Source organism: Rhea pennata, chromosome 3 (assembly GCF_028389875.1).
Source record: "Rhea pennata isolate bPtePen1 chromosome 3, bPtePen1.pri, whole genome shotgun sequence".
Taxonomy (NCBI): domain Eukaryota; kingdom Metazoa; phylum Chordata; class Aves; order Rheiformes; family Rheidae; genus Rhea; species Rhea pennata.
The window spans coordinates 113,224,649-113,296,737 of record NC_084665.1 but is presented as its reverse complement, the minus strand read 5'-3'; the positions used below and the strand labels follow the sequence as shown (position 1 = coordinate 113,296,737).

The 72,089-nt window shown below is 44.4% G+C and overlaps 1 protein-coding gene across 1 annotated transcript; it reads right to left on the bottom strand.

Moving 5' to 3' along the window:
* Window positions 1-27,377: 27,377 nt before the first annotated feature.
* GRHL1 (grainyhead like transcription factor 1) lies at window positions 27,378-71,650 on the bottom strand. Its single transcript, XM_062571149.1, has 16 exons — window positions 71,631-71,650; window positions 67,857-68,043; window positions 64,325-64,395; window positions 62,448-62,838; window positions 61,593-61,669; window positions 60,623-60,779; window positions 60,051-60,162; window positions 59,009-59,103; window positions 42,897-43,055; window positions 36,324-36,375; window positions 34,192-34,331; window positions 32,745-32,782; window positions 32,553-32,641; window positions 30,705-30,790; window positions 28,914-28,978; window positions 27,378-27,492 (listed from the first exon to the last, which is right to left on the bottom strand). The coding sequence occupies exons 1-16, from the start codon at window positions 71,648-71,650 to the stop codon at window positions 27,378-27,380; spliced, it is 1,854 nt and encodes a 617-aa protein (XP_062427133.1).
* Between the last annotated feature and the right edge of the window lie 439 nt (window positions 71,651-72,089).

Genomic DNA, 72,089 nt, shown 5'->3' with positions numbered 1-72,089 from the left:
TTTCTCAAGACATGTGACATCCTCCTCATCGGTGTGGAGGACTCAGGGAGATCGTCTTAAATTTTGTTTCTCTTTTCACTATTATATTTATTTGACGACTGGGTCTCACTTTTTCCTTTATTGCTCTTCCAAATCCAGATTCTTCCCCCGTCCATATAATTTCTAAAACTTCACCATACTGTGCTCATCTCTGGCCTTGATTACTGCAAAGTCACAGACTGTAGCTTCCCTAGTGTCAGCGTTACTACTTCCAGTCCATCAAAAACAAATTAAAGTGATCTCTTTGGCTCCTCTCTCAGTGTGTCCCACCTCTTCCTTCGTATCTCTGCCGTGCACCTCCCATGTTTAATCTCATCCCTTTTTCCCAGTGACAGGCCTCCCATTACTGTCTCCCCTGAACATGAATCCTACTATTTTGCTGCAAGGACTGCAATAGCTTGTGGATCTATGAACCTTTAGCCCCAAAGGTCATACTGAGTTTACCACATGCAGTTTTTTCCTGTCTGGAGCTTGTAACCAGCAATCAAGGCATTGACCAAGTAGCTTTCTATACCCGAATACTCTTTCACCTTGACAGCAAGAACTAGCTCTAACACGAAAGACAAATATGATCAGGAGGTTAAAATAAGAGGGGGTCTGTCCTGTTTACCCTTTTGGGATGGGCAGGGGAAGCTAAACTTCCTTCAGACACGTCTCATTGGGTGTGAGTTTTTTCTTTCTGAAGAATTTCTTAACCATGGCCTCATCAGTGGAGCAGACAGGTGTCTGACCCCTTCCTTAGGAAGCTTTTTTTTTTTGTCAGTCTCCTGTGCTTTGTGTTTTCTGCCTTTATAGGCTGAGCCGCCCTCCTTTGGTGGGTGCCTCGGCCCTGGCGTTGGAAAGCAGGTGGCCTCCTGAAGCGCTTTGCTCTCTGCCTCGGCACTTTCACTCCTCAGAGGAAATCATTTACAACGACTGGGTGAGGGAGAGAGCTGCATCCAAGCAAAGGGTATCAGTATTTTGACATCATCTCTGCACCAGCTGAAATGCTGGTGCCCTGCTCCTGAAGAGGAACCTCCAATGCTGAGTGAGGCGCTTCAGTTCCCCAGGCATCAGCAAGAGAAGAGTGAGGACGTTAAACAGCACACACTGGGTGACTGTGTCCTGGCACAGCAAAGGACACAAAATTTGTGCACTCACAACAGCCAAAGACATCCTGCCTCCGCAGCTGAGTGGTCATGGTCTTTCTTCAGCAGGTGAAGGGCAGACTTGCCATGCTGCTCCTGCTGCCAGGACTGTGCATGAATTTTCCTTGAAACCATCACCGACTAAACCCCACAAACAGTTAAAGGAGCAGATGGCAGGCTAAGAGGCCCATCAGTCCTACCGATGAGATGCATGTGCATGGGCTACTCACTTGTCTGAAAGATGATGCAGTCTCATTTCCGCTACCAGGATCCGCAAAGTGACCCAGTTTTAACTACTGGTAATTGGCAGTGACGTTCTTGGGGCCCAGTTCGAGGACAGGAGAGAGACCTGAGAGTACTGGCAGAGTACTTACACAGGAAAATAATGTGAAAATAATGTGTTCTGCTGCTGTATAAGTACTGAGGGAATTGCCTCAAGCATGTATTAGTATGTATTGCTAATCCAGTCAGCATAAACCAGAAAGCTGTGGGCACGATGAGGAAAGCTATTTGGTAGTTTTTAACAGCAGTTTTAGATTTTTTTTTTTTTTTTTTTTTACATTTGTCACAGTGAAAAGGTGATTCAAATGCACAATATAATATTAAGCAACCTAAGGCTTCACCTGGGACAACTAAGTGAAGTGAATTGCCACTGGCTAGGCTGGTAGCACAGAGCGACCAGTGCCTGTCAGCTGACCAGTGTTGTCTCCACATTTCCTTGCACTCACGCCCTGGCCAGCCTGTATCTGTGCTTTATATCTTGTGCTATACTTAGGCTCCAATTTTGTGTTTGGGTTTACATGGTACCTGTCATCACAGAATTGTAATCCATGAGGCAGGGTCCTATGCATTATGGTAATAACAAAAATAGTAATAATTCAGATCTCAAAGCTAGCTTTAACATTAGTTACATCCACAAAAGTAAATCAGTTGTATAGCTGTGAGTGAAACAAACTCAGGGAAAATGTCATCACTCAATGACTAATAAGTGTGGTGATGTTAAGAACAAAAAAGTGTGGGGGGGTACAGGATACAGCCCTTCTTAAATATAAATCACTAGCTGTTCCTTGTAAGGCAATATCTGCTCATACTCTCACATGTTGAGGAAAACATTAGGGAATTGTAAAAGTATGAAAATACTTCATGGTTTTATTTTCCCCTTTTCTCAGTTCAGCTGTAGTTCAGAAGCAATTCTATTTGTCTCTTTTGTGCTTGTTGAAACACATGCAGTTTCTGCCTAAAGCACTTGCATGTACAACCTTAGTCATTTACAGCACAGATTTTTCGTTGAGTAATAGCATCTGAAAGAAGTATGGAAAGTTTGTCAGTGAGGAAACCATAGCAGGGAAGCGCATGGACTGTGAGGGTTACATCACTTCTCCTTGTGCCACATGCCTTCGGATGTTTTCCCGTATAACATAGCCCAGGCTGTACTTACACATTCAAAATCCCAAAGTGTAAACTGCTAGACGAGGAGTCTTCTGTAGTCTATAGATGGAAGACGTTGCAGTTGGAAGAAGTGATGTTACAAGTCTGTACTCCTACTTGCACTATAGAGAAAATGTGCTTGACTGTTCCCTTTGCTGATCTAAAAATGGCAACTAAGGTTTTTAGTATAACCCTCAGAGCACTTACAAAATCACCTAGTCTCTCTTGTTCTACTGCTGCTTGCTAAGGCAGTATTAGCATATCAGTATTATAGTTGGGGAAAAAGATTCCTCTTCACGCTCACGTTGGATGTCAGTGACAGAGCATGGATCTGAACCCCACATAGTCCAAGTCCCGCAGCCATAGCATCGTAGAACTTCTCATCTGTCCTGCCCTTCTTCTTCCCCCTTTTTATTTCCTGTTCCTAGGCTGCACTAAGATGAATATTAATGCAGTTAACCTAATCTTGCTTCGTCATACTTCTGCTTGCATTCATGGACTTTTGGATGAAACATTCATCCTGTATGTTTCAACTAGCAAATCCATGCAACAGCATAGTTTCCTAAGCAATATAATAGCTTGTTTACTAGGATAATCTATCCTGGTGGAGTTTTCTCTCCTGAAGCTAACACCAGAGCTTCATAGAAGAGCATGCTTTTAAGCTGGTAAAGCTGTTACTGAAATTTCTGTCATAATTATTTGTCTGAGATGTCATTGATTCTGTCAATGATTATATGATTAATCATTAGGAAAGGAATTATTTAAAAGTAACCCGGAACAAAACCCAAGCATCCTCAATACTCATTTCTGAAAAGTTCAGATGAGTCTATTCAAGTACATTCCTGAAAGGAAAGAGGGTGGCTGCAGGACCCTCGTGTTCCTGCAATACCTAGCTGTGGCAGTGACCCCAGGGCCCAGCCCACTACAGTTTTCCCGTGCATGTTCACTCATGCTCTGGTATCATCAGGATCTGGCCCTCTGGAGTACTATTTGGTTTTATAAAGGCTCGTTTAACTCAAACCGTTTGCAAACATTTCAGAGAAAAGCTTTCTTTGTCAAAGATAGACAATGTTCTTGTTCTGATACAGGAATAGGCAGATGTAAGTTGCTTCAATGGAGGGTTGAGAAAGCTCTGCTCCAGTTATCTTATCCCTTAGAAACGCAGGGAAGACAACAAAAGAATCAAACATTGCATGCAAGTAAGAGGGAAAATATTTAAAACCATAATCTGAAAACAACAAACGGACACACATACAGCTCTCCTCCATCTCCCTTTTGCAGATAATTATAAAGGGGAATACAATAAATAACACAAATCAAAAGAAAGTAGAAGATTACGGGCTCAGACTCTATTCCTGATGTTTACCAGCAGCAAAAAATAGACTAAAGCTGTTGTCTTGGGTGTATCTTTAGGGTTAGAGAGTGCAATTTAGCAGCAGCATCTGGTCTGGCTGAATACAGCAGAAGGCTAATATAGCAAATATACACAGCATAACTGATAAGGAGGTTTAAATAAATACACATAATTACAGCCAGAACTCTCATACAGCAGAGATAAGAAAATACGTCAGATGAAATGAAAGATTCGACATATGTGTGAATGTGTCTCTCCCATCATTTTCCCTCCTCCTTTGCATGCTGTAGGGATGGAGCAACATGAGAGCCACTGAAGGTCTCGACTGACAAGAAACATGCTTTGTCACCTGCAACAGCAGGCAATGGAGAAGTCACCCTCTGCTGAGCTAGTGAAACAGCCTGTCAGGTTGTGCATAATATTAACTGATGGAAACAACTGGTAGCAACCCTGGCTGCAAGGAGGAGGGCACCAGGGGATGAACACACCAGCCTCAGAGGAAATTGTAGAGTTATATAAGGCAGTTAGAGTTATAAAGTTATAGAAGGGATATTCATGAAGAGTGGGGTGGGGGGAAGGGGAAAAAAACCAAACAGGAATAATTCTCATTAGAATAAAATCTGAATGCAAAATCAAATACAGAGCCACAGGATTTCACACAGATTGTGGTGCAGCTTGATAGCTGGGGTCTGTGTGAAGAACATTTTGACTGATTGTTTGCTTTCCTAGTGAGCTAACAGATGAGGCCGTATAGACCATTCCATGTTCCCGTTGTTTAACTTTTCCTATACTTATGGATATTGCCTTACCTGGCAACAACACAGAGCTAAGGGGATGTGCTACAAATGTGCTGAAAGAAGCCAGCAAAGCACTAAGCAGTACATAAGAAAGAATAAGAATGCAAATAGACAGTCTGTCCTCACTGTCCTGCTGTATTTAGGAGAGCTGCTGAAAGGGAGCCCTCGTTCATCACTGCGGGATATAAAATAACACAGCAAATCCCTCTGCTGCCCACTGAGCAACGAGCCCTGGCCCTTATGAGCGAACTGCATACGTGGTCACTGGCCCTTGCCAGGGCCAGGCTGTGAAAGAGCAACCCTTGCCCAGAGAGAGGACGAAAAAGCACTGCCCCTTCATTCATCCCAAACATGAAAAGCTTGTTTCTTCCTCGCCTGCATCTCTTGTAGGGTACAGTATTCAGTTTTGCAAACAGGTTAAGCGTTAAGTACACAGATGAGTAGTTTGAGCACAGTGTCCAAGCAGTGGGAAAGCAGCCAGGATGTCGTAAGGAAACACAGCTAAATTACAGCAAAACAAAACTGTTGAAGAAGTCACATCCACTGTTTCCCACTTCATTTTGGACTCTGGATGCTTACAGAATAAACACACACTGCCAGTTTCCAAAAACATGTTTCTACCTGGAAAAATATTGCCTGCATCAAACATTCCTGGCACCTGGCAGTACTACAAAGAGAAATCATCATTCAAGCAGATTTTTTCAGAGTATGAGAAACACAATGGTTACTGAATTAAAAAAAATCCAAACTACAAATATTGATTACAGGTGAGGAGCCTCCAGAGACTAACCATAATAGAAATAATAAGTTAAATGACAATAATAAGTATGACACAATAGAGCACCATCTGCTCACTCTAATGTACCATCTGTTTTTTCCACTGCTGTTATTTGTGCTTTGATTTTCTTTTAGTGACAATGGAAGATGCATTCAAATACATGTTTCTTGAAGTTCAGCAAGAATAAGAATGGGATACTGTCTATTGCTCTGAATAAATGCATGGCTTCATCTTTTTCCCCTTTCCGTTGACCTCAATATTACTGCTACCTAAACCCAAACATATTTTCTGACACCTGGTATATTAAAGCATTAGCAACATTGACAGATGTTTCTTTCTTTTGGTCATCTCACAACTTGCTTGGGCATGTATCAAGCATATGTGTAAAAATGTGTTTCATCATTTTATTAACTCTAAAGTGTTTTTATTCAGCACCGGGATGCTGGGAAGATGTCTTGTATGACTGGAGACAGACTTTTGCAACAGTGGACATTATTCACACTTATTGCTACAGATGACCAATACTGCAGACTTTTACCAAACTCACAGTAGGTAGCGATGGTCTTGCACATGGGATTTGTAATGTTATCCTAGCAGTCAGCATGAAGATCTTGTAGCACAAATGTTACCAGATCTTTTAGGACATATTGTCCATATTCACCTGCATATTTGTACAGCACGAAAGCGCAGCAGGGCTCCAAGCCCCAGTGAGGTTTCTCAGAGTCAAACCGTGCTGTGAGAGATGAAATAATGGAGTCCTCAACACAGCACTAGCCACTGAGGTCACACTTACATATTTGAAACCTCAGGGTGTGGCACTTCCACTTATGGAGTATGTGTTTTCTCTGTGAGCCCTGGAAATACTGCTTCTGTGAGTGATGAGAAATATGGGTGTATATCAGGAGAGCATGTTTGTGGAACACAGCCTGGGTAAACGGCGTATCAGTAGATCATGTCCTTGTAAAGGGAGCCAGCTAAGCCAATCTCATAGCATGCTGCCCATGAAAGAACTGGTCCTGCATCCTCCCATCTCATTTCCCTGGTTTCATTCATTTGATGATTCGTCCCATCATGGAATGAAATTTCTTCTTCATATGCCTTCTGCTCTCCAGTGATACAGGAAAAGCTGAGGTCACTAGCTTATGTATTGGTGACTTTTAGACCTTAATGTTTTCAGAAGGGAAAATCACCTTCAGTGTGTGTGAATCACAAGACAACACTGAGGTATAAAGTGGCAGAGTGCCCCTGCTTATGGAAGAGGTGAGCATGGCCTCTCATCTTTTATTATATGAGTGATTATTTCTCATTTCATTCCTGCATAAAAGGTGAGTGGGCTAATTTGTCTGATCACGGGCTTTTAGCTGTCTCGGTGTACTTTTTTAGTTATCTCTTCATTGGCTTTTAGCCAAGGCTCATGTGTCTTCAGAAGAAGTGGCTGATTCCTTCTGAGGTATTCTGTCCATATGACCACTGCAGCTCACAACAGGCCATTTGTTGAGACACCAAATGGGGTTTGTTTAAGATTCTAGCAGGTTCTTCTCATTTCTTGGAGGGTTTTGGGAATACTAAGCTGGTATCAGCAAAATCTTGTGCACAGGTCAAACATACAACTTTCTTCCCCATCATGTTTGATAGCCTGAGATAACAGTAATGGTCATATTCAAAGGACTCTCCCAATACTCCTTTCTTGGAATGGGCCCTTATCTGTCTGGCAAAGGCCATGGCATCCCAGACCTTGTTCTTAAATGAAAAGTTGCTGTTTCTTGGGTCATGTCTGTACCCCCAGCTGACCTTTAAACAAGCATCCATTTTGCTGCTTCCATTCTGCTGAGCTGGTGCCTAAATGGCATTTTTTTGGTCCCACCCCCACCCCCCACTGACTCCTGCTCTGACCCTGCAGTATATCCAAGCTCTGCTACTGTCTTCCTTCCTCTCTTGCTCACATATGCTTTGCTTCCTCCTTCTTTCCTTAATCTCCCCACTGAACTACTCTCTCCACACTTCCTCGCTCTGTTTCCTCCTTCCTACAGCTTCTCCACTCTTCTCTCTCTCTCTCTTTTGCTCTCTCCAGCCTTCCTTTCCCCAGCCTTGCAAAAAGAACTGCACTCTGTCTTCTCAGCCCTTTGCTGGCAAAACATAAAAAATAAAGAAGATCTATGTAAAAAATAATGATCCTGATTTGCAGTTAGTTTGTTATTGAAAATGAGAAACACAAGGGGTCTGAGGAGACCCCTTACACCATAGGAGAGGCAGTAGGTCTACAAGAGGATTGAAGAGAGGGCCATATTCAGCTGACTGATTGGGCACCAAACATCAAGTTAAGACTTTATTCATGCCATTCTGAATCCAGACATCCTCATGGATACCTAGGATCAGTCTTGTTTGCCTTCAGATGTTTCCTGAAGATAGCTCAGGAACATTGTTTTCCAGTTGCCAAGATGATAGGAATGCATGTCCTCTGCCACCACTCAGTGAGAAGAAACCTGGGATGCAGAGCAAGAGCAGATAGCCAAAAGAATAAGATGAGCTGTCTATGCCTGTGCCCTACATGCAGAATTTTGCTTGCTTTTTCCTATTAGGTGGTTTTCCTGACCTGGCTCCATTGCTGACTTGCTCTTGGTGAACTCAGGTCAGCTTTGACTGCCAGATAATCCCGTCCCCTCCACATAGGCATAAAATAAACTTGTTATGGCCACCATGAATTTTGCTGTGTGAAGATCCTCCTCATGAAAGCCAGCTTTCATACTGCATTGACATCAGAACCCAGCTATGGTCACTAATCCATTACATTTACAAATAAACACCTTATTACTACAGTGCTGGGCTGTGTTATCACTTTTTTGCAGTTTCTTTGCACTGTACTGTGCCTGCTCCTATCTCTGCTCCTGGCATCTTTGTGTATCTTCACCTGGTCTCCATTTGCACTCACCTGCCACCTCTTACCTCTTTCAACTAACTAGAACTGTTTGGTGGGCAAAATAACAATGCTTTTGTAGACCTGCTATTTCCAGCTGAGCCACCCCATGCTCCCTCAGAGGTTGCTGGGGTATGTGTTTACTCAATGTTTTCATCGTGCCCTAGCTGAGATTTTCTGTGTCCTTTTACAACACTGCCCTCTTCTTGGCAGGCTGTGACTAGGTCTGCACATCTGGGTAAATCAGTGGCACCCCTCAAACACGGGAACAAGGATAGGTCTCTGTTTAACAGTCAAAACAAAGGAAAGCACTAGCTGGAGATGAGATTACTTGCAAATGGGGCAGTAACTGGTCACAAGATTTAAGGGATTTCCCAGAGGCCAGATAATAAACTTGAAGGCAGGGATGGATTTGGTCTGGGGATGTGTCCGGCTGGGAGGCAGGAGGAGTGCCACCAGCTTGTGCAGAGAAGGCAACAAGGCAGGCAGAGCCAACCTCAGAAGTGCTCGTTGCTTGACCCTGATGACAAACTGAGGCTTCTGGGCAGAAAACTGGCTGAGGAAATACTTGGGCCCACGTGAGAGGAAACTGTCCCCTGCTAGGAGATACTGTCAGCCAGAAGTTTGCAATGTCAGTTTTGTTATTGTTATGCATGCTAATGGGCTTAATTATGAACCATGTTCCCAACATGCTTATACTTAAACCATGTGACTAATGCTTATATTCCCAGAGTGTCCTGCATATATATAATGGTGAACTACCACAGTGATCTAGGAATTAACTATATATCAAGTGGATGGAGTCAAGTATATGATTTTACTGCTGATAAACAAACATATTTTCCATTAAGAGCAGAATAAGCAAAAGCTGCCTATGTTCTTATAAGCCTTTTTTTTTTTTTTTTTTGATGAAAGTGAGTAGCTGGAGAAGGAGAAGGAAAGGGGGAAAAATCAACTGAGATGGGTAGAGATTATTTTCTAAGGTGGTGAGACCCACACGCTGTGTCCGTCTCCCACCCTGGACCAGCCAAGGAGCTGGAGCTGGCTGCCTGAGACAGGAGCATGCTGAATGCAGCTCCCACCACCTCACAGGCACTACAGCTAACTGCCAACTCAGCAAGTGGCCTCTCCAAATGCTCCTGGTGCAAAACTGAAATTCCTATTCTTCTGAGTTGCAAGTACCAGTATTGCTGATCACAGATGACTCAGCCTGCTCCACCTCATTGCTCAGAAGCAGAACATACCCCATACTTTTGGATAAAGTGTCTCAACATGCTGGGCTGGTGAATGTGACTTTCTGCTTTTTCATGTAACTGGTGGTTGCTTGCACTTTCTGCTACACTGTTCCCTTTGTATGGAGGACATCCTAATTCTTTATTCAAAGGAATTTTCCCATGTAGTTTAATACTGCTTACTTAACAAGAACAAGGAATCCCCATGTTTTTTCACATTGTGGACACATCTCTACATCAGAGTAAGGTGAGCATGCACATCCACTCTGCTGCTATGGTACTTGAGGATGTTAAAAAGATGTAACAAGACAACTAATGTAAAGTAAACTCTGATTCTAATTCTGGGCTATGACTCTTTTGTTTTGTAGCTATGCTATTTCCTCTTCCCAAGTATAAGCAAAGTTGTTTACACTGAATTTCTTTCCCTTGGAGTCTCACAGTGCACTGTTTTTCCTCAGACACTGGTCTGTCCTGCCAAAGTTTTCTTGAGAAACCTAAGTGCATGTGAATTCAGACAAACCCGCTCCTGCCCAGACGGCATGTATAGCATGCCTGCCAGGCATGGTGTAACACACCTTCGCTCAGTCCTCCGGGCTATGCTGCGATACTCTCACGGGCACATCCAACTGTAGGCTCGAGGGAGGGGCTGGGAGCAGCTGCAGGCGAGAGAGTGCAGTTCAGCCACCCTGGGGAGCGAAGCTGTGGGCTTGCTTTACCTGCAAGGTAAAGCTCTCCTGGCAGGAAGCACTGCCCTCTGGTTGGCTCTTCCACACTGCCTCACCTCTGCTTCCAGGTTTAGGAGCTCAGCACAGAGCTGTCTCTCATTGCTGGAGGCAAAGATTAGGCTGGCTGTGGCAAGGGGGAAATCTCCTCCAAGAAATACCAGTTCCTAGCCTCATCCCTCCCACCGGCATGGATGCAGGAACAATACGTGAAGCCTGTTTTCCAGCTTTTCCTTCTCCAGCACCCCCTCCCAAGCCCTTTCTCCAAAACTGGACATTTTGAACCAGCTCAGCTCTCTCACATTGAATAGGGCCTGAGGTTAGAAGGAAAATGAGATCACATGCCAGGCTGGTAGCTCCACTGCAGATATTTGGATGTTGGCCAGGTGGAGCTCTGGGCTGGGGTACAAGGAACAAGAAGGGTCACACTTTGATTTACTGTGAGAGAGATGCAGCATGGGGCATCACCCACGCATGCTCTGTGGCAACTGGCTATAAACTACATGCCATCTGAACCTTCCTGGGGCTGCTCCTGTGAGGCCGGTGGGAATAAGTAACAGCAACTGCAGAAGGGAGATTGCAGTCTTCTTTAGCTTTCCCATCTAGGAGTCCACAAAGGCTGCCCAGAGCAAAAGTAGTTCACAGCCTCAGTGTTGTCAGAGGTGCCTGAGAACCCAAGAGATGGAGAGCCCCTAGGGAAAACACTAAAAAAAAAAATGGCTTTAGCTGAGGAGGAAAAGTGATCACAGCTTAGCCTTGTCCTAGTTGTGGATGTGCAGGACACATGATCTCTGTTAATGCCTCCAGCCCTTGCAAATACATCTGAGCAGGTGTCTCTTCCCCCCCCCCCCCCACCTTGGTCCAGGCTCATCACAGTGTGGGAGAACAAAATGTTTAAGGGGGAAGATTCTGTCAAGCACCTCACCCTGTTATGGGAGGCAGCAGGAGGTGCTTGAGGTAGGCGTTAGAGTTCAGTAATGTCCTCTGTGTCCGTCAGACTCTGGTACTAGCTCTGTAGTCTTTTTGGATGTATTCGGTTTTCAGGAGAGAGTGAAGTCACCGGGTGTCCTACCTGCTGTGACAACACAGCACAGAAATCAATCAAAAAGTTACACGTTGCAGAACTTTTTCACGATGTGCCTTAGATGGTACCTTCTAGACCTTTTCCCAATCTTCCTAAGAAAAGCCCATCTTAGAAAGCTAATCCATATTTTGTCATTTCCTGATAAACATTCAGACTGGCTGGGTTTGTCCCAGCTGCTTGACAGTGGATGTGTCTGCCCACGCTGTGTGAATCTGGCTCCTAAAATTCCCCGAGAGCCTTCTCACTTCAGTCACAAGTTAGCTTATTTTTCAGAACAACACATTTGAAACAATCCATAGCTTTACACATATAAATCTGATTACACTCGTAATCTGATGATTATACTTATAATCATTATTAAAGTAGTGCTGCCATATTAATCGCCTTGACTCAGCTTCTTAATTTGCTTGGTTTATTAAGTCTGGCCCTCAACAAATGAGCAGTCTGTCTCATAATAAAACAGCAATTTTTAGTAAGAAATTCTTCCAGCACTGCACCAACCAGTCCTAGTCACCATTCCTTGATTTTTTACTTTGCTTCATTACTTAAATGTACTTCCCTGAAGCCACCAAACAGCACTTTCAAGAAAGAACCCTGTGTCTTCCTCACACTTGTGGGAAACTTGTGCTACATTACTCTGCAAGCAAGAGATTGCATCTGCCAGCTGAAGCAGGGAAAACACGGCTCTCCTGAACGCATGGTGTTGAGCAGTTCTGTCGCTGCCCAGCTAAGCTTTCCACATGCAGAGAGATGCAGGGAATTACAAGCCAGAGGTCAGCCACGACATGCAATTCCTGTAAACACTACCAAAGTAAATCCAGTCCTTATACAACTCGAAACTGAGGAAAAGGTCAGCGCGAAGGAGGCAGCAGCTGCCAAACGTAGGAGAACCTGGGGAGAGCAGCTGTCTCGTCGGGAAGGGGAGGTTGTGAAGGAGAGGCCAGAGGGCCTGGGGCCTGAAGTCAGCAGGCTGGGGATTCTCCGCCGTGCAGATATGTGTGTGACACTCGTCATGGCCGTGTCCCAAGGAAGGGGTCAGGCCAGATATCACGTTACCCTCTGCAACATCTGCAGAGGGGCTCAGTCCAAATTTGATGCCAGATGAGTTCTACTTCAGGGACCTGGAAGGAGACTGAGTCATTTCTGACCACTAGGAATTTAATAGCAAATGAGTATGAACTGTATTTTTCCACTAATACTTTGAAATAGCTGGCTTTTCTGTTTGAGGGTTTGTTTTCCAAATCCTTTCCTTGTGCCAATGGTTTATAGTATCAGATTACAAGCAGATTCCTTCTGAAGCCCTGTCAGCATTACGAGGTATCTTCTCAGCACTTCTCACCCTGGGCTGCCAGACCTGGGCTGCCTGCTTAGCCCACGGAGAGTAATTCTAGTGACCCACACTACAGAGGCTGAATTTCAATGCCATGACATCTCTTCTCCATTAACTTTGTAGGGCACTAAGGTCCATCAGCACTAGGGAGCAAGTAGTTCAGATGCTTCCCTGCTCTCACAAGCTCAGGCACTGAGCTACCTGTGGTAGCAGGTCTGGGCATAGCCTCTGGATACCACTTATGGTGTAAGTGTAGCCTGACATAACCCAGAAAGGGTTTTCGGAGCTGCTCTGCCCTTCAGCTGGGGCACTCAGGCTTACACAGAACCAGAGTAGACTTCTTCCTGCTCAAAGAGTGGGGAACTGCCGGTCAACATTGAGCGGTATCACTGTGATAGAGCAAAGCCACAACAGAGCGCAGATCACCCACCACAGACAGGCAGGCAAGTGCAGTCCACCTAACAGGCGCCACTTTTGACAGGTTAAGATTACCTTTAGGGGAATTACTGCAGCACAGCCACAAGGTCAGCGGGGAAGGGCCATATGTCAGTGGACTGCTTGGGAGTCTTGCGTCCGCAGAAACCTGTGCCTTCACTTCTGCTGCCTTGCCTCGGGCTAGGTCAGTTCACTTATCATCTTACAGCTCGAGACAACCATAGACACCTCAAGCCTTATCAAGGCTTATTCAGGCCCTCCAACACACCTGACAAGGGTAGAGGCAGGGCATTAACTAGTGCCAAAAGCTGCATTTCATAAACCCTGTGCATTTCAGTCCTAATATTCAAAGTGGTCTGACTTTCCTCCTATATTAAACAGGTAAATAATTTTACACATTCCTGCTACATTGAACTTCTGCAAGGCTTTTTTCATGGATATTTTCACAATACTTTCAAGCTACAGAAGCAAATCCCTCCCTCAGTCATGTTTCTTCAGTGCCACCAGAGTTGGTACGATGATAGGGTGTAACTACCTGGCACAGTGCAACACAAACACTCAGTGTCACAGTCGCTCCTGATGGCAGAGAACAGGAAAAGGAAAGGCAAAAGAGGGCTAAATAATAATTAGCCTACAATGCTCATGCAGTCCTTACAAATAAGCAGTAATTAACAGAAGAGCTTGCAGAGACCACGAGCTACGCAGAAAAAACATTTGGGAACAAGCCAAAGCTTTCTGCTGCTTTCAGCAGGTCCCTTGCTGGGGGTTGGGGGCTGGGAAGCATGTGGGCAGGGAGAGGACCAGCTATGCATTTAACACAACATTTAAGATGTTCATTTAATCATTAAGATTTACAGTGTCTAGGACTTTGGCAGAATCTTAGGTCAACAAGCTGAATCCCCAGCAGCACCAAAGTTGAGTGAACATACAGGAAGCTGGTACACATCATAGCAAATGGGAAGTAATTCAGTGTTCTCAAACTAACACGTGAGATCTGACACTGAGTACTCTTTTTACTCTAGATTTTCTATCCCATCAGCTTGCACATTGTCTTTGTCTTTCCCTGTAAAATTTGTTCATGCTTTTTGTTAAAAAATAAAATACAACTCTTGTGTACAGTAAAACCTCTTCACTGCATGATGGATATCCCAGTGCTGCTTGGATGTTGCCAAAAGGAGAAAGTGCAATAACTTTGAAAGAGTTGCCAATCATGAAATAAGCTATTTCCCACTTGATGGCTTATTCCATTACAGTTGCTTGGACTGTTTTGACTCCAGGATTGTTTCTTTTTCTCTTCCAGTTTCCTTAGTTTTCTTTTAATAAGATTTGCAAGTAAGACCAGTTAATATCATATTCAGTACCAAGTTCTTTTCTTAGCACTTTGCATTTTGGCCTAAGAAACAGAAAGCTGGGAAGGGAAAAGTAGTGTAAAAGTGACTTGTCCACACCAAAACCCTGAGATCCACGGTTCTTCTGACCTCCAGGAAAGCTTGACCTTGAATCCAAACTCTGTGGGTTGGACCTCATGTCTAGATAAAATTGATGTGGCAGGAGCAGAAAAATCTTCAGCTTACTGGGAGATGGCTGAACTCCAGGATGTCAGCAAGGAGATGTCTTCTATCGCTCAACAGAAATTTCTTTGGTTTAGGAAAGTATCAGTGGGCTACACAAGAAATTATCTTCTGAGGCTGATTGGAAAATGCAAGTATACATGTGGGCATGAGGCTCCGGGGCTCACAGCGTGGTGTCCGGACAATAAGCTGTAACACATAGTGTAACTATCCTGCCGCTGATCCTCTCTTTCCATCCCATGTTCAAATTCCTTGTCTCATGTTCAAGGAAGAGAATACCTGTATTCCTTCCCCATCTTGCTTCCCACTTAGGCTTAAATCTCAATCCTAGTTGCTCTATTTGTCTCTTTCTGTGACTGTCCTCTTTGGGCTTTCTCAGTGCCAACCACTAGCCTTGGATGCCACCTCCTCCCTTTTGTTGCTCCTACACTTTTCCAGCCCCTGAACAGCCCTATTCTTGCTCTGGTCAGTTCACCCTAGCAGCCACACCAGCTCCCAGAGCCCAGCTGTGATACGGCAAGACCTGGGAAGTCTATGCTAAACCTCACGCCCTGAATGCTCTACTGGAAATGACATACACAAAAGCGAACCACCAGAATAAACTTGCAGAGGGAAATGGTCAGGGACAGAGACATCTGGTTGCCAGTGGGGGAAAACAGTATCTTTTATTTATGTACTTACAACAAAATCACCACTCTGTCTCTCTGATCTCTTAGTGCCATTTCTTCAGGGAGACCTACCATATACCTTCACAAGACCAGCCTGAGCACAAACTTTCATGCTTCTCCTAGACATGAAACCTTACAGACTCAGGAGAAACACTGTTTTTATGACACCTTGCAATCTTCCCCACACACTATCCCAGGAGACTCCTCTGTGTTTCACCTCTGATAATTACCAACCTTGTTATGGCTGCTATATGGAGTAACTAATTAATCACCTCCCTCCATTGCTAATAACACCTCCTTCTGCTTCACAAGTGCCACCCCTCATTTTCTCTTAGCTGTCTAAGGGATTAACAGAATTAAGCTAAACTTTGAATAGCCTGTATGTAACCTGAAATGTCGTGCTTCTATTTTGTAGCTAAAGAAAGACTTGCCTGGCTGAAAGCTTGCCTACTTTTTCCTAGCCTTATTAGTCTCCAAACAGATACTCCTTCTCCCTTCACCTATGCAAGAAATCCCAATCCCACTGCAGTCAGTAGGTGGTCTGTGGCATGTTGGAAGGGCCAAGGTTTTACCCATTATCTCTGCATTTTATGGCATTCACATGGTCTGTTATGCTGTATTTTCTCTGCCTAAGCTCTGTTGTCAAGGAGCTTTCATATACTTTTTCAAAGCCTTGAGATGTACCACTGATTAACAAGAGGGTAATGTATGTACATAATACAGCATGAGGAAAACTTTGAAGATCTCAGAGAGAATTTTCAAAGTATGATGATTTTGAGAAATTTACAAATTCTGCCAAGAAATTAAATATTGCAAAACTTGATAGTGTTGAACAGTATCATTAACATCAAGCGTTTAGTAATTGGAAGACAGACATGAGAAAAATTGCAAAAGACTAATTCAATCATCTTCTAGAATAAAGAGTGCAGTAACTTATCTTCGCTTATCTTCCTGTTGAGACATTTTCTGACTTTTCTCTGCAATTCTGAAAGGAGACTCAAAATTTTCATTTTTAGAAAACAATAAAGGAGGATTCAGTTCCCATGTGATTGAATGGACCTAGGAGATGAAGTTTCAAGACGAACATTAAACATGAACTCTTGGTAATATTGTGACCACTTGCTATCTTTATACATATACTCAGTTTGCTGATCGCTGAAGAGTAGCCACCTCTAGAGCTAAATACTCTTTACTTTCACAGCATTCAAGAAAAGCTCGGGAAAATATTAAGAGGAAGAGGAGAATATTGACATAACAAGGAAAAAATATAGAATATAGGATTAAAAAGGTGCCATCTGACCACTTTCCCAGCCCAAAGTAGGGCCAGCTACACATAAGCCACTGCCAGCGGATGTCTGCAAAATGATTTCATCAGGGATGGAGATGCCACATGTTCCCCAGCAGATGCCTGGCATTTTGCCCTCACCTTTCTAGCTCTGCTCTGGTCACAGGAAGCAGCGAATCCCTCCCTTTGCCCCTGCCTTTCCCACAGTTAAAGACTCCTCTCTCTTCCACCTTCTCCCACCATCCTTCTCCAGACCAAATCAGAAAGTCTACTTTGGATTTTGGCCAAGTACATCATGTCAACATATCTCATTTCCTCCAGAGCTTCATGGTCTCTTAAGTAACCTCCATCCTGTAGCCACTGTCCCGTTTGGGGGCCTTTTGCTGAGCAGCTGTTTGTGCTGAGGGGCTCCAGCAGTGTCAAAATGGCTCAGTCTGCCATGCCATGCCATGCCATGCTGTGCTGGTCCTGCGGGAGCCTTGCCCCAGGCCCTGAGCAGTGCTGTTGCTCGCTAGCCCTTGAGGCAGCTGGCCCCATGGAGCAGGAATAGGTCCATCTGGACGCTGACCCAGTGGAGGTCACTGCAGGAGTAGACATCTGTGCAGCAAGCAGAACTCCCTTGCCAAAGTGGAAGGTGGTACCAAAAGAGCGACATCAAGCTCCCAAAAGTTAGAAGGTTGTCCAAACCAAGGTTTCCTCTGGAACCTAAACCAGTTTCCTTTTATGTAGGTGTGAGATAGTCTCTAATGCTTTTCTACTGCTTTTTGAAAATATTTATTTTAATGCTAATCACATAGTACTTTTCCACTGGGCAGGTGCAAACTGAGGTTTTTCTTAGAGTTGTAATGTGATGTGATGTAAGCATGGCTGAAACTGCATAGTGCAAGGCATTTATGTGGCCTGTGCTCCCCAGGCTACCAAGACTATTAGCCAGAATAGAAGTAAAGCCTCTAAAAATGTTTGAGAGATTTCTTATTGTATGTTTTCTTCCTGCTTTGGCTGAAACTTTCTAAAAAATTCATCCTAAGGAAAAGAAGCACCACAGAAAAATTCAGCCCAAATGCTTATTTTAAGCAATCGGGGGAGGGGTCACATGCCCAATAATTTGACTAAAAAACACTCTTTTTATTTACAGCAATAAGCACTTACTGTGCTTCTTGGCTCTCTCTGAATTTATCACCTGCCTTCCTAAGCAGTAACCCAGTCTGGCTCTACTTAAATTATCATCAGTGGGTCACATCATGAAGTGCTGTGACAAGAGCGCAACAGGGATATTGAAGAACCTGCTTCAGAAGATATAAACTTAAGGGAAAGGAGCTGCTGCGTCACAGTGTTAATGCTTTCTACTTCTTCTCCTTGGATTAGCAGACTTTTGGGGAGAGAGAGGCTCGGAGCATCCCCCAGCGTTGGCAGGTTGGGAGCTGGGGGCAACCGCATCTGCTCAGCCCGAAGCACCTGCCCTACCTGGAAATACTGACTTTGGCACTGCAGTAGCTTCTGGAAGCGCCACGCCGACTAGCCCGGGGTGCTGCACAAACGCCGGTGAAAGACAGCGCGGCGGCGGCCGCCGCTGCTGGGCTGACGTGCTGCCCGGCCAGCGCCGGCCGAGGAGCGGAGAGCCGCGCCGCAGCGGGCTCCCCGGCACCTGCTGTCGGCGTGCCGGGGGGAACCGGCCGGTTAAATGTAAATTCACAGGACCTGAGGCTTCCTCCGAGGCAGCAACAAGGAGGGCTGCCGAGAGGCTTCGTTTCCTGGTGAAGGCAAAGAGGAAATTATTATTTTTGCAACTTCAGCAGGAACTCCTTCTGCCTCCCCTCCTGCCAGCCCCGAGAGGCCAAATCTGTCCGCTCGGACGGACACGTACAAGACCGGCCGCTGGCGAGCGTGACGGGGCAGACGGCGATCGCTGGCTCTCCCCAGCGCCGGGCTCTGCTCGGGGGCGGGCGCGACCAGGATCGCTTCCATCTCGTGCCGGCACGTCTGCGCGTCTCAGGCCCTCCCCGCCAAGACCCCCGCGCAGGGCGCCCAAGCCGAGAAGGGCGACGCGGGGCGGGCGGCAGCGGGGGCGCTCCTGCCCCGCCGCCGCTCGCTGCGGCCTCGGCGGCGCGGGGCGGCCTCGGCAATCGCGGCCCCCCAGCCTGCAGCCGCGGGGCGGGGGGCAGCGGGGTCGCCTCGTGCCGCCGCGTGCGTGCGTTGAGGCCCTGCTCCGGCCGAAACCACCGCCCCGCTCAGCGTCTCGCGGGCCAGGCGCGAGGGTCAGGCCGTCAAGGCCTCCAGCCGCCGCGCCGCCAGGCCGGGCTGCGGTCTTCGCGCCGCAAGGCCCCGCCGCGGCGCAGTAGGGAGCTGCCGCCCCGCGAGGGGCACGGCACGGCACGGCACGGCACGGCACGGCAGGAAGCGGTTCAAAAAGCAAGAGCTTTGCCGCCCCCGCTCTGTGACCGTCTCCTTTCATCCCGCGCGCATCACAGCGTTACCCTGACCTGAGGCCTTTCAAGCGGCCAGTCTTGGCCAACCCTTTCTGCAGGCGGCCGAGAGCTTGTTTTCCAGCGCAAGGAGCAGACGCAAGCGGGAGAGGGAGGCCGGGTTTCGGGACACGCCGTCGGCAGCCCGTGCAGGAGCGAGGGCTCGGCACGCAACGCCAGGCCCCAGCGCCGCCGCTCCCGGCGAGCTGCGGCCGGCTGAAGGCAACAGCAAAGCCTTTCACGGGAGAAGAGTCACAGAGAACTGACCGCGGAGACGTGACCTACAGAGCTGATCCCTTCTACTTCATTTACTTATTAATGTTTGCAAAGCTCGTGTAATTATTTACTTAAAAAGAAAGAACAAGCAAACTTCACCAGAACAAAATTAAAAGTGGCATCACACCAGCTCTTGGGAGAAAGCCAGCCGTGCCGCCCGGCCGAGCGGTGCTGGCCATGCGCGGACGGTGCCCGGCCACCACGCGGTGCCTGGGCGCTGCGGCACGGGGACAGCACCCTGGAGCCGCCCCACCTCAGCTCCCCCCGAGCCCTCCTGCACCCACGTAACCTCCGCGGGGTCCGGGTCACCGCTCCAGGAAGAGAGGAGACGTGTCAGCTCTCACGCTTGCAGCTTCCCAAGGGTGGCCAAATGGCTCTTCTCACTTGAGGGAGAGACAGCTGGTCTCGACAAAATGTTATCTGTAGCATTTCCCTGCTTCTTTCCTCTGCGTCCCAAAACCCACGTGGGCTGAGATCAGTCCTCCAGGGTACAGATCCTCCAGCTGCAGCTCATGGTTTCTCCTCCTTTTTGCCCTGTGCTCCAGGCAACTTGCTGGTTATCGCAACTGGTCCCATCATCACACAGAGGTGGGCAGATGGGCAGGACAGCTAGTGCCAAAGCTCCACGGATCACAAACTCACCTCCAAAAAGGCTATAAACCTCCGTGTCAGCCCAAAACGCTGTATGATTTTTACAGTGGGTGTTTGCTGACCGCCGCAGGCCCCAGGGGATGCCAGCCCCGTGGCAGGAGCTGTGCTTTTGTGCTGCAGTCGCTCCCAGCTAGGATCCTGCCCTCCTGACTGCCCTCTCCACATTTAACCTTACTGAAGCTCGTCCTCACGGGCCCCCTGTGCCTCCTCCTGTTCCCTCTGCCTCAGTTTCCCTCTCATACCCCCCCTTGTCCTGACTCCCAGCTGAGCAGCTTGAGTAAGCGCAGAGCAAAGCTGCAGCCCACAGGACACACCAGGGCCCAAACCGCTAGGGTCTGCCCAATTCCCGCAGCATGCATCTCCTGCTGAAGCCCCAGCATGGCTTCACCTGCAAGCAGCAGCTCGAGCAAACGCGTCTCTCGTCAGGGCATGGCTCCAGCCACAACCAAATCCAGCTCTCGGGAAAACAACACGGAGAGCATCCCCGCGGGTGCTGGCACGGAGCAGCAGCTGGGTGATTGGGACATCTGCAGCCAACTCACAAGCACTGACTGATGCTCTGAAATTGCCGCATCATGGCATTTATCTGTGCAGGCACGAAGCTGCTCGCCTGCCGGCAGCTCCGGGCCAGCAGCCGGGCTCTGCCTGGAGCAGGCACCTGACTGCGGAACGGGCAAGCCAGCTCATGCAGGGCCACCAGCAGCAGCCAGCACAGCTGCATCGGCTTCCCTCCATCGCCACTGGTGCAAGCTGAATGGTTTTATGAAGGCCAAGGCTCCTGCCACCTCCTCCCCTTGCCTCCCAGGGAGCAACCAGAAGTGCCTTTGCAACAGGATAGGTGCAAGGCTGCAGGTCTCGTGGCACAGCGAGAAACAGTTTGGTGACGTGCAGCCAGAGCCCTCCCGGCTCCTGTCAGCTGCTGGCGTTCAACACACGAGCAGCCCCTCAGAGGTGGTCCAACATGAAGGCTCAACACCAGCACTGGGGAAACGCTACACCCACTTCACCTTCCCTTTCCCCACATAATTCCCCTCCTCCAGATTTCACTCCAGTCTCCACCAACCAGTGTGGTTGCCACAAGGGTCTGGACACCGTGCTCCACCTCCCCCTGCTTTCACTGCCTGGACTCCATCCTCTTCCTCAGCTCCCAGGACCTCCCAGTGCCAGCCCAGGACCCTGCCGCCCTGTGGGCACAATCTCCCTCCCTCCTTTCCTTGCTTAAACTGCAGCTGCAACCAGGCAGCTGGGGACCTAGTGTTGATGCTCGGCCACTGGGGTGCCTGCTGCCCAAAGCCTGCACTCCTTGCCGGGTGCCAGGGCTCCCCACAGCCTGGGCGAGCAGCAAGGCTGCGGGGCTCGGGATCCAAACTCTCCTTCAACCCTCGGGCAGGGCCTCTGCCCTGTGTGTGCTTCCAAACAGCAAGTGAAAGGCCAAGCTCGCCGCTCTGCAGGCCAATGCCAGGCACCTCTTATTGACTCAGGATGCTGTCCAAGACTACCAGCGACACAGCTGGAGCACCACAGTTCAATGCAGTTGACACTGGTCACCAGATTGTTTTCTCAGGTATATTTGTGCATGTAGCTGAAGCCTGAAGGATGGACACATTGGAGAGACTGCAAAATAAATAGCACTTAATCCACCAAGCATGCCATCAATTCAGAGACTGTGTGAACAGGAGAACAGATCGATGGGATAATGGAATACAGCCCTGCGCAAGCAAGAGATTGTGAACTGCGACAGCAGCCCCACAGCCACAGCAGCTACTGAAACGATCCAAAAAGGGAAAAAGCCCTAAAGCCTTCCACAATATCGTGAACTATGCAAAGCTATCAGACCAAAGAATGAACAGAGCTGGGGGTAGCAGGGTAGGGAGTCCAAGAACAAGAAGCAAAACAAATTGTTGGGGGAGACCATGTGCTTTATTAGACCAATTAATTTAGCTGAAGAAAAAGTAAGCACAAACCACACAGAGGGGCACATAAGTCCTCAGAGCCTTGAGGAAAAGTTCCTGCATTTCATTTTAGTAGACAAAAGACCGTTGAAGGAATTGAAGATTGCTGCAGAATTCAGATTTCCCATATGAAAAGAGATGAAATCTTAAAAGCTTATCTGACTGTTTGTTATATTAGAGCCTCAAATCATGCCCCAGGGATCCAAGATCTTCCTGGGAGGCTGACTGGTCTGGGAGTTCAAAGTTGTTCTCTTTAGGAATTTACCTTTGATCCACTATGATTTTCCTCTGCAGATAAGAGCTACTTCAAACACACATTTTAATTCATTTGATTAAAAAAAAAAAAGAAAAAGAAAGAAAAAGGAACGATGGGGTGGCAGGGGGAGGAAGGTGAGATCATGTAAGCACTCATGCACACACACCCTGCAACAGCTTTGGAGGAGACAACTCTCAAGTGCCCAGGGAAGAGGCGGCAACGCTGGCTTCTATTTCACAGCTGACGAAAAAGCACCTGTAATGGGTCCACAGTCATGTTGAAGTTTTCTGCAAGACACCAGCCTGCTGCAGCACTCTGGCTGTATGTAGACTGAACATCACTCAACCATGGTACCTGTCAGAGGGTACCAATGCAGGAGGAGATGAATCGCTCAGCACTTCAGTGCATTGCCCTGTGCCTCACCCATGGCATCCAGGATTCAGCCTTCAGAGCAGGCAAGATGACTAGAAGAGCTCGTCTGCCTCCTGGCTGACAACCCATGTCGGGTTGGGTGAGGTCCTGCAGCATCTTGGTATATGTGGGAGACAAGTTCTGTGAGTGCAGCTCATCACACAAAGAACTAGAATAAGTATTACATGCATTTTTCTAGCCCAGAGATTATTCTGCCACCCATGCTGCTTCACACCAAGCCCTGGGCATGCCTACACAAGCCCATCTATTTAGAGGATGTCTGAGGAACAGAAGTTAGCCCAGTGGCAGTATCTTAAAACAGCTGAAGGGGCAACGGTAAAGCTGGAGAATATATGGAGTTCAATGGCTGTCACAGCTGCACTAAAACAAAAGGCTTGTTGAGACTTTTTCTGAACAGCAAACAATAGAAAAGTCAAACACCTCTTCAGACACTAGAGCAATGGTAGCAATAGGATTATTCTCAAGGACTAGTTCAGACACCATTCAAGTGTTCTCACCACCATAAAGTCAACATCTGCAACTTCATAGGCGATGCCAAGTGCTGCCCAAGCAGGAGAAGGGGTGTTGTTTACCCACAGCTCCTCCCAGAAGGCACCAAGCCTTCCTGCTGCACAATCTGGCAATTATGGGAAGAAAAACTAAGCTGGCAGCAAGAGGTGGAGGCTGTAATCACTGCAAATGTCTCAAGGAGAGACCCGTACAGGCTGCTGACATGTTACATGGCCTCTCAGTGCCGTCTGCTGCCCACATGCAGGCCGCAGTCACAGTGACCCAACATGGCATCCAGCTGCGCATCCCATTTGGCATTTACTGCTCTCCCTGCCTGGTCACAAGCTCCATCACCTGCAGTTCACCCTCTCCATGCAGCCCTCGGATACCTCATCCCGCTACTGCACAGAAAGACAGCACCTCTGACACTTTTATTTAACCTTTAACTGTCTGGCACTACAAACTCACTACATATTTGAGCTTACTCCTGTGTTTCTTCCTTGGTGGGATTTTCTTTCTTCCTCCTGTTTTCTTTTATTTCAACATCAAAGGGAAGGATCCTACTGAAACAAAATGCCACACAGCTTACAGACACACAAACAGAAAAGTAGCTAGCTTGAAATCAAGCAGGGAACAAAAACAGTCTGACACTAACTTTTTGTTATTTGGGAATAGCATCCAGCCTGGTGTTAGGAACGTTTCTGTACTTTGCACAAGAAAATTAATGAGCAAGATCAATGGGTTTTTGTTTTATAGATCCCCTGTCAGTCAAAGGAAAATAAACAGAAAGATGAAGGGAAAAATGTATTTACTGTATAAAAGACTCATCATTAGAAATGAACATATAAAATTTAATAGTTTGGTTTAAAATACATTTTCAATTAAAAAACAGCAGGCGAAACAAAAAATCAGTTTCATAAAACATACATGAAATTGCTGCTACTGTTATAAGACCCGTGTCCCAGAATATCTTATAGTGGAAAACAATCATCAAATTTAGTTCACATACTTCATTAAACAGTAAGAAGAAATAATGTCATGTCAATTCTACCTCTACGGAGACTCTAAATCTACTTCCCTGACCCTAGATTGAGTTTCTATAATAAAACTTCCATTTTCAATAAAAATGTGTAAATATATATATATATTTCTATGTATTATGTTTAAAAAATTCCCTTGCCACAGTAACATTATTCCCTGTAATTCATGAATGGAAGCCCCAATGGCCAGTTCATATCAGCTTAGTATTCGTCCAATTGCTGCTCTGCAGATCGTGGATTCCTACACAGGATAGCATCTGTCTGCATGGTCTCTTCAGTGCTGCGCTACAAGCTCATTTCTCTCCTTAGGTTTCAAACCTAGAGGCTCCTTCGATGTGCTCGCAGTCCCCGCTGTTACCTCACAGCATTTGCTCAATGCCAGCCCAGGGAGTTTGTCACACAGCAAACAGAAGAACACACGATGCCCAGAACATCAGCAAAACTCAGAGCCAGCAATGAACAGAGGAGAGGGAAGGCGGGGCGATGAACTGGTGTATGAACCAGCTCAGGATTGGTCTGAACCCAAATCCCAGAATACTACATTTCTTGCAAATATCATTTTTTAAAAAGTGGGGAGGGATTTCAAGTGGACATCTAGTCTCAGCACCAAGGCAAAATCAACTATTCCTGTGATAGTCCAGAGATATGTTTATCCAGCCTGACACTAAGGACCTCCAATGTCAAATTCCACAGCCTCTCTAGCCAATCTGTTCTTGTTGCTAGGAAAAACTTTTCAACGTATAACCTGAATTTCTGCAACATAAGCCCACTACTTCTATTTGCAATGGACTTGGAGAACACTTCCACACATTTGCAGGCTTTGCTCTCCTCTTCAGGAGGTGACCCCTTACCACACAATTCATCCAATCCTTCCTCATGGGCCATGTTCTTCTGGGGTATCAAGTATCAGGCAGTCTGGCCTCTCTTCTGGGATATCAAATAGGCCTGCATCCTGCTTGAAGGGCAGGGCTCAAAACTGGATACAATACTCCAGCTGAGGTCTTATTAATGCCAAGCAGAGCAAAAGGCTGGTCTCGTATTTCTTGCAGGCTATGCTCCTGTTTATACAACTCAGTGTGATACGTGCCTCCCCCACCCAAACGGCATCACACAGATGACTGACATTCAGTTACGATTCACTAACCTCCAGATCCTTTCCTACAGTACTGTAACCAAGACTGTTGGATTTCAGCCTGCATTTGTACTGATTCTTTCTTCCTGAAAGCAGAATTCCACACTTGTCCTTCTTAAATTTTATCCTACTTATCCGGACCATTTCTCCAGACTATCAAGACTCACATACTAAGCAATATGCATGCAGCTCTTCCCAGCTCTGCATTGTCTGAAAAATTTATAAATCTCTTTTGCTACCCAGACCACTAACAAAAACACGAGTGATACTAGACCTAGCACTCATCCTTATCTGGGCACGTGATGGTTACATTCCACCCTGTGATCCAGGTTTTGCCTTAAGAAATGAGTTACCATTTACTACTTTTTCTCTCCCTTGCTACTAATCAGAGGGTGCCTCTCCTTCATAAGCCCAAACACATGATGACAAATACTGTACGACCTACTGCAGAGTGGCAGTTTTTGACATTTTCAGCAATGCCTGCTGCCAGCTAGGACAACGCTCAGGACTTCTGCTCCTAGCTGCCCTTTTTTGGTCTTTCCCCCTCAACTTGGTGCCTTGCGATGTATACCAGCAACAGTGCACTTGTCTGCTTGCAGCCTCCATTTCTCTGCTACTGCTTGGCCTGCTACACAAGGATATGGCTTTCCTTTCTCAAAGTCTTGCCTGTGCATGTCCAATTGTTGACTTCCCAGGACCTTGCGCATGGGAACAAACCCATGGGTTCACCTAGCCTGAGATGCTGTGGCTGGCTGCATTTAGTACTAGATTCCAGGGAAGGTATGCAGGAGCCTGAAATATGCTGCTACAGAATAATTCACCCTCTGGGAGAGTTTCTTTATGACCTCTAGTGTCTGAACCCAAGCCGTACTGAGTTTTCAAGTAATCTTGAGTACTGAGATTTCAAGGAGACTGGACATTCTCCTTCTGGGACCAACCTCTTGGACTCAGACACTCAGACCACCTCTAAGAGTAGTAGTAACACAGTCATTTCAGAGTTCCAACTGGCAGTTCATAGCAGAAGCCAGAACTGTGCCACCACCTTGCTGTACAGAAGGGTTTAGAAGAAAATCAATACCTTCCCTTCCACATAGGAAAATCCATGTTGAACAAGTAGGTCTCTGTGCGTTCTATGAACATACAAGCATATGCTCACCTTTGGTGCATGTTAAGGGTTTGTCCATTTTTAAATAACTACATTAAATATTGTTTTTTATCTGTATATGGCATCCTTTTAGATGGGCTTCATTGTATATATTCACGGTATATACATGAACACCATATTATATATTATATATCACTTGTATGTACACATTTACAAACCTTCAAAAATATATTGCACTTATATACAATATAGCTTCATCTGATGAGTTCACACAGTTACTAAGTTAGTTCTTCATAAGCAAGGCAGTTTTACATTCCCCCCACAAATTAAACAAGTGATTTCAACAATCTGCCCTGTTCAAGAGTAAACATTATAAAGTCTTTCTCCAACCTGCATGCAATTCCTACTAGTATCAGTTAGTAGTTTTGCAGCTGTATCTAGCAGAAAATAGTCCAATACAATGTTATTAGCTGACGACAGGCTCAAATATGGATACTGAATAGATAAATAAGATATCACCATTCTAAAAGGCCACCATCCAGGGGTTTTCCCCTCCTGTATTTACTAGTATTTTATACATGCTCTCTATTTAATTCCTGATCTTTGCTCATTTCAAGTGCAAATAAGGTCATGAGCATTACAGTGTTCCTTGAAAAGAACAGAAACAAACGTATTAAGCAAAAACACTGCTCTGATCCCCAGAAGAAGTCAATGCTTGGCTTTCTTCTGGAGAAGGTGGTTAGTGTTTTACCCAACATACTAAATTATGGGAAAATGTTCACTTGAGACCGTTTAAAGTCCACAGAGGATCAATGATCTTAAATCTCAGTGAGAGTGAGCTTATAAGATCCTCCAACTTCTTCAATCTGCAACTGGAAGGTATCTTCATTAGAATAGTGCTTTATAATGTTATCATCCATGTTGACCAGAATTCTAGAAAACAAAAATAAACCAGCAGAATATTAAAGGAGCACTGGCACAGGTTGCCCAGAGAGTTTGTGGAGTCTCCTTCTCTGGAGATATTCAAAGCCCACTTGGATGCAACTTTGTCTAACACGCTCTAGGTGACCCTGCTTGAGCAGGGGAGTTGGACTAGATGATCTCCTGAGGTCCTTTCCAAGCTTACCGATTCTGATTTCTAAAGTTTCAAATGCAAAAGTTTGCAGAGGTACATTCAAATCTCAGAGAACACTGTGCAGATGTAACTCAGGATCCCTGCTCACTCATCTCTCTGACCCATTAGTTCCTAGCAGATCTAGCTGATCTTATCCCAAGTAGCTATCAAGGCCTGCAGCTACTTTTATGATCCGACAGAAAGTACCAAGTCTAGGTCCTTGATCAGGGAGGAAGACTGAGCTCAGAAATAGCAGAAATCCTTTTGAAACTGGAGGCAGTCAAACAACTCTTGAAGCTGTGAACTAATTAGATAGATTGTTATAAATATCAGCAGAAAACGCTACAGAGCTTGCAGTGAAGCTGCTGATGCCCAGTCACTGCTTTTGCCAGAACATTCAACACTTGTGCCTTTCTGTGCATATGCAACGTTCACATGGGTTCGTACTCCACATCAACCCAAGATAAGCTCTCCTTAGAGCTGGTTTAGTTACTACCAGTTCAAAGCCTTTGCAGCTATTTGGCAATTCTGGCTTGCTAATTCTGCCCTGAATACACGGCTCTGCAAACTACATTTCAAAGCTGATCAAAAGACTTATTCCTCTGCCTGGAGGGGCTTCAGGGAAAGGGCTAAAAAACTAAAGTGAGTTCAGAGAATCACCATGAAAATTAGTATGAAATTAAAAGGAAAAACAAAAATGGACACGTTCAGGGACTCAATCCATTTTCATTACCACAGAAAAGGTAATCAGTGGACAATGGCCTTTGTGGGGAACAGGTATCTCCTAAGTAGTTCTTTTCAATTTATTGGACAAAAAGAGAACTAGATCTAATAATTGTTAGGGTTAGGGTAGACATAGTTAGTATAATTAACCACTGGAACAATTTAACAAGGGTTTTAACAGGGTTGAGGCAGGCACTTTAAAAAAAGAAAAAAGAAAAAAAAAATCAACTCTTCCCCTCTCACAAGATCAACTCTAGTTCAAATAGCTATTAACTTGGAGAAGTCCCATGACCTGTATTTATACAGGAAGTAGACCACTTATTTCTTTAGGACCCTTTCTGTCTTCTGCTCTATGGGACACATTAGAACAGAATTCTTACATTTGTATGTATGTGTGTGTGCATGCAATGGCATTTGTGTATGTGGAGCATGCGAAGGGATTACAAAGCAGATTTGTCTACATGCTTGAAAAAAGGAGTTACATTCTCAGACAGTTGTTGTATAGGTATATACTCACCCTTTTTTACACTTTTTGAAGATTTTTCCTATTTTATCAAAAGGAACATCATACTTGTCAGATATCTAGAACAGAAGAAAGTATTTGTGAAACAAGGAGACTGCTGGCGCTGTCTTCCACTTTGTAAAGAAATAGTCAAAGGTCTGCAAATCAAAACAACTGCTCCACCCTAAGGTCAGTATTAAATCCTGAACTATAACATGAGCACAAAGATGAGAACCCATTCTCTGTGGGGAGTTTTTTCTTTTTTCTCTTGAAATCAGCAAAAGTGTTCCATATCTGGCCATTTTTGTAAAATGGTCCTAAAAAGGAAAGAAAAAAACAAAAAATCCTACACTCTAGTTCTCATTTTCTGTTGGCTTTCCATGCTCTTAGCTCACTGAAAAACATTTTTAAATTCAGTATCAGAAGAATAAGGTGCAAGCCAGTCATTACGAGGTCAATATAGGAAAAAAAAAAACAGTAAAGAACTCTGATAGTAAACAAAAAAAGATCATAAAGGCCTGCCTTGCCCAGAAGTCACCTCAGTGTGAAACCACAGTCACAGCACGTGGCCCTTGATTGTACAAACCCCCATAACGTCATAAGTTCAGTGTCCTAGGTCTGATCTGCTTTGGCAAACTGCTTTATCACACTGACAACAAACTCCAAACCAACAGATGGTTCAGGACACAAAGGTGCCAGGGGTTTCTCCAGTCTACATTTGTTGAGCTCTTGATTGCCTGCTTTAAGAGGTCTGAGTGAAACAATAAGCTGCAGCTTCACTTAAGGACCACAGGGAAAGGGAAGACTTCATGGCTTTCATTCCATCTCCCCAGCAGTCCCCATCACAAGCCTTCCCATGCTGACAGAGCCTTGTGCCCCACACACTAACAGAAACAGCTCACACCTGCTGGAGCTGCTCTCAGCAGTTACACATCAATAAATTCTTCTGCCTCTTACTTCTCAGGTTTTGGGGAGAGAGGAATCTAAAAAACTTTGTAATCCAAAGCCCTACACCTAGGAGAGTCTTAGGCTACAGAGCCATTTCTGGATCCCAAAGCTACCAACAATACCTGTCTGTACGGCCCTAAAGCCTCTGCCCTCTGAGTTTACAAGGCATTAGTCACAGAAAAAGACAGCCAGAGATGTCAATTTTGAACATATGCCAAACATTACACCATTCCTCAGAGTTAAGCTCTGTATTTCCTTTGCAGTCTTGTAGCAGCAAGGGTAGTGGAAGGCTATTTTGGAAGTCAAGAAGCAGAGAATAATTTCATGCATGTGCACACAGATACATAAAACCCTTCGAGTGCACTGAGGAACTGGGACTTGAAAAGAGCTCTTCATGGAAGAGCTCTGCCAGTTAAGAAGAGAGTAGGGTGGGTACCCAAACAAGGCTTGGAAAGACCAGAATAAATCCAAGTCACTGAAGCCATTCTGGAAATCATTTAATCTTCTAATTAAAATATTATCTCTGACATGAGGGACCTTGAAAGTAGGAGTCTGCTGATTGTTTTTGATATATCTGGGAAAAGACCAAATAAGCTTCTGCAATTTGGACGAAACAAAATTTGCATGACAAGCAAGCCTAGAAGTCTATCTTTCCAGTAAGGCAAGACATTAATTTTGGAGTAATTCATGTATCCAGTACTCAACCTTGATTCAAGCCTGGATTTTCAGGAAGCCTGAGAAACATCTTCCTGTGAGCTCCTATGACTACTTAGTCTATAAGGACTAAATAGCCAGGAATTACATAGTCACTGTTTCGCAAACCAGAGTCAAGGAATATAAAATAACCTTATTACTTACAGCTTCCATTAAACCTTTCAGAGATGGTGTCTTTAACATAAGTGCATCAAAGACTTCCTCTGACTCTTTTCGGACATATAGCAACACTGAAAAACAAATCAGAGTGATTTACTGCACAATGGCTTCTCAAAGATCTGTATATAATAGTGGCTAAGTATAGAGTAATATATATGAAAGATGTCACAGAGAAAATATGCATAGCTAAGCTAGCTCAAAACGTGATTTTTGCACATAGAAATACTGTATGTTCATGCACTGAACATCTTGATTTGCAAAACATTTTGTATTTTTCTCTATTTGTTATTTTCTCTGTTACTTCACAAATGACTATATCTGAAACACATAAAAGAAGAAAACAAAACAATGCTTTGAGCGTCTAGGGTCCTCCGTATGTCACAGGTCATCTGCCATAAGGCTTTACACAATAAGACAATCAGACAGATGCTATCATAGTGAGCAAAGCCAACCTGGCCACTTTCTTATTTCTAATCCTTTATTGGTATACTCCCTCACTCCTCTTATGATGTCTCATCTCTCTTCTTCTTGCCATCTTTCAGTAAGGGATCAAAAGAATAAGAAACCCAATCAAGTAAGCATCCCTAGCACTCTCAAGCTAGGCAGAGAGTCACTGTACATAATTATCAGCCTTACTAACAACTGCATTAAGACTGAGGAATAAGCCAGAAGATCAAGGAAGCTTGGACTTGAACAGCTTTGCTGTCCTTAATCCGTCTTCTAATGACCAAGTATTGCAGCCTAGTTTGTTTATGAGGGTTGATTAGTCACAGCTTTGACACACCTGTGGCATAAAACAATTTTTGAGGTATCTAAGTTGAACAAGGTGAACTCAGGGCAGTACAGCAGCCTGATGAATTCTGGCTACTAGAGAAGGATTTAAGAGAAAAGGACAGCACAAAGCTTCTCAGTTCTATGATTCTATGAGTTACAGCACCAGTATGATGACAGAACAACCAAAAGAGGGAGAATCCCATAGGTCTCAGTTTATGGCCTGCTGCAGCAAGAGAAACCACAAGGTCTTGTTTCCTTTTATAAAAACAATCAAAAAAAAAAAAAAAAAAAAAAAAAAAAAAAAAAAAAAGAAGAATCACCAATTCACAACCATCTATCCTTCCTTACTGGTTTATCTAGGTGCAGCCCATTAAGACTGGGCTCACTCGTTTTAATTTTAGTCGCAGGTACAAATTTAATTCTTAGTTTAGCATGGTCCTTCCATATGACTGTCACCAGGCAGGTAATCCTCTACAAAATCTCCAAAGGGATCTCATCTCCTTCCATGACACTATGGCAACATCCAATTTCATATCAAATTGCAAAGATTGACAACATGTTTAACATAAACAAACAAACCATTCAGTCTGGCTCTCAACTAGGAACAGCTTATTTTCTAGCATCATGATAGATGCAATAGTTTTATACCTACAACCAATTCTTGGCATTAAGCACTCAGAGTCCTGCAGACTACTTCCAAAGTACTTTGTACTGGATTAGGTGATTGATTCCCTTCCATAATCTGCCAAGAAGACAGTGTAAACAAAGAGACACAGTTTACCAAAGTTTAGGAGCAATTGGTCTATGAGCTGGAAGAAAAACTCCAAAATTCTCACAAGGTGAAAGATTTGTAGAATTTAACTACATCTTGATATACATGGTCACTGTTACAACTCAAAGGCAGGAAAAATAAATGAATAAATAAAACAAACAAACAAAAACTGGCCTAAACTATATATTCCAAAATAAATGTAAATAATCTTTTAAAATCTCACGTCCATATCTCCATTATGATGGACAAACATGCCAACAGTTTAGTCTTTGAAAGAAAAAAATTACCTCTTTTTGGTTCTTCTATTCTGGTCATCTTATTTGGAGTAGCAATAAAATCCTCTTCACCAATGTAAGCCGCTCTCTTCAGGTTGGAGCTGTCATTAATAGGGCAAAAAGTTAGCAGCAATATAGTTATGGGCACTTAGTTCTCCACCTGGAAGCAAGACTTCAGTAGTGCTGAAGCAGCACAGCTCTTACCTTTCACCCTCCAGTTCTTCTGAAGCAACAGGAAGGACCTTTTAAAACAAAGAGGAGATTTTCTTGACATAGGCAGGAAAATTAATGCTGATGTAAAAGCAGTATTCAGTCCTCTAAAAACATTATAGAGGGCTCTAAATTCTACAGAACAAAGTCACATAAGGCAACTAGGGTAGTACAGTCCTGTCAGCAATACTCATCCATTTCTCTAGGCCCTACCTGTTAATAGCAGCTTAGCAACAACTTTGTTTGCATTGAAGATTTATTAGCATAGAACAGCAGAGGTCTAACAGCATCAAGTTATTAAGCAAGAGGGAACCTCTGAACCCATGGCAGGAACTGTGAGAGTCAGCTGGATGGCTCATCCATCTAGCTAAACCATAAGCCCATTAATACAGGAGATAGTGGAGAAAGAAAGGCTGTGAGGTGGAAAGCCAGTCAGGACTGTAATGCTAGAAGTTAAGATGCTTCTATCCAAACAATATCATCATCATCATTTTAATAAGCAGATGATACTTTTGCTTAGGATTGTCAACATTTTTTCCAGAAGTGGAATTCATTTTCTTACTATCTCTCAGTCCTATATCGAATGATACTGGCTCAACCTTCCAAAAGCCAGTAAGCATCATCATTACCTCTTTCCAAAAGCGGAATCTAAAAGGGTCCAAAATGTCAAGGATAGAAAGTTAATTAGCTCTTGTATGTTACTATACAGACTGGTATAGAGTCCTCTGACAGTCAGTAGTAAAGCCTCCATAGGCTCTACTATGGAAAATATTGTGGATTTTCTCTACTATGAAATGTGGAAAAGTTTGCTTTGAGGATACAAAGTTTATTCTCAAACCCTGTTAGAGGATCAGGCAATGCCCTTTAAAAAAGTAAGATTTACATTATAGTAGAGCATGCCAGAACTAGGCATGGAAAAGTGCAAGATTTTGAAATTTGTTTGCACTCTGATTTTTTTCTTTTCTTTCAGTTTCCTGTCAGCTGGGACTTTCCAGGAATGCTGAGGCAGGGTGCTCTGGCAGCCGATCACACAACTGGCACACTTGCCAGTTCCATAGTACGACTTTTCACTGCAGCAGCAGCAGTTTGGAGAGCCCAGGGTCTACAGCACTTCACCAGAAAGCTAACAGATTTTACAAGAGAAATCCAGCCTGCAGCTAATTCAACTAACTCTGAACTGGAGATGCTTTGGAAAATCATTTCAGATTCAGGGAAATAGGAGTTCACAGGAAAAGATTCTTGAGAAAATGTCCCCCAGCTAACACCAGCCAGTGCCTCTAGGACAAATGTCTGTTGCTCATTTGAGACTTAGTCTGTAACCATTTACAGGATCACTGCAGACAGCCTAGCATTTCATATTTACACATACACACAGCATCCTAGACCTTTTACAAATACATTTCATAGCCCTCCTCATCCCCACATCCATAGGTTTACATACGTGGGCACCACGCTGAAGATTTGCAAAGTGAACGTCAGGAATAAAAAGGACTGGCTGAGTGTCTAGATCCATGAAGGGCTTGAAGACGGTGATGTCCGTACGCTTGTGTGAGGGAAGCATTGGCACTTTGACATCGGAAACTGGGTGGAGGAGGAGACCAAAGATTGGAATATAGAATAGCAAAAACATTGACAGGGCTGTGGCTTTTCTACATCATTTAAATGGCACATAACGCTGTTGAACAAGGATACACCACAGTCCAGGTCAGAGAGAGAAGCCCTGTGGTAGAGAAGGAGTTTGAACCTGGGTCTACCAACAGATGAGACCACTCCTTCCACCAGGGTCCTTCCTTGAGGCCTGGACCCTAAGGAAACAGCGTGTGTTGAAAGTAAGTGGGAGTTTGCTCCCTCTCTCTGACTGGGCTGCTTGAGCTTATTAGGCTGAAGAATTGTCTGACCACTCACCCCAGTGCAGAATCCTAGGTTATCCGTGTAGCAAGTGAATTTTCCAAACAGAATGAAAACAAGTCCTCCCCCCTTCTCCCTATCCCTTCTCTCAAAATGTCTCTGAATTTTCAAAATGAGGAAGACAGAAAGATGACAAACAAGGACAAAAACTGCATCCTGCTGGGAGTGTCACAAATGGACACTTCTAATGTCCCTGTGTCCTTGGTGCAGCAATTTTTCCTTGCAAAACTATAATTTCACAAAAATTGATCAATCCCAGTAAAAATAATTTTGAAAAAAAAAAAAAAAAAAAAAAGAAAAGAAAAAAGAAAGACACACCAACTATTTCCACTACTAATCCACATGCACATGGTATATTTGTTCCTGGAAGTGGGTTTAACAGCTTATGGCTTAAAACAATAAAAAATTCCAAAATCCCCATAGCTAAATCAGCAATGGACTGTACTTTCCAGGAAAACAAAGGTCACATCAGGCTAAGCCCAAGCCTAGGAAATACACACTTGAAAGCAGCTTGTGCAAAACTGTAAGACTCTGGAAATCACTATTGAAATCATTTGCCCTTTTCAGGCATTACACAAAGTGCTGTGTGCAGTAATTTTGGGGGAGTCATTTGGGACTACTATATTCGTGAAATGCTAAGTGTGTCAAACCTATCTTTTATGATGTACTTTGGGGGGGGGGGGAAGGGGAAGAACCCAAACCCAGCCTGTTCTGCAACTGCCCTTAAGTAAATTGGTTCCATTATGACACTATCTTCTTCTGAAGCTACTCCAGCAGTTGGTATCTGCTGTGTCAGGAAAATCCTGACTAGCAAACTGTGAGGTGAATGCTTGCTGAACCAGTTGGACTGCTAATAGCGCAGTTCTGACAAGCACACCAAGCAGAGCACGGGAGAGCACACACCTGTCCCATACAAAGGAAGAATAAGGAGATGTATTTTCCTCTAAGCAACTCTGTTAATGAGTAACTAGTGATCAAAACACAGGATCTGTTGCAGTCAAAATACAAAAACATCATCTGCAGCAGCTACAGGAAAGATACTTGAAAGGAGATATCTCAGTGGCCTTTATGACTTAAGAGTGCTGCAGCCTCCACATCCTCTTGACATATCTAGAAACTATTTATATTAAAATTATTTAATAAGGACCATTTTTCTCTAGAAGATTGAGCATAGGGCTGGGAGACTACAGGCTCAGTCCCAAGCCTGCTGCAATCTTGCTGCACAGCTGTAAGCACATTTTTAACAGAACTTAAAACTAAAGTTTAGGATCAACCTGGAAACATTTGGAACAGTTATAGTTCTTGCTGTCACTTGGAGCTGCAGGGGCTTCAGCAGTTCCCAAAAATCTCACCTTTACCATGTCACTTCACCTGTTATAATATAGACCCTAATTAAAAAGGCAGCAGGCACCTGTTTTGGACAGGGAGAACTACGTAAAAGAGAACTCCTAAGTAACCCAGTATGTAGCAAAACACAATTTATGGCTCTATAAATAATACTTTAAAGCAAAAACTATTCTGTAAGGGATAAAAATTGACCTATTTATAGGAAAGCGCTGCTGCACAGGCTATTTGTAACCAAAATGAGATATAATATTATAAAATACTCACAGAATAATTTCTACTTACAGGCATTCAGTTGAGAGTTGGGGTCACTGCATTTGCCTTTTCTTTTGCTTTGTTTTCGCTCTTCATCCCTGATCTTCCTCTCTGCTCCCTGCCAGATGAGATGAAGGGAAGATGAAAGAGAGAAGGTCTTTTCAGTTTGTTTTTTGGCTGCACAGACAGGAATAGCAATGTTCATGGAACAGCTGTGTTCATTGAAGTCAGCTCCACAGCATCTAAGCTTCACATTAGCCAGAAAAACCATTATTGAGATCTGCCCACTGTTTTCTGAAGTCTGTAACAAAATCCAGCAACCATTCCCAAGATGCAATCTCTGCTTTTCTTTTAAGCCAGGCTAGGATATGATGACAAAAGATACTCATAGTTATAACAACTGTCTACATTTGGGATAAACTATATCTGAAATGTTTAAAACAATAAAAACCTGCAAGTTCTCCCCTAATTAGAAAGTTAAACAATCATTGAATTCTGATCTATAAAAATCAAGACACATGTGGAACACCCCTGCTTGTAAAACTGCAAGATGCCAGCAGCAGCTGTACTAGCCTTCACAGATCTAAAGCTGTAGACATCCATCTGTTTAAAGTAGGCATTACTTTTTCCCTTTTATCAGTGCCAGGCTACTGTGGAATCCTCAAATACCTAGCTGAGTTCTTTCCTAGACAGTTCCTGACCCTCTAAACCAAACAGCAATCAGGAGAGGACGTATTTTCTGCAAGGCACAGGCAGGTAGCGATGATGGAGGGAAGGAGGAAAGAATGGTTTGTGTCTGAGGTGATGGATGTTAATTCATCCATATCATAGAATCATAGAATCAGTAAGGTTGGAAGGGACCTCTGGCAATCATCTAGTCCAACCTCCCTGCTCAGCAAGGTCACCTAGAGCATATGCTGGAATCACTTTCATTCCTCTAGATCTGTAAAGGCCTCCGGTGCAACTGTGGGTCACATTGCCAGCTGCATGAGGTGATAAGCCCAGAGTAGATCTCTAATATTCAATTCTGTTGTTACCATCAGGTCACTGCCCAAATTGGAGCACACAAGCTTCTGTCTCTGCATGCCATCCTGTAAAGCAGGATAGCAGTTACCTGGCCACAGAGGAATTTTAAGAAGCCATTATTTCTTATTCCAACCCCTGCAAAGCTGCCAGTGACACATCCACACCCTTGTGCAACACTGGAGGAAGAACAGATTAGCCGTGGCTGATGAGATGCCAAAAAACACGTGGTAGGGGGGTGGGAAACGGCGTCTAATGCACAATGTGTCAGGGAGAACAGTAATAGGGATTTACCTCACAGTAAATCACTACCCTATGGACAACAGGATGCTATCGCCTGCTGGGTAGCACAGGAGATGTTGGCACTAGCAATTAAAAGGAGAATTAGCCTAAAAGTTTGATGCATGTTAACATATTTCACCTTTCCCCTCAGCCCACAGCAGGGATGTAAGGAGCTTCAGTTAGCTGCTGGAGGAAAAAAAAAGAATAATAATAAAAAGTTACTAGCACAGACACAGTCACTGCTGACTTAAGACTTAGCTTGGCCTCCTAAAGCCCAGGAATCCAAAGATGAGGGTTTAAAGTTGATCCAAGCTCGCAGGCTAGTGAAGGTAACTCCCCCAGACTTCAGCAGAAGTGGCCTGCACCCCTTTGCAGCCTCCCCTACCAGAAAGGTTGTAACATCTCAGTCTGACAGCAGAAGGAGGTGGCAGAAAGATCAGATTTATCTGCAGTCCTATGTTTTCTACTTTTCACATGGAATCAAGAAAATTCTCCTTTTCAAATACCATGTTACAGAACACCACCATCTTGGTAGCTGAGAATATACAAAACATCAACACTACACATTTTGGGAAAAAATTCCTTGATCCTCCCATACCATGCAGTCACACAAAGCAGAGTCTTGTTTTAAAATCAATTTATTTCAGGTTACAGGTGCCTAGGGAAGAACATCTCAAATCCCACATGAAACACAAAAGCTATGTTTTGATAACAGGCCTTTCTGCTACATCTAACACAGTAAGCAGGGCATAGCTTGTCACTGACAGAATCAGGATCAGATACTTCACAATTACAGAAAAAATAGGCTAATAAGAAAGTTTTCCCAACTTCACCACCTAGAAGATGGCCTACAGTCCAGAATGCAAAATTTCACATTCTTGTCAGTGTATTAAGTACCGCAGGTGATTTTGTTTTCTGTTTTTCTTCTCCACCCCCTTAAATCTCTGGTTCTGCAATGGATTCTCAGGCTGCTAAAGGGAAGCCACAATCTGGAGAGCACTGTCATTCCTCCCTTCCTGAGAAAAACTTAGCTTGATAAGTAGCAATTATGTGCAGAGACAGTGCAAAGCAAAGTCATAACAGCCAAAATGCACAATCAAACCCAGGGTTTTCAGGGCACCTGGCTTCATTACACTCTGCCTAAGATAGACTTTCTCTGAAGAAGAAAGCACTGCTCTCGGGTCCCACTATACATTCAGTCTGGCTACAGCTCCGGCACACAGCCTGCAAACAACTGGATGAGCAGCTGTGGTAGTCTTCCAGGTGGCCTGACCCAGAGGGCTTTTCTCTGCTCACAGAGTACCTACAAAGTGCCTGCTCCTGCCATACAGCTCCAGCAGCTGAGCTGCCAGATAGACTGCCAACAGGGCAGAATGACAGAGCAGAGGCTTTTTTCACCCAGTGAAATAGCCAGACTGCCTGTCAGTGTGTTTGATGTCTCTGCATTGGAGAAAACAGACAGGGTGTTTAGGTGGTATGGAAATGTCACTGCAAGCAACTTCCACTCCTAATACGCTCCCATTCATGGAAACTAGGGCAAAGGGGCTTGAAGACGTGAGGGTGTCAGGGGATACCAAATCAAACAAGTCTAACTACAGCACGACACTCCTGGAAGCTGGTTGAGCTCATGACCCGCAGCGTGAGGACTGCCCCGGCGCTGGCAGAGGGAGATGCTGGAAAAGCAATGCTTTTCACAGATCTGCAGGATTGCAGCCTTGAAGTCTTGTTTCTTTACTGTTGGGTTCACTAAGTAGGTCAGACAGGAAAAGGACTGCTGTAAGGGAAGCTGCTCTTTACAGAAGCTTTAGCAACTTCTAGGATGCATTTACTGGGCTGGGGAAAGCAGGACAGAGGGATTTCCCTCCTCTCTTCCTCTCGTCCTAATAGGGCAGTGTAGCATGCATTTTGCATCATGCAACAAAAGAGTCTCTATATTATTATGCATCAACTGCTGTCTCCAGCCAACTCACAAGACTTCTCTCCTTCTTGTAATGCCTCAATCTCCTGATCTGACCATTTCTGAATCCCTCCCAAGAGCACTGCCCATTGCCATAAAAAAAAGGCCTGTCCTAAAGGAGAGGCAATAGCTGTGGCCTATGAAACCCTGTATTCAGTCCTCTCCTCTCTGCATGGTGCTTAGCTGAAATTCTGTTTATACTAGAGAAGATGGTCTCTCCCTGGAACAGGTCACCCCTTCTCTGCATTGCCCAGGTACTGCCAGGCCAAACCTGGACCAAGCTTGTGCTGTAACTTGCCAAGCAACACTATTACACACAGATCTCTACTCAGGCCTCAAAATTACCTACAATCAGAGAAGAGACAATCCTCATGGGCACAGGTAGATCCACTTCCATACACAGAGAGAGGGGAAGAGAGAAACACACAAAAACACTTAGGCTCGGGGGCAGCAGCCAACAACGAGAAACAAGCAGTAGGAGAACTGTCTCCTTTCCCAGTATTAACCCAAGCATGGGAGCACTTCCCTTCACTCCATTCCTGCACAAAAGCCACCACATTAACCAAACTGTCTGACCTTCTGTTAGATACTTATTGATTTGTACATAAAAATATAGATTGTAGAGGATTGCCTTCCAGAGTACAGGTTCAAAGGCAGTTCAAGCATGCAGCGTAGACTCAGTCTTAACAGACAAAGGCTAGAGCAGGTCTATACAGAGCTGACAGTTAGGTGGCCACAGCACATTTTGTACTGTTTTTTCAAAACACATCCCCCATAACATATAAACTTGGCTCCCTGTTAATAAGACAGGGATAAGTAGTACGTCTACAGAGAAGTGTGGCAACATGAGGACAAATACATTAAGGATTATAACACGAGTGGATACTACAGTAATGATGGTCCTATAAACATTCAAGATAAGCTGACTGATTGTTTCAGATTCAAAGCAGGGCTGTTGTTGAAAAATGTCTGCTCTTTCTGAAATACCAATATTCTCACAAAAGTCTGGAGAGAAAAGCCACCATCAGAGTTTGTGGGTCAGTCTTTGCAGCTGTAGGAACACAGGGCTGCTCACTGGAACACTCCTGCAGTGCCAGACTGGGCCTAGGGCATTTGCAAACAGAGCTTGAGTCAACATGGTGACAAATAGCATTCAGCTTGTCAGCCTCTGTCCGGTCCAGGACAGATCTGAAAGGCCACAAACTTCCACACCATTTCTATAAAAACAATGGTGCAGTATCATCAGGCATCAATCTCACATTGACCGCATGCTCACAGCATGCGCAATAGGTGGATTAGATACACAAAAGTAATCTTTCTTTGCCCTCTTCCTACAATTCAGGTCAAATCGGCAAAGTATCCAGAGGAATAAAGCAAGAAAAAAGATAACAATCCAAAAGGAAAATACAGGATACTGTGGCATTACTATTTCACTGCATTTGTTGAAACTTATAGTATCGATTCCAATAGTTTCCTTTAAGCTGACTATCCTATACTGACTGCATGACTGCCCTTTTACTAACCAACTTGCCTTATTAGAAGTGGTACAAGCATGTCAGTAATTTTAGTACCATGTCAAAAATTGACTGGAAAACTTATGAGTAAAAGATTCCCCTTCCCCAAAATAGGTCTACACTCATTAGTATTCTAAAGAATAAGCTTTGATAACACATGTAAGACTCCAAGATAATCAAAGAGCTTTGGATGACACACATTGATTTTCAGGCTCATTTTAAGAGGAAGTGCAGGAGGCAAGAGACCTACAAAACTTGGGCCTAAAGAACATCTGTAAGATCCAAGTTTTGCAAGTCTCTAAAATAAATAAATAAATAAATAAAAACCCATCACACAGACTGCCAAATCTTTAAGACTGGGCCTATCTACATACAAGATGAGAGAGACACTACGGCAGAAGAGCAATAGAGAAAGTGCAGCAACTCTACAGAACAACATTCATAACTCTTCAAATTCCAAATTATTGGTAGAATTCATCACAACAGGAAACTCCTCAGAAGACACATGAAGGAAGACAACCAAGCAGCTTTATATCAAAGACTGCAGGCAGTTTCTCTCAGCCATGAAGGACAGCAAAGAGACCTCTTTAAAAACAAAGACGGACTATAAAACTTGGCAGGATGGGTCAACGAGATGCTAAAGCAGAGGCAGATTGGAGATGGCATCCCATTTTGGGATGTAAGCAGGGGCAGAGCAATGGCTTTAGGAAACTGACCTTTTGCAGCAGGTTCTTGGGGGATGATAACAAGGTAAGACAGCACAGTAGCTGACCAGTGCAAAGTTAGCACAGGAACAGAGAGGGAAAGTGTAAGTCCTTCAGAGCAGTATTAGAATTCTCACTTATGAGGAGTCCTTGTTAATGAAGACAGAGTCTGGATGCAAATGCTGAGAAGCCCTAATCAAATATGATGCCAGCAAAATAGGAAGCCTGTGTACTTCTCAGGCATCAGAAGAGGGACTAGGGAAGTTGGGGGCAGTAGTCATCCCAGCCTAGAAAGATCTTGGTTGTTCTGGAAATAGCAACACTGCGCATTAATTGCTCTGGTCCTTCAAAAGTCTGTTCAGATGGGAACAGGTTACAAAGGCTGGAAAAATAAGTGCCCTTTCTTTGCAAACCTAGTTAGTGTTCTACAACTGCCTCCAGCTCAGCTCCTGCTGTGCTTCTTTCACAGCCTCAGGTGATCAGCAACTCTGGGAAAGGTTCTCTTTTCTGGATACAAAATAGAGCAGAGCAGTTAAATTACAGCACCCACCTAGCCTACAAATAGGCTTCATTGTTATACTTCTACGTCTCACAGCAGCACAGTGAAAATGGTAACATATTCCTGTTCGTGAGATGAGCAAAGCTTTTTGCCTTTTTTTTTTTTTTTTTTTTTTTTTTTTTTTTTTTTTGAAAACGAAGAAAATGAACACTTTAAGAATGCATAAAGAAATCTGAAAGGAGCCACATAATATAACTTGGGCCAAAACGAAAGCCTCCGTTTCTTCTGATTTATCCTTCTGCTGAAGACTAATTCTGCAGAGCCTCCTACTATTTAGAGCACCAACATTCAGTGTTTTCCTCTACTGACTGACCTTTCACCAAAGTGAATGCTGACATGGTGCTCAGGACCTTTTCTCAGTGCTCCAACATTGAGAGCAGCAAGTTTATCTGAGGTCACCTTAACATCTCTGAGCCAAATAGAAGCGTTTGAATTTTTTTCCTTGCAAATGCTGAATACACATGGAATTTTCAGTGAGCAAAAAAGAAAAAAAAAGAAAAAAGAAAAATAGTAAGTGGCAGAATAAGAAAGGGGAAAAAGTCCTTTAAACTGGGGGACAGCCTTCCCCAAAGTGTCACTGCAGACTGACCTTAGTCTTACCTTATCACAGAAGACTTTAATTTGGCAGTAGGCTCTGTGGACAGGTTTGTTACTCCTGTTATTGTAGCTGTAGGTGTCAATCTGAAGATTCAAGGGCAGGCCTTTAACTCCCTTCTGAGAGGAAAAATCTGTGCTGAGGCAGTTCACAGAAATGAAGACCTGCAGAAGAGTAAACAGGTACCCATCAGCAGTGATGCACAAACTCCTGGCAGGCCACCGAGCAACAGACTACTCAGCGCTGGTATCTAAATGCTGGTTTGCATCATTACAAGTAGGACCTCTAGAGCCTATCAGATAAAATCCACAAAAAGCAGTACTACGTTCTTAATTCTTTATATAAACCAGTCATTACAGGGAACAAAAAACACTTTGTCAGAGTGAATTTAAACAAACTGTTACACTTCATGAAGCCCGCCACTCATCTTTCAAAGATACTTCTGCCCAAGAGATCTCGTTTGTCACAATCAAACATTTAGCAACAGAAATTCTCCTACACTCAGTCTTCACTGGACAGCGTTTTACCATCTTGCTATGAACATAACCATACTTAGAACAATTTACACTAATTTGGACAGACGAAAACAAATTTAGCTCACCTTATCTTTGCAAGTGCAGCTTATGCTTGAAACTACTTGTTTGGTCTTTTAAAAATAATATTAACAACTATTATATAACGTTATACAAATGTTATCTTTAAACAGGAACAAGTCTGTTTTAACTGTAAACAAAAGTTTCTGGGCTTTACAGTTAAAACCACGAATATCAAGTTGAATATTCCCCAGACAGGCTGGGTAGATGAGGGGAGAGCAGTGGATGTTGTGTACCTTGACTTCAGCAAGGCTTTTGACACTGTCTCCCATAACTGCCTCCTAGAGAACCTCAGGAAGTGTGGGTTAGACGAGTGGACAGTGAGGTGTATTGAGAACTGGCTGAAAGGCAGAGCTCAGAGGGTTGTCATCAGTGGCGTGGAGTCCAGTTGGAGGCCTGTGGCTAGTGGCATCCTCTAGGGCTCAGTACTGGGAGGAGTGGCTGATGCACCTGAGGGCTGTGCTGCCATTCAGAGAGACCTGGACAGGCTGGAGAGCTGGGCGGAGAGGAACCTCCTGAGGTTCAACAAGGGCAAGTGCAGAGTCCTGCGCCTTGGGAAAAATAACCCTAGGCACCAGGACAAGCTGGGGGCTGACCTGCTGGAGAGCAGCTCTCCAGAGAAGGGCCTTGGAGTCCTGGCGGATGACAAGTTGACCATGAGCCAGTAATGTGCCCTTGTGGCCAAGAAGGCCAATGGTCTCCTGGGGTGCATTGGGAAGACTGTTGCCAGCAGGTCAAGGGAGGTGATCCTGCCCCTCTAACTCAGCCCTGGTGAGGCCTCATATCGAGTACTGTGTCCAGTTCTGGGCTCCCCAACACAAGAGAGACATGGAGCTACTGGAGAGAGTTCAGCATAGGGCTACGAGGATGATCAGAGGACTGGAGCACCTGCCTCATGAGGAACGGCTGCGAGAGCTGGGCCTCTTCAGCCTGGGGAAGAGAAGACTGAGGGGGGATCTTATCAATGTGTTTAAGTACCTGAAGGGAGGGTGTCAAGGGGACGGGGCAAACTCTTTTCAGTTGTCCCATGTGACAGGACAAGAGGCAATGGGCAGAAATTGAAGTACAGGAAGTTCTGCCTGAAGGTGAGGGGGAATTTCTTCCCTGTGAGAGTGACGGAGCACTGGCACAGGTTGCCCAGAGAGGTTGTAGAGTCTCCTTCTCTGGAGATCTTCAAGGCCCGCCTGGATGCAACTGTGTCTACCATGCTCTAGGTGACCCTGCTGAGCAGGGAGGTTGGACTAGATGATCTCCAGAGGTCCCTTCCAACCTTACTGATTCTATGATTCTAAGACCTGCAATATTCTGTTGATGTTCAGAACAAAAGACTAATAGTTTCATTATTCTAATGAAAAATTTGAATTGTGGGAAAAATGAATTAAGAGTAACTTTCAGCAACTATGATTTCATTTTCATAATTGTATAAAAGCTCAGAGAACCAGTTTTGCACTGCTTGAGAAGAAATTTTCTGATGTGGATATGAACAGCTAGAGCAAAGTACTTTCTGTCCAGCACAAGTTCTTTGTGCCAAGCTTTCTCCAGATACAATGCACATTATAGGCATGCAACAATTAATTACCGGGAATTTATAAGCTAAGCTCATCCTAAGACCCACAATAGCTCCTCTCCTCTATGCCTCAAAAACAGATGCTGGGAACTCATGCCTCAAATAAGTGAAGCCTTGGAAGCCAGAAGTATCTTCTCAGAGATTTTGCTGTCCCATCACCTAATTGTCACTTATTTTGCATTTGACAATCAGTGCAGTAAATTAGTGCCATCTTCTGGAACTGTTCTAGTATTACAAAGTCTCAAAGTAAATTTTGAAACGCTTACCAGGTTTCATTTTGATTTGTGGTTTTGCCAAGTGCTTATTATGGGCTTCTTTGTACAAAGTTCTACAATGTCCTTTATACATTTTAACAAAAGAGGGAAAAGGGAAATTTAATAACCTTCATCAAGTTAGCAAAACATGCTTTTCTTTCCATACAGTATTATAAAAAGCAAAAAAAAAAAAAAAAAAAAAAGGCAAAAAAAAAAAAAAGGCAAGCAAGCATTGGAGAGATAGGCACGTCCCCTTGTAATAACTTAGACTAAATGTTCAAGATTCATATGCAACACATGGAGTTCCGAATCCTGCAAGGAGGAAGCAAGGCAACAAGCAGGATTGCAACTCTCGACTTCAGGAGAGAAAATTTCGCCTCTTCAGAGAGCTACTTGGAGGAATCCCACAGGTAAGGGCCCTAGAAGGGGGGTTGGGGGGAATCCAAGAGAGCTACTTAATAGTCAAGCATCATTTTCTCCAAGCTCAGAAGTGGTGCATCTCTATGAGTAAGAAGTCCAGCAAAGGGGGCAGGAGACTATCATGGATAAGTAAAGAGCACCTGGCAAAACTCAGAGAGAAGACAAAAGTATACAGAATATGGAAAAAGGGGCAGGCCTCTTAGGAGGAATATAAGAGCACTGTCAGAACATGCAAGGATGCAATGAGGAAGGCTAAGGCCAATGTGGAATTAAATTCAGCAAGGGATGTCAGGGACAACAGGAAGAGATTCTTCAAATACATTTTCCCTAGTCTTCCTTTTGCTACTGATGTGGGCCTGCTGCTGAATGGGATGGGTGCCCTGGCGATGAAGGATACAGAGAAGGCAGAGTTACTGAATGCCTTCTTTGCTTCAGTCTTTACTGCTAAGGCCAGCCCTCAGGAATCCCAGAGCCTGGAGACAAGAGAGAAAGTCTGGAGAAAGGAAAACTTTTCCTTGGTCGAGGATGATCAGGTTAGAGATCCTTTAGGCAAACTTGACACCCATAAATCCACGGGACACCCATGCATTGATGGGATGCACCCATGAGTGCTGAGGGATGTGGGGTGTTATTGCTAGGCCACTCTCCATCATCTTGTAAAGGTCATGGAGAACAGGAGAGGTGCCTGAGGACTGGAAGAAAGTCAATGACACTCTAGTCTTCAAAAAGGGCAAGAAGGATCCAGGAAATTACAGGCCAGTCAGCCTCACCTCCATCCCTGGAAAGATGAAACAGCTCATTCTGGTTCTCATCTCTAAGTGTATGGAGGACAAGAAGGTGATCAGAAGTAGTCAGCATGGATTCACCAAGGGGAAATCATGTTTAACCAGTCTGAGAGCCTTCTATGATGGAATGACTGGCTGGGTAGATGAGGGGAGAGCAGTGGATGTTGTGTACCTTGACTTCAGCAAGGCTTTTGACACTGTCTCCCATAACTGCCTCCTAGAGAACTTCAGGAAGTGTGGGTTACACAAGTGGACAGTGAGGTGTATTGAGAACTGGCTGAAAGGCAGAGCTCAGAGGGTTGTCATCAGTGGCGTGGAGTCCAGTTGGAGGCCTGTGGCTAGTGGCATCCTCTAGGGCTCAGTACTGGGTCCAATCCTCTTCAACTTCTTCATCAATGACCTGGATGAGGGGACAGAGTGCCTCCTCGGCAAGTTTGCTGATGATACCAAGCTGGGAGGAGTGGCTGACACACCTGAGGGCTGTGCTGCCATTCAGAGAGACCTGGACAGGCTGGAGAGGTGGGCAGAGAGGAACTTCATGACATTCAAGTGCAGAGTCCTGCCCCCAGGGAGGAATAACTCCATGTACCACTGCAGGCTGGGGGCTGACCTTCGGGAAAGCAGCTCTGCAGAGAAGGACCTGGGAGTGCTGGTGGACAAAATTTTGAGCCAGCAATGTGCCCTTGTGGCCAAGAAGGCCAATGGTCTCCTGGGGTGCGTTAGGAAGACTGTTGCCAGCAGGTCAAGGGAGGCGATCCTGCCCCTCTAACTCAGCCCTGGTGAGGCCTCATATCGAGTACTGTGTCCAGTTCTGGGCTCCCCAGAACGAGAGAGACATGGAGCTACTGGAGGGAGTCCAGCATAGGGCTACAAAGATGATTAGGGGACTGACGCATTTCTCTTATGAGGAAAAGCTGCGAGAGCTGGGCCTCTTCAGCCTGGGGAACAGAATACTGAGGGGGGATCTTAACAATGCATATAAGTACCTGAAGGGAGGGTGTCAAGAGGAAGAGGCCAAATTCTTTTTAGTGATGCCAAGCAACAGGACAAGAAGCAATGAGCAAAAACTGAAGCACAGGAAGTTCCACCTGAATATGAAGGGGAATTTCTTTACTGTGAGAATGACAGAGCACTGGCACAGGTTGCCCAGAGAGGTTGTGGAGTCTCCTTCCCTAGAGATAGTCGAAACCCGCCTGGACGCTATCCTACACGAAATGCTCTCGGTGATTGTGCTTGAGCAGGGGGGCTGGATTAGATGATCTCCAGACATCCCTTCCAACCTCAACCATTCTGTGAACTTGCAACCTCTGTGAGCACCATGTACACCAAGTTTGCATTCCCAGTAGAACTGCCCAAGCTGGGAGACGGTATACATAAACTGCTTCTTGTAAACCTGAAAACACCCCCACTGTCCCACTCAAGATCCACTTGAATGGAGATAGATGGAAATGTGTGAAAGAATATCTAATAAATGTCATTACATCACCCTGGCACTCCCACTGCAACCACAACCATCTGTATTTAACATTCTACAGCCCAAGACATGAAATTGTATAAAAAGGAATCAGTGCTGAAGCACTACCTATGGTGAGCAATGATTCAACATTGATTCTGCCCACTCATCTTCCCACCTGTATGTCAACATTCTAAAAACCTTGTTTTAAGGCAGTGTCTCAACTTTATGTGAGTAAACACATCACAGTTGCAGCCAGGAGAATTACTTTAAAATAAACTCAATCTTCAGACTAACCCAGATGAATATTTTTCCAACTTCTATCCACTCCCTCCCCTTTTTATTGCTTTCAGTTTTAAAGTGGCATTTTCCTTGCAGCACTTGTGCACCCTAGGGGAAAGCTTCAAGCAGTCTGTGGAGTTGCTTTCTATGTAATCAGATACACGTACGGCCTGAATAAGTAAGTGTTTCTGAGTAGGGGTTTTGTTTCTTGTGAGTGCCTCAACTCTGGCGTTTGCCTATTTTTACATTTTAAATTTTAATTTTAAATGTATTTACCCATAATGAACATTCACACACAGCCCTTACATTTATATGAAAAAAAAAAAAAAAAAAACTCTGTTCTTTAAAATATGCACAAGTAGCTTTTCCAAAATGCTTAACACAGCCTCAGAATTTCCAAAAAACCTTTTCACTGGAGTTTCACAGCACTGTACTCCAGCATACTCAAAACAGCACATTAGTTATCAGTTCTCTAGGACACAGTGTCACTTCTCTTTTGGAGAAATGAGATTTTCCCTCTCCACATCCTAGTGATAGTAAGGTTCCCTGCAGCCTAGGCGTACCAGCTATGCAAAGCACGCAGAGCACTCTAGGCTAAAGGTAGGCGCTTTGGTCTCAACATGACAGATAAACGCTATTACAGCAGAGCTGCATGGGTATCCCATGGGAATTTGGGACAGTCTGTCAGATGACAAAGACTATCCTCTCACTTAAAATTTTCCACATTTGATTAGTTACACCTTTGAACAGCTGACTTCATTTTAATTCTATTTTAAGTCTTCTGGACTCTAGGCAGAAGATGACAACTAAAATCTGATCACCTCCTGCATACCCCTCTGAAGCAACAGACCCAGCCTGTCTTTACGCGTTCACACAAAGGCATTTCAGTTCAACAGGATCATCTGCTTCTCCTCATCCATCTTGAGTCTTCAGGAAGATTTGACTTGTGTTCTAAAAGAAACTTAAGCCCAGGTTACTGAGCCAGCTACATCCCCACCCCAAAATTGCCAGAAGAAAGAGAAACGTAACCGCAGAAGTTGCTCTGCGTCTTCAGCCTGCTGAGCAAGATTCCTTTTTGTGTGTCCAACCTATTTTTCTAAGGGTAGTTCCGCATTCTCAGCTATATTAAGATCTGTTGTTCCTTTAAGAAAAAAAAAAGAAATTCATCTCACCTCCCAGGTTCCAACATAAAGACAGTACTTAAAAATAGAGTTTTATCAAGTCCAAGCACTTAAACATGAGTCAAACCCTCAAAAGTTGGGGAGATTTTATTTAAAATGGAGATTTCCAAAAGGATTAGAAACCTACTCTTGAGTCATTTTGCTTGCTCGGCAGTTAAGCCTTTAGTCTGTATCTGAATCATATTTCTAGGCTTTTTTCTCTGACCAAAGCCAGACTTTGGCGCTTTTCTCTTTTTGAAATGAAAGCCGAGAATCTCACTAAGATAAATGGCTCCACAACAGTGTGAAACATAACATAAAACCTGACATAACAGCATAAAACCTGAGCTAGCAAGGGCTTGAGCACCCTGCTAAAATTCATCCCAAAGTGCTACAAATGCTCCTCCACCTAGTAAGTCTCCCAACACTATATTCAGTTTCCTGAAGCCTTTGGGGTAGATAAGCAGCAACACAGCTTTACACAAAAGGAAGAAGTAAAGCAGAAGGATTGCCGTAACTCCGCTGAGATCATCATGGAAGTCAGCAAGGGAAGAACCCAGACCCGGACCTCATAACTTCCTGCTCCAAGCTTTAACCATCCAACCACTCATACCCCTCCACTCAAAACTCAAAAGAGAAACACTGTGCTTACATTCAAATCTACAAGAAACCATCTTCAATTTTAATAATGCAGAAGAAATTAATCCGGCAGCTCTGTTGTATGCCCTCAAGGAAGGGCAGCAGAGACAGCCAACTTCTTTCCACACAGCACCTTTTTCTAACAAGCTCTGCCTTTCAAACAAACCAGGAAAAACAGGCATAATTAAAGGGCAATCAAAGCGCTGCAGGAACCTCGCTGTCAGCGAGATGAAAGATGCCTTTTTTAAATGAAGGCTTACAAACCCAGATCTCGCCTTCTTAGATTATCTTGGACGCCATGCTCTTTTGTCACGCAAAGAGCACGAACAATTTTAATGTAGTCCAAAGGCTATATATGCAGAAGCTTTAGATGAAACATCACCTTGTACAGGCTCTTCTTATTCCCTGAAAAGCAGCATTAAAAAGCAACTATATGTAGGGACACATCAGCAATATCTGCGATGGCCACAAGCAATGCCAAGGAACTCTGATAGGTATTAGCACACTGTATTTCAAAGCTTTGGCCAGTCCCTGTCAAACAGATGCACAAGGAAGACCTGCAGTAGAGGCCACTTAACAGATTGCCCTGTTATGCAGTTCTTGAAAATCCTTCTGCACTGCTGTGATAAGACCCCACACAGATGGCCTTTGGGACTATTTGAGTCCAACCATCTTCTCCTCATGGCTTTATTTTCAACAGAATACAGCTAAATTGAATTCACCTCCTTCCATATATGCTCCATTGTATTTTTACACCCAAAAGACAAAGACACTACTCCATAATACAAGTATGTTTCCTATTTAGATAAAATTTCAGCTCTTTTCTAGCACTTCCAAGTACACAAAAAGTTCCTCATTTTGATGTTATAGTTAGCTTAAAATTGTCAGGATGCTTTTAATTTTGAATTGTTGTGTTTGGATAGAACATGACATTTGGAGTTCACAGTTTAATCTGTTCCTGGCTGGTGTGTTGTGATGAACTTCTTTTTAAAGAATGCAGTTGGATGTTGTTTTTCTTGACCTTGCCTAAGTAATTTCAACATTCTGCCCAAGACACAATAGGCAAAGGGAGTCCTGTGCACCCTGGGACCATTCTGTAACACATGGACCCAATCACATCCTCTGGACACATTACCACACACATATCCTACTCTGAGCCAACCTGGGGCCTCACACAACGAGATCCATTGGATCTCTGCTGCACTTCCCTTTGCCCTCCCTAAGGGCAGCAAGTTCATGTCTGTGGTCTCCAGCTGGGAAAGGTAGCAGTCCCTGTGTACAGCTGAATTTATATATGCTTTTTTCTCCCTCAATTTTTGCAGGACATAAGGAGCCTCTAAACTGAGCCAAATTAAAGTGGAGCCATTAATGCTTATCTACCAGATTAAAAACTAAGGGGAAAGGATCCAGGCCTAAGAGTCCACATATGGACTAGAAGACTCAACACAACTGCTCCTCTTCCTGCACCGATTCCCTCAGAGGATGGAGACATGCACTGTCAAACATGACAGAGGTAGAAGCTAGACAGCTATCACCACCATGCCACAACCACCACCTGTCAAAATGCAGCTGAGCTGCCAAGAGGAATTCTGGGAATGTTAATGTAAAGCCTGACAGTCGCTAGTCTCCCGCAAACACATGCTGTTCAGAGGTATGCCACCATTCGGTTACAGCCTTACTCGCTGGCTAGTTGAAGGAGTAGCTCCAGGCCCAAATTCCACAACAACTCATTTATCTGCCATCCACTACAGAAAAAATTATCCAGAAGCTCAATGGTTATTTGAGTGCTGCTGGCCCAAAGCATGTGGTTCGGTCTAAAAGCTTTGACAAATATAAACATAAAATGAAAAACTAAAGGATCCTCTCTAAAGATATACCCACATGGATGCACACAAGATAGGCCTTAACATGCTTTTGTCTGTGCTGCAAGCTGACTGGATGCAAATCATCTCTCACCCAAAAGCCTTATAAAATTGTATCAGTGCCGCTCCAAGCCCTTCTGAGAGGCAGAGCTGTCAGCTTGGATACTGCATTGTGCTAACATAACTATGTGGCTTCCAGGATCAGAGCTGGGGCACAGCCAGGCAGCTTGGAGTGCAGGCAAGGCAAGCACAGGTTTGCCTGCACACATCCACAAAGGTATGTCCTAAGAAAGCAGTGCTGGGAACACAGTTCTGTCTTAAAAAAGAGCCTGGTAGAGATCACCTGAGAGGTTGCTAATCATACTGCTCTCACGTTTATTTCTTCACCTCCCACATGCACCGCAGATTTTGCATCAGCGGGAGGTAAGACAGGAAACAGATAAAAATTGGGCAACTTACACACCTGTGGGCTCCCTAGCCACCTCCTGCCTTCAGGGTCGGACACTCCAAATAAGGCTTGTCTGGCAGATCTTGATAGGGCTGCATCCATTCCAGCTCTGCTCTGGGGGAGCTGAACACCATCCTGCTCGGAGTCTGAGGAATTAGTTTGCATTTAAACCTCCAAAGCTCAGTGTGGGTGACTGACACAAAACACATTGCGGGTTCTACACCACACCAAGGAATGTGGAGTGGAAAATACTACCAATTCCCAGATAAAAGAACATCCTTGTAGCAAGTTTACTCCATCAACCAAACAAATATGAATGGTAATGAAAGGAAAATATATATTCCTGCTCACAGCAGAGCAACACAGATGATTATTCCAACATGCTCTGAGGCAAGGGAAGACGTGAATGTCTCTGTTCACAACACGTGGGAAACACAGCGACAGAAGTTCCCATTCCTAACAATGCTTTCTCCCCATCCCATGCTCTGATAAGCTAAAAATGCAAACCAGGTATCAGCTTTTGTTGGTTTGGTTTGAAGACAGTAAAAGCCAAAGGCTGGCAAAAAAGCAGCAACGTGGAAAAGGAGTTTTGAAAGACTTCAGTGTACAAGGGCACAAGAAGTGTTTGAAATGGAAGTTTTGATATCAGGCTCGAGAGGAATCGAGGGGAGGAAAAAAAAAAATCACCCAGTTTTCCCCACAGAAAACATAACTTTAGAAAGATACTCTTTTTGTTTCTGTTTTAAGAATTATGCTACAAATTCTGCAGTTGACTGGAAGACCAAAAGGATGATGTGGTTTGGGACATCAAGTCCTGAGGAAAAAAAAAAATCACTTTAGCTGAGAAAACTGCTTCTAATTTGCAACATTTAAAAGCAAGGACAACATATGCTTGTTCTTAGAAAATCCAATTAAAAAAAAAGGGTCTGTATTAGAGGCACGTAAGCAATACTTGCTTCGACTTTCCTATGTCACTACTCCAAATGTTATACGCACTTGTGCCTCAAAGTACTTGTGGTCTGCAGCCTTGGCTTCAAACCAGTATCTTTTAAGTATGTTTGACTCATCACATTTCATAGTTTCATTTCCAACTAACCAAACCTGTACCTCCTTAATGCTGCAAAGGTGGCAACACCTTATTTAATGAGACATATGACTGCTGGTTCATTACAATGGCATCCATATAAATACATGCAGTATTCATCAATCAAAAGTTAAAATTCTTCCTACAGTTAACACCAAACACAGTTTATGCTAGAATAGTATCTTTAAATCAGTGCTGTACAGCCCAGTCTCACTTCAAGTTATAGGAAGAGATACACCCTCTCTAAAAATTGAGCTCATCTAAATGACAAAATCCTGCCTAAGAACTGTAGTTAGTATGCATGAGAATCTGCCAAAAGAGCACCCTCATTGGGCAATCTGCTATTTCAAAAGACTAACCCAAATTAGCCTAAAATTACCTTAATACCGGACTGTTCCATCTTTCTTGGACCCCCCCCCCAAAAAAAAGGGGGGGGTCACAGCACATTCTTTTCAGTAGAAAGAGTAAAAGGCTTTACCACAAGGTTCTCCATCTCTAAATACCAGTGTTACACTATCACTACATGTCCCTTTTGAGTAGGGTAGAAAGGGTCTTTTCACATATAGCATCTGGTTTCCAACATTTTATTTTATTTTATTTTGAGTGAAGAAGTGGGAAGACAATAGAGCCCTTAATGTGCAATGACATCAGCTTTGCTACAGTTCCACCAGCCAGCCTAACGAGAATGAGATAGGCGCGACAGGAGGACCATGACTCAGAGGCAACCCAGGAATAAGCATGGAAGCAATGCTCTAAAACAACAGAAGGGTCTTTGCATTGTCAAAATTGCACAACCTGCTGAAGAGGCATCTGTAATCACGGTAAAGATGACTTTTTTTTTTTTTTTTTTTTTTTTTTTTAACTGTCCTGCACAGTTTTTTTCTGCCTGGTTATGCCTCTCCTAATCTTCAGCTGAAGAGATAAGGAGTAGCTGCTGCCTAATACATGTAACCAGCACCTGCCAGCCACTTATGAAGAAGGGACACCAGCACCAGAAAAAATCATCCTGCACCTACCCAACTTCATTTAGAACTGCTCCTAGGTGAACATATAAGCCTTCCTGCCCTCTTGTCTGGCATAAAAACGTGCTGGCTTGCCTTATTCAGACAAGTTGGCCCCAGCTAAACCAGGGTCCCACAAGGCAGGAGCTCAAGATAGGATTTGAGCAAAGCTGGATCCAGCAAAGCCAGTTATTCCTGGGGAAACTGATCTGTCCAGATTGTTCAACTCTCACTGATCTAAGAGCAGGTCATGTCCCCAGGCCAAAGTTAAGGGATATAGAATTTGCTTCAGAACCTAACCAGTAAAACAATAGAGGTAACAGGACAACGGCCAACATTATGAATAGAGTAGCAGGCAACACTTAGGTTGACGCGCATGTTTACTGAGCACATAGTGGCAATATTAATTAAACAACTTTTATGGGTGCTCACCGAAAGCAGGAAAACCAGTCATGCTGTACAGAACCAGTAAAAGATGGCTCTCAGTCTCAAAAACTCATGACCTGAGCCTACAAAATGCTTCTCCCAATTAACATATAGGGATCAAAGGCACAAACAGGGCCCACAAGGAGAACTTAGGCAACTGACTTTAAAGATGGTCGAGCCTACTACAGTTGATGAGGAGAGGCAGGCACTTCCAGAGAGAGCTCCCACTACAGCTACAGACTCCCCATCTCTACTGGAAATGGTAGAAGCCAAAGATGAGCTTAGGTTCAGACATCTAGAAGTTGTTAGTAGGAAAAAAAAATCCTACCTCAACAATTTGCCCAACATGGCAGAAGGTTGGGATAGAGTGAGAAACTGTTTGAAGCCTCCACAAGCCTCAGGGTAACTCCAGCATTACCTGGTGCATGCAAGTGAGTGCATCAGCTACACATCTTTTTCAGACTTACCAGATCATGCTCGCACTCAGCTAGCACTCCTCCTGAGTAGTTGCACTCACTTTCCTAAATACCCAACTCAACAATTCACCAGTTTACCACCTCCCCCTTCCTCCTCACAAATCATAATTCTCTCCTACCCAAACCTTCCCCTTTAACCTGGTCCCTCAAGTGATAGAGGCAGACCTCCTCTCTTAGCACGGACCCCTTTAAGCCCATAAGAATCATTACTTCCCCACCCTGCAGCATCTCTTTTCAATCTGCCTACCTCATCATCAGGAGCAACACTTAGAGGCAGTCTTCCCCTCTGCCACATCTGGCCTTCTTCTCCACCCTCAGCTCCCTTCATGGCCCCAGAACAAGCAGCATTTAGGCACTGAGCACTTTTCCAGCTTGAACATACTCTTGCAGAGCTCAGAGAATACTTAATCCACCACTCTTTCATAAGGTGGCCACCTCTAACAACTCCTGTGTTGTCTTAAAGGAACAGAAGAGGGCAGAGAGGAGCTGCAGGGAAGTACACACTATTTTCTCTAAATCCCACAGGCACTGTGCAATCCTAGACTGAGAAACGCCTGCTGTGCATGCATTACTCATTTTTATGCTTATGTACTCACAAATAATGCACAGACATAGCCAGTTGCATGATGACTCCATTCACTCAGAGTAAGACCTGCCCGCTGTATCCTGTACAGACAAAAAACATCCTAGAATTGCACTCAGCTCTGCCAGCAGAATACAGCTGGGAGATACTGATGGTCAAGGGGGGCTCAACTTCCTCCTTTCCCTCCCCAACTCTACAAAAAATATTTTTAAAAAATTTTAAAAATTATATATTATATACATACATATTATATAATATATATATCTGTGAAGTTTCCCTTTGCTGCATTGGGCTCCATAAATAACAACACCTGAAAAGAGTATTTTTTTCCACCAGAAATTGTATTTTATCAAATCCCCAAAGTGTTCCAACTGACTGGCAAAGCATTCCCTCAGGCAGATTACATCCTTCAGAGCTGACAAAGCAGAGGTCCAGTACTCCCAAACACCCCCACAACAAGGGCTAGTACAAGAAAGGCAGGCAAATATTTATAATGCATTGGTACCAGAGCTGCTAGGAGCAACTTCTTGTGATAATATGCTATTTTTCCTTTAAGACATTTGACACACATCCAGAGCCCTGGGTGCCTAAAGGACTAATTACATCAGAAATACAGACGCTGAGACTCATCACCTCCCATTTCACACCATTATATTATGCTGCACAGGACAATCATTACCACAGCAAACGGAATCAAAGAAAGAGGGAAAGAAGAGAACCAGCAGCTCCAAAAGAATCCTTCAGCTCTGGTCCTGTTAACACTAGGGCTGGGAAAGCAAGTTTCTGATAATCAGTACTTGCTGGCTGGCTAAATATATAGTCTGTGCAACACTGCTGCTGCTATTAAACATAACACTACCTTTATTACTGAGTAGAACTTTTTGTAGTATCAGAAACCCAGCTCTCCCTTTATTCCCTGTGAGGGAGAGGGAGAGAATGCAAAGTAAATAAACCACACAATAAAAACTGTTGGAATTGGCTCTGGCATCTCCTGATAAGATCATAGGGATTGAGAAAGATTGCAGCTTTGCTGATGAAAAATCTAATCACTGACAAATGCATTCACACAGAGGAAAAAAATAACTTAAATGGACATTTAAACACACAAAGAACTTGCTACAAATGACAATTCTTCAAACACTGAAGTCTAGAGTGTTTTTTCCTTAATATGGTTCTGATACCAGGAGCCAAGTCTTGTACCTGAGTACCAAGAATGCATCTTGGCAGCTTAATAAAACCCAATACTCAAAGCACGTGGATCTCAGAGTGAATCTGGAGGTAGTTTTGTCTAGGGCCACAAAACCAGTACATGTCATGTTTTCCTGCACTGTCTCATCCCATACAGCTCAGTCTTGACCGAAGATACCACTTTGAAAGTCTTTGAACATTTTCAGGTTGCTACTGGCAATTTTGCTGTGGACTGCAACCTCCAAGACCGCTCATTCAGGTGACTGTAGAGTACCTCGGCAATAACCAGCTGTATCAGCTTCATATAGATACATGCAGGTTGGCTAGCCATTTCCTCAAGAACCTTCTCAAATGGTTTGGTTCATCTTTTGATAGCCCTAGATAAATACTGCTTGCTCCCCTCAAACCAGCCCCTCTGCCTTTACATGCCAAAGACAGCACAGAGGGGCTGTCAAACAATTCAGTCCTCCAGTCCCAGAAGAGGTTCTCAACCTTTAGCATCTTTTGTCTGCTTTTTGCCTGCTTACTTGCTGTGACTGTCTGGAGAGGTAAACAGAGAGTGACTCTAGGCTCTGTCACCTGGTCATGAGATGGGAGGCAGCTTTCCTTGGGGGCAGCCACTGGCTTCTCAGCAACAGCTCTCAGCTCTGCTCCTTTCTTAGAGGCCTGTCCCCACTGTGCAGGATGGCTGAGTCAGCAGAGAGGCAACTGCTGAGCTGTCAGAGTCTCCAGCTCCTTAGGGACCCATAATCATTGCTGTCTCTGAAAATAGACATCCCTATGTTCAAGTCCAAGGTGCTTTTGAGCACCTCACAAACACAGACTACCCAAGCTATTCAGACAGAGCAACCTTAGCCTGATTTTGCAGTTAGGTAACATTCTGGGAACACATACTGCATCCTTTTGACAGTCTCTCTGAAACCTCATCTGTTTTTTGAGGCATGAAGCACTTTGTATGAACAAAGGTCAGCCTTTTAACATGCTTCAGCAGGTAAAGTCCTCCTGCCATCATCCTTAGCCTGACTCAAGTCAAATCCAAGTACCGAGTCTCGTGAAGGGGGAAGCCTGGCATCCAATACCAGTCCCACAAGTTACATTGCACATATTGCAGGGCAGCACTTCCTCTAGTCAGCAGTACATGCAGCTCCTCACTGCTGTCTGTCACGTACCCCAAACTTCTTCCACAGAGTTGAAATTCAGGAGACTACCCATTACCAATATCCATGCAACCTCCTCTTGTCTCTTTTCTCCAATGCTCTTTTGCAGCACAAAGTAAAGTTCGTGATGACAGTGAGCTCTGTGCAGGGATACCATCCCTCATGCCTCCTATAGAGAACTGCGGCACACAGAGCTGTAGTGAAGCACTTTTGCAAAAGGATCAAATCAGAGTTCACCAGGGTGCTGCTCTGACTGAAACAGGTTACCTACCATATGCTGGGATCCATGGTTTCAGCAACACATTCTTTGGCAGCTCAACAACAGCAGCTACTCCCTCTTCTGCTTAATACAATCCCATTGCCACAGTCTCACCTCCTGAGAAACTGCACCCCCCTGCCACCTCCTGCTGGATTACTCCAAGAGACTGTGCTAACTGACAAGCCCAACTACACTCAGTCACACCTTCAGCACCAGCTCATCACTGCTCTGGGAAATGTTTGGCACTTCCTTTTGTCAGTGCTTGTCTGTCAGGCAGACAATTCTGCCGAGAATCTTAAAGCAGTTGCAAAGCTCTCCACAGTTGCACATGCAAACCCTCTTAAGAAAGAGCCAAAAGGTTTTACCTAATACAAGAGTGTAAACAAACTCGTTACATGCTAATCACCAGGTAGGCCACACACCCTTCCCCTCCTCCCCTCATCTACTGAAAGGACAGGAAATATGATTGTGGTCACATACCTTTGCTTCCTCATTGATGTCCCAAGTGAAGGATATGGCATTGTACGCAATCTCCTCAATGTTACTGATGGTGTTGAAGCTCTCCTTGTAATCAGCTATCAGAAAGAAGAGATGAGGGAGAGGAAGAGACAATACTATCCAACTTCTTAATCATACAAAGCAGCTAGCTAGCAATGCAACTCCTCTTCAACCCCTCAGAGGGGAAGAAGCTGAATTATTTTAGGAGTGGATCATTTAAAAAGGTCAGGAATGGTTCTCACACAAAAAAAGAACACAAAGAAACAAAAAGAAAAAACAAGGAGAGAGATGAAAATGAGGGACTCAAACTAGAAGGGCAGACATCCCAGGTATTGCACATCTCTGTGCCATACCTTGCTATGCGCAGAAACTCTATCCTGTACAGCAAGGGTATAAGCTTGCAATAAAACTCCTTCAGTAACAAACAAAGATTTGCATGCGCGTCTACTTTAAGTGCCAAGTGATTAATCCCTGCTTTTATTCACAGAAGGAAGGGACTAAGAGTACAACCCAGTCTTCAGCCAAAGAAGTCTGGAAGCTAGCCAGCCACAGTCTTGTCTGGAGGCAAGTGGAAATTTGTAGTATTTTTTTTTTAAGCGAACCGAAGACCGGTTTTGAGCAAAGCTGTAGGAAGGAGGATGATTAGTATCGAGGTATTTCTATGAGGATCTTGTCCTTTGAAGAAATACAATGCTCAAGACAGCCACAGAATCTAAGCTGCAATTTACTTAAAACCACCAAGATATTCCAAAGCAATAATGAATTGTAATTCCAGTGCAAGACCCTAAACTCAGCTTATTCATCAGGTAAACAAAACCCTCCAAAAATAAGTTCCTTTAAGGAGTCCTAAAAGCTACATTACCTCAGAGCAATCAAAAGCTCTCTCTGGGCTTTCAAGCAAAGCTATAGACAGCACAGAGCATGATTGAAAGGATCCTTAAAATAACAAAGCATCAGCAGAAAGTCAAACCTGGCCAAGGAATTAGGTTCAGGGTTTGACATCAGCAATCAAAACATTTCTTACCTATGTCAATGCACCTTTGTTTGGCTGTGTGCTGCCTCGAGTGCCAGTATTTCCAGTGCCTGAGCTGATCTTCTCTGGTTTTGTCTTCAGCAAACACTACCATGATAACACTCTAAATGAAGAGGGTGAGAAGGTAAGAGGTTAAAAAAAGAGAAAAAGGCCACAAACTGCATTTGTTTTGGAAGTTCTGCTTGGCATCAGAAAGCATTAGGCTTTTGAACTTAAACCCCAGGACACCTGGCTGCAGAACAGGAAGGCAGACAACACTGCTTTCTGGGTCATAAACAGGAGGGGAGTTCTGCTCATCTCTAAGCAGAGTTCAAGAACTTCATTCCAGGTGTTGCATCATCTTTACACAAGTGCTGACACCACATCTTAGCTGAGCCAGGATGGGTTGGTCTGAAAGTAGGTGGACAGCAAAGGAACGAACACTGACGTAACAGCGTGGGTTAGCTGGCTTTAGTGCTGGTGCTATGGTTTAGGTTATTGCGCTTTGGGGGATTTAAGGCTACCAGTACACACACACACGCACACACCCTCTTTCCCAAGAAGCCATGAAAGCTGCCACTCACTCGGACTTTACTGATAGGGTGATGGATTCCTTCACTGCTGCTGACTTCTTTCAGTGTGATTGGGTAAAATTGACCCTTATTTAGGTAAGTCATCGTGCTGTCCCCAGGCTTCTGTCGGAGAGACTTGGAGGCTTCCAGAGTGTACTCAAAGTTATTCCTACAAAGCAAAGAGGGCAGTGATTCCTAAGGCATTTTCCTGGAAAGCCGATTAAATGATCTACATTTAATTTGGAGAAATTCCAAAGTTGTTGACTCACTAATCCTTCAAAGGTGAGGAAGTGGGAAAACAGGATGAGCCCCTTTTTCAACTATTCCCTTCATGAATGAACATTTAAGAGAAGTTCTTGGCAAGCTAAATCCCAAGACCTATCAGCAGGCAAGACTGGAAGCTCCCTATTCAGAACATGCCACTTTCTTTTAATAGAAAAGTATATTAGCAATTAAATTAAATACACAAGTTAATAAGCTACGGTCTTCTCTTCCCTCTTATTCAACTGGAGCTAACCAAAAAACCTGCTTATCCTCTCCCCTAGAGCTCATACACAAATTTTATGCATCCTATTTTTGCTTCTGTGCTGCAGATTTCCAACAGGAAAACAGCAAGGCTAGCAGACAAGGGAGTATGAGACAGTTGGAAGTCAGCTCAAAGAGACTTCTGCAGACAGAACTGAGAGACAGCACTGCATCTTCCTCCAGGACATGAGGTTTAACCTTGTAGAGGGCTATAAGGATAGCAGCTAAAGTGGGGTACTATTTCCAATCAGGTATTTTTCCTTAAAAACATAGGTAGAATTTTCAACTATGAAGAGCACCTACAAGCCAAATTCAAATGAGCAGACACTGCTGTGCTCTGAGATCCACAGCCTCACAGAGATTCAGTGCAGAAAGGAGTAAATTTTACTGCTTACTTATGAAGAAGCCCGCTACAGAGAATAAGAGAATATGGTCCCTCAGAAGCTTAAAGCATTACCCAGAAATGCTGTCAAAAACATAATCTTCTGAATTCATGTTGGCCATCCGGAGATTCAATTCAGCAGGAAAGAAAACCTGGGACAGACACAAAACACCACAAGAATTAACACAGCAGTAACAAGAAAAGTCAAGATTAAACAGATACTTGTTACCACAGAACTTCTGGCAGGCAAACTGATCATCAGATAACAACTGATTCTGGTTCGGTACAAAAAGGACACTCGAGCAGGGCTTTAATAAAAAACTGTTGGGTGTCAACTCTGTATATCTCACAATCTTTATGAGCCAGCTTATGGCAATATTTAAAGCTTTCCCAAACCTCAAAGAAGAGGTATAGTTACATAGTTCCCCAATGTCTGGCTTAAAATTCAAAAAATAGTTACTCTGTTATTTTTAGTTGATACCATAAAATAAAAGCAAGGAGCCTCACCCAGGTTTAACTCCCATCTAAGCCCCTAAATAAAGTGATTTTTTCACCTGACACACAGCACACGTACAAACTAACTGGTTGCAAGGAAGCTAACAAACCTAGTCATTTTTAGACGCTTTAGGTGACTGCAAAGGTATATTGCTGAACTCCTGCAAAACCTAGTTTGGTGTAATGGATCAAAATAATTATTTCCATACACTGTCAAGTTAAAAGCTCTGTTACTGGCACAACCAGTCACTTACTTCTAATAATTTCATGTTACATAGGTTTTATCTAGTAAGTTATACTTCTGCACCTTTCTGAAAAAGGTTTTCTATTTCTAATTCACTGGGCAGATTTCAGGCCTATATAAGAATGGATCTGTATCTCTCTATCCGGACTAAAACATGCACAGAAGTGCACAGCGACTGTCTCTCTTGGTACCTCTTGTACTCCTTCCTTAAAAGTCTCCGAGAAGGTGGAGTCTGGCGTTCGTCTCTGTGAATTCTGAGGCTGAGCGTTGGAATTGAACTGGTCAGGATTGAGATTCCTGTCAAACACCACCACCCGCTCAGGGGGCTCAGGATGGTAAATGCTTGGAGGGATGCCCACTGCGAAGCCATGGGGCTGAGTCTCCGTTTTGATGGAATGAGTGGGCATCGTTGCAATTGAAACTGTGACAGTTGTGTCGGGGGTCGTCAGGTGACCTCTCTTGTCCATGCCCATCTGGGGCGTGTGCGGAAGGACAATATTGAAAGGCACATTTTTCAGAACCTGGACTCTGTTTTCTCCAGTGGAAATTAGTGATTGTTCTGTCACATTCGGGATGCTGTTCCTTCAAAGCACGAGGAGAAAGACAGTTAAACAGTTTAGTTTTTGATTAAAAAAAGAACTAGAAATTCTTCTCAGCCTTTTGGATAAAGTGAGCTGACACCAACTCCTTCACTTGTGAGAACCAGCTCTATCTCAACCAAAAAGTAAGGTACTCATTCAAACAAGCACCTATTGTTAAGGGCCCCGTAGCAGAGATGAATCACCCTGGAGCAGACCTAAATACTAACAGCCCACGATTCTGACTGCCTGGTAAACAGCAGTCTGATGCCCTTTTTGCCAACCAGCAGCACAGGCAGACTCACACTTGGCTCCCTGTGACTGCTTTTTTGTGGACAGAGAACAATGTCACTTCCTTTCTGTGCAAAGACTAAGTGCCACCTGGGAAGTGCTAACGAGGAAATTATATTCATATCCCCCCAAGAAAAGACACATTGAGACTCCCTGGAGTGGACTGCATAACTTCACTCTCTACTCTACCACACTCATTTCTGTCAGGATGACACATCTGTGGCTACACTGACCTAATAGCTAATAGCCACTAAAAGATTCAGCCCTCCTTCCCTCCCAATAAGGAGATCCTGCCCTCTCCTTTGTACCAATTCTGACACTCCCCTGACCCCTTGGCAAGCTGGTTCAGCTTGTTCAACTAGCAGGAAACTAGTCAATTTTTTTTCCTGCTGGGTTATGGGTCAGTGAAAGACCAGAGCTGGTGCAAGCGGGAGCAGCAGAAACACACCACTGGGAACAAGACTGCTCCTCTCAACATGTCATTTGATCAGTTTACCCAAACCACAAAACCTCATCCTGAGTCCTTAAGATGCTCCAATCTGTCCAGAGGAACAGGAAAAGGATGCCTTGAATGGACCTCACATTTGTAGTATTTACTTAATCAATATCTTTTGTTGCTTGAGGGGCATGAAAGAGGGAGGGCAGGAGGTAAGGCGGGAAAAAAAAAAAAAAAGAGAGAGAGAGAGAGAGAGAAAGTTCCCAGACAGAAGTCCACAAAAGATACAAAAACAAAACTAAAGTCACAAGCACTTTGAAGTCTTTCTGTACTAGCCCTTGCATGAAGGAGTAACCTGCTGTTGTGTGAGAATAAGGAGAAGAGTGCTGAGCAACTGAGGCAACCACATGCAAAAATCAAAGGGTCACCAACCTCTCTGCATGTCTTGGGAAAGGCTGTCTGTGTTTCTAGACTGCACTAAAGGTGAAAGAGGGCGGCTTTGGCTAGGCCAGCCATCTGACACAAAGAAACAGAAAGCATACAGATAGAGATGAGAAGCAATCTGTGTGCCTCAGCTCTCCACATCACACCTCAATCCTTGTCCTGTTCCTTGGGCAGTACAGGAACGTGGGGCAAAGTAAAAGCAAACAATTTCTCTCTTTCACCATGACAGCAGTGCAGTAAAAGCTACTTCTCCTCAGTAGCTTTGGTGGTCTCAAAGGGAAGGGAAATAAGCAGACATACAATAATAAAAAACTAATACCTTTTGCTGTGATCTTGGTCAGCATGTTCTATCTCTGGTTTAGCTGTTGAAGATCTCCTCTCCCTTGGAACCTGGGAAATATAAGACATGCTATAATTGTATTCTTCTACCTATACAAAAAGCAGAAAGTTAGCTCCTTATAACACAGCCATTAGAGCTCTTTTACCTATTTGGTCAAATTAAGAATCTGATACCAGTAATAATACTTGACTGATGTTAATGCTCCTGTTGCTTTGGGATGCCAGGCTTGTCCTTCAGGCTGCTCAGAAGATCCTATAGCAACCAACCTAGCCAGCTGCACAAGGCTTGGACTCCTGCCAGCAATAGACAGTGCTAAAATTGGTGTGGCCAACAGGACTTCTTAAGCTGAAGTGTCAGCATCCGAATGAGCAGGATCAGAAGATCTCCAGAGGTTCAAACTAGTTGCTTAGATTTTTCTTTTTGAAAACAAATCAGGTTCAGTTGACTGGATGAGCTCACAGCTTGTGACAGGAAACTGTTTCATATCTCTGGAGAGTAAAGCCCCTTTCTCTGTAAAGGGATTCTGTAGACCATTTTCTTTAAGACAACTCAAGACTTCCTCCTCCTGTTCCCCCCCGAGATCAGGGCACTTGGGAAAGACCAGGTTCAGATGTATTCCTAGAAGACTGTCTTTCTAGCCCTCCCTTAGGAAGGAAGTTGTCCCCTTCCCCTATAAGGATCAGGGGGGAGGTTAGCAGCCTCCTCCTCATGGACTAGGAGCAGTCCCAGCTGAAAAAAAATCACACCCAGAACAATTCTTCCAAAGCTACACCGCAAATTTGCACAGAGCTGGGATGATTTTTAGCAGCTGTATGACCCAGTCATATTTTTTGGTTACAGTTTACAGGAGCTGAACGAGGCCAAAAATAAGACAAAGAGAAGCATATCAGAATGCTACACCTAATTATCATACATGACCATTCACAACATACTGGCCCATAAAACTGTATTAACCCTTTTATACAAGCACAGCGCAAGGACCTCTCACTAGATGGGTACTTTGGATTTAAGGCACAAAGCAGCTCAATACCACTTCTGGCATTTTGTGCCACAGGCAGGATTTGTCCTGCAAACATTACACACCATAATACCTGTCACATAAGCCGCTCTGTTCCCCCTGCTGACAACTCTTTCTTGTTTAGTAGCTGAACAGGATTTCCAAGTCCCAGCCAGCAGGGACCCCATCAGTATTTCAGGGCAGAAAGCAGAGGCTTTATAACACCTTTGGTTAGCAAACAGCCACAACAGTTTACAATACTCCTTCTCCCATACCAGTTTGTGACAGCCTGTCTGCCCGACTCTGGCTGTCCCACAACAGAATACACAGTCACTGTGAGCATCCCAGTGCACGGCCTGGCTGCATCACTTAAACTGATGATGGAAGCATGTTTGAGCTTCGCCTCAAGACATGGCACTTACATCCCCACAACTGCACAGCAAGTCCACACAGGTTGCTCTGCAAATGCACACGTGTCACCTACGGCTTTTGTTGACCTCAACGTGCCACCCAAATGATTAGACGAAATATTTTCCTATATAACAAGAAATTAACTTCCAACACTTTCCACTGCTGATGCCAGCTCCACAAGCACATTTGGATACTGCTTGTGTTTGCCAGCTCAGGTGCAACACGAAGGGTATTGGAATCACTCCTTTACTGACAACAGTAGCGTGAAGACTGATCACTAACTGCACAAGAAGAGTACTTCTTTAAATAGCTCACAATGCCTGCACTTTTACATAATATTATGTCTCTAATACCATCAGAAGAATTGCTGGATTTTGTCAGTGATCAGCAAAATTCTGATAGCCTTAAAGGGATGATGTTAACAGAAAAAACAACAATATTCTTCCAAACTGATTTTGGCTGAAAATCCCAACACTTATACAATTCTAGATCTTGACGAAAAATTCACTTCCTGTAAAGTCTTAATTACAACAGTTGAACCATCAGTCAAGTGGAAGAAGACTCAAGCATTTATTTGTTTTATACATGACATTTGAAGGTGAACTCATCAGCTGGCTTTAACATTTGCAGGGAGGAGTGGAGAAAGCAATATTCCAAATACTGATATATTGTCCCTCTAACATTACTTCCCAACAGTCTTCAATAAAAATACCTTTTTTTTTCCACTGATTTTTCTATACAGCTACTCATAAACAAACCAACAGGAAACCCTGAATAAGACATTAACGTACAGCAAATCCCTTGTGCTTTGCCAAGCATGAAGGATCAGCATCAACATTCTCTTTGAAATCTGCAGTTTTAGAAATCAGAAATGATTTTGTGGATTAAAATCGTTCTGGTGAAAGTGTCTTTCAAGAGCATAGCAAGTGTGGGCATAGACTAAAGCAGAAAGCCAATTTTCTCACAAAACTAGCCAAATAATATTCACATCAATGAGTTTGTGGCATTTTATCATATGCATGGAGTACTAATCTCTATATTAAGCATTACAAGAATATTTTTATACATAAGGCCATGTTCGCCTCTTAAGACGACAGGCAAGGATTTTGGAAATAGAAGGTAACCCCTCTTAGACTTTGAAAGATATACTGAGGCTGATAACTGCACTCAGTACTGTCAAAAGACACTGACCAACAAGTAAGCTTTCTCGGCCAAGTCAGACTCTGGCCTCCCTGCACAGTCAGCGTAGAAAAAAATTGCACTTCCACCAGGTGATCCAGGCCACTGTAACCCAAGTGTCTAATGTAAGCAGGATGCCTCCCTACCTAAGAATGACTACTGGTCTCCATTGACTTGAACAGGGAATGAAAAAAAAAAAAAAAAAAAAAACACTACCCCAGCCTAGGCTTCTAATGCTTAGCAATGGAAAATTCAGTGATAGGAATCCCACACATCTAGAAAGCTATCTGCTTGACTTTATTCGATACACCTGAGCATCCAGAAAGCCAAACACCTCTGAGAACATCTTGAACAGTAGGGAAGACAACAGCAGTTGTCAAGGGGCTAACAGATTCCAGCAGCCAATGCTCGCTAAAAGTCAGAGTGACACAGACAACAGCTCTTTCAGTCTGACATTCTACTCTCCACAACCAAAAATCTGTAGCTTCTTAACTTAAACTGAAGAGTTCTATTAGAGTTCCTGTGAAAGCTCACAGTCCCACTAGAATAGGAATCACATGAGTGAAGAGAGGAACTTACTTTCTCCTTATATATTTAAATCCAGGTATGGACATACTTCAAAGTCTCATTCTCATTCTGCATGACTATTAAAACATTGCATCATGAACAACCTAGAGTGAATGGGCAAACTGCAGATGAAGCCTTTGACTTATTACAGTAATACCTAGATGATCCTATTTTACTGAGCTAAAATAGACCAATTTTCAGAAGAAAAAACAGCATTTTTTTAAATGTTAAAATTTTAAAGTTCAGAGTCCTTATGACTTATTTGTGGTTTCTGTAAAATCCTCTAACAAATGATGTTATATCCACAGGTGGAACAGGAGCTCTGCTGGCTGTGAAAGCACACCTGTGACAATCTACCTTGTAGTAATCATACAGCAGTCCAAGGGCAGCAGCACTGTCTTCATCACCGTTAATGCTCATCATAGCTTTGGTAGCTGCTGTAAGGGGATTTTCAAGAAAAGATTTCCAGGCCTCATCTTCACTGGTATAAGGACGTCTCTGGGAGTAGAGAGAATCATTCTGAAGAACCAACACAGGCCTTTTACTGTCAGAGAGAGAGAGAGAGAGAGAGAGAGAGAGAGAGAGAGAAATGTTAAAACACGTGGAAAAACATTTTCAAAGTCTGCAGAACTTCAAAAAATCAGCTGCCCCATTTTAATTGCATTCATATTCTGATTTAGTGCATTGCAAAGATTAGTCAAACACACAAAGCCCAGAAACCTAATTCTGATCTTTCTCGCACTCAACATAAATCAAGATTAATCTGACCAAACTCAATAGGATTATATCAAATCACAAAGCTATTCAAGAGCACAACCGACCTGCTAACAAACACTCTGAATTCAACCCAACAGAAGTTATATGTGCTTAGTGGCTTACCACCTACAACACCTTTAGCTCATCCTAAGTAATACTACTGAGCCATAACGTGCTCCCAATTTCTTGTATGCCTGCCTATGCTCTAGAGCCAACTGTGCTGCCTTCTCATACAGGACTAGAAAGTGTGAATTAATAAAGCATCTTTCTTACAGAGTCTTCAGGAGACATTTTAATTGCCATAGGATACCTGAAAGTAGTACCTAGAAGCAGCTGGTTAGATGTAGGCTACACAGGGAACATTGGCCAAAAGGAGTACAGGTCAATACAGCAGCAAAATCTTCTAGCAATGGAAGCCAAACCACTTACTGTCTAGTCATCACAGGAATCACCCATGACACTAGACTGAAACAATGTTAGGATATGACCAGGAAAGACAGAAAAACTTGGTTTTTTTTCCCCCTTCGGGTTGTACTATCCTGGGAAAAAAAAAAAAAATATATATATATATATATATCTGACACACACTCCGAACATCTTGCGCTTGCTGTGAAAGAGAAAGCTCCAAGATCTGGGCCTTCAGCCCATAGGTGAAAGCAGGGTGTCCATAGGAAATGATGCTCTATCAACTCAGACAAGTCAACATATTTTAGTTCTATGGACAGAACATACACTCCATCTAAGTTAATTCAAACTAATACTGTTTAGATTTAGCTTTTAAACATTCAATAGTTTTCTTTCCAGCATGAGCATAGCATTAGTTTATTACAAATGAGAGAGGCACTGATTTTCTCTCTCTCTCAAAAAAAAAAAAAAAAAAAAGGAGAGAGAGTTTTGGATTAAATGAATTGATAATAGCTTAAAAAAAATCCTATCACCACCATAACACCTGCACCCTGGAAGATAAGCATCCTTTTCATCTGCTATTTACCCAGATGCATTCAGAGATTGAAACACACTACAAATACAAAAAAAGTTGTGAAATACAAAATTGTGAAATACTCTAATCACTATAATCAGCCTAACAGTATCCTACATTTATCACACCTTCTACCAAAAAGATTGCAAAGCACTTTGCAAATTGTGTTCCATCCTTACACAAGTAGTCTCATTGAGCTCCCTTAAAGTGAGCAGGAGTTTCCAGGATTTATGGCCACAAAGTGCTCTTATAAATCAGTACTATATAGTTGGAAAAAAGGCAAGTAAATAAACAAAAAAGATAAGCTTTTAGCCAAACCCTTTTCAGGTCTTTCTACATATTTATATATGCACTGACACACAGATACTAAAACATGTAGTCTATGGTATCCAGGACATACACTTTCTATTAAGGATTGCACAGCAGAAATCAAAGCTGATTTTTCTTTAGAGAGATTGTAAAAGCCTCGGTTCTCATGCAACCTCATAGGAGAATCCTTAAATAACCGCAGAACTTGCCCATTTGCTAAGGATAAAGTCACCTGTAAGAAAAAGTCAGCTAAAGTAACCTGCGTGCAACTCTCTATCCATCTTTGCAAAGTTGAACGGCTAAGTTGGCCTCGCTTGGAATTCAGTTCAGACCACTAAGCTGCTTCCCTCCAGCAATGCAACATTCACACGGAAGAAAAAAAAAGAACAATGGTAGAATCAAAAGATACTCAGAATTGGAACAACCAATAACCTGAAATCCAGCAAATGCAAAAACTACATATTTTTGTGCGCTTTCTTTCTCATTGCAACACCTGAATAAAATGCACATTGCCTAAAGGTAGCTTAACTCATCTAGAATAGCGTACAAATAATTATTTTTAGAACTAAGAAGAGAAGCGTGCAGCTTGACAGTAACTGCAGGTTCTGTTAGGAAAGTGAGAACATATTAGTAAGAGTATTTTTTTGACAAATCAACTTGTAATAAGTTTTGTGTTTCGAGAAGACTGTTGGCACATGGATCTGCTTGTGAAGCCACGGACATTCCCTGCAAAGACTGGAAATAAGTTTCTTAAAGCGCATTTAGTTATTTCAGAATTTTACTTTCCGCTTAACCACGTTGGAAGCAGAAAAAAATATTACAAAAATAAACATGCTCTTTGTTTGTAAGGATTCCACAGTCTGCGGCGCTCCTCATTCAGACAACAGAAACTATCCCTGATCTAAAAACCCACCTTATCTCTCCCTTACCAAAACACCGCTCTGGCTCCATGCATTAACAGACCATCCACAGCAGTTCACTTTATATCTGTTCTTTGCATACATTTAATGTGGTCTTCGCACGTATTTAACGCTGTCGCACCACAGAGGGTTTCTTTCTCTGCCTTCTCTAGGTGACAAAAGTGAACTATAGCTATTTAAATTGCGACGGCCTCATTTATTGACTTGCACCTGAAGCAAAAATACATGTGAAAAATCCTAATCGCAGGGTGGATTTAGCGAACCTCCCATTCTTTAGAGCCCTACTCGTAAAAAGTAGGCATAACTTTTTTTTTTTTTTTTTTTTTTTTGGGGGGGGGGGCGGAAAGTAGAAGAAAATCGAAGTTTTCCTAGGAAACGAACGCGTTTCACTCGACCCCCCGACCACTGGGGCAACAGCAGTTTTGCAGCCGCCTCCCGCGGGGCGCGGCCGTTAGCCACGCGCGGCCTCGCTCACAGCGTCCCGCGGCGCGGCGCGCCCGCCCCGCGCACAGGAAACGCGGCTGCGGAGCCCGCAGCGGCACCCACCGCCCTAGAGGGAAGCGGGAAAAATAATAAAAAAATAATAAAAATAATGATAATAAAATCCCAGCACTTCGCGCATCTTTTTTGCTCTTCCAGCGTGAAGTTTCCCGTCACGCAAGGCACCCGCCCGCGTGCTTAGGCGGGGGGGAGGGGGACACAGAGCCGCGCAGCGGCGTTAGAGCTGCCCCGGGCCGGGCCGGGCCGGGCCGGGCCGCGTTACCTGGCGCAGTCGCCCTTGCCGGCGCCGTGCGCCTCATAGAAGTCCATCGGCGCGCCGCCGCCGCCGCCCCGCGCCGCTCCCCACGCGCGGCCCCGCACACCGACCGGCCCGGCCCGGCCCGGCCCAGCCCGCGCCGTCCCGCTCCCGCTGCGCTCCCGCTCGCGCCGCGCGCTCCTCCCGACAGCGCGCCCCGCTCGCCGCCGCCCGCATTTAAGGCGCGGCGGGGGGCGGCGGGCCCGGCGCGGACCCACGCCTCGCCGCCGGTGTCGGGTTTCAAAGCCGGCCCTGCCCCGCCGCCTCGGCCCCCGCCGGGGAGCGAGGCCGGGCCGCCCGCGGGGTCGCCGCGCCGCCCCCCGCCCCTCGGCGCGGCGCGCGGGCGGGCGGGGGCGGCGGGCAGCGCTCACTTGTCGTAGTCCTGTGTCATGTCTGGCGCGGGCGGCGGGACGGGCGCGGCCGGCCGGGGCGAGCGGAGGCAGCAGCGCGCACCCGCCGCACCGACGGGTTTTGTGGGCGCCTCTGCCCGCTCCGCCGGCTCCCGCAGCCGCAGGTGGACGGGCGCCGCGCGCCGCCGCCCATTGGCTGCCGCGGCCCGCGGGGCGGGGCCGCCGCGCCCCATTGGGCGGCCGCGCGGCGGGGCGGGGCCGGCGGGCGCCGCTGCGGGGCCGCGCGGGGCAACGGCCGAGGGGGCGGCGGCGGCGGCGGCGGCGGCCCCGGGGATCTGCCCTGCGGCCCCGCCGCGCCCGAGGGCGCTTCCCTGAGGGGAAACCCCCTTCTCCCGCTCCGCTCACCTGCCCCCGGGGTGTGCGCAGGGGCGCGGGGCGCCTCGGCGGCTTCCCGCGAGTTGGGCAGGGCTCTTCCCCCCC

What these genes read in the sequence shown, in the direction of transcription:
- GRHL1 (XM_062571149.1), bottom strand. Translation starts at nt 71,650, where the DNA reads ATGACACAGGACTACGACAA. An exon ending in TTAAGGAAGGAGTACAAGAG is followed by an intron (nt 61,670 to 62,447) that starts GTACCAAGAGAG and finishes TGTCTGTCCCAG; the next exon opens with GTTTTCTTTCCTGCTGAATT. An exon ending in ACATCAATGAGGAAGCAAAG is followed by an intron (nt 43,056 to 59,008) that starts GTATGTGACCAC and finishes ACTCTTCTGCAG; the next exon opens with GTCTTCATTTCTGTGAACTG.